Genomic DNA, 72089 nt, shown 5'->3' on the forward strand with positions numbered 1-72089 from the left:
TTCTTTTCATTTCCTGGGAATTGAATTGCATTCAATTTGAAAGTATCGATGATGGGGATTAAACTGATCCTTGCAATTGAGTAGCAAGGGAGAATTTCAACTCATGGATCTTTTTGCAGCAGATCCGAAGCCACAAATTGCATGGAGCGGGTTTAATCATCACTATTTAACTCTACAATGCCATTTAATCTCATTTCTTGGGCTTTCCCAAACATTGGAGCATGCAACGTAATTGTGCAGTCCCATGTTTTACATAATTGATTCTGTTCTAACCTAAAATTGAAAGTGTGTGGTGCTACTTAAAAACTCTTCAAATAAAGTATTTTTAAAACACTGGTGATGGAAGAAGCAAACTACTCCCTTGGATAGGAGATGGTTTAAATTGTGTTAAGCCCTAAACCATAGGAAAATATTTTCCTTCTACTTCCCTGGCCACCCAGTGAGACATTGCCATTAATAGCTGAGCCACATAAACTGGGAAAGGAGCTCTATTCTAATTTTTAGTCAATAATGAACTCTGTGAATCCCTTTTCTGTCCCCTTCAGTTTGACTATAATGTGAACAAGCTGTGGAGGTAAAACTAAGTTCAACCAAATCCACAGACCGAGACATCAGAAAATTCTTTTTTTTTCCCCACAGTGGGCAAGAGGAGAGGGGTGATGGGCTGGGGGAGCAAGGGGAGTTTCCCATGCTGGAAAGGGAGTCATCTGCAGGGGTTAGCAGGATGAATTGGGGAGGATTAATTGGGTACACTGTTGATCACTGGGGAGGGGACAGTAGATACTTGATGGATGTGAAAATCTTCAAATACTAGTGGCAGGAAGGGTCAAAGGCTTGGTAGAGAGATCAGTGGCCCTAGGTGAAAGACCATGACCACTCAGCATGGTGGCTCACAGCGCCAGGTTCGATTCCAGCCTTAGTCTGGGTGGAGTTTACACATTCTCCGTGTGTTGCATGGGTTTCCTCTGGGTGCACTGGTTTCCCCCCACAATCCAAAGATGTGCAGGCTAGGTAAATTGGCTGTGCTAAATGCCCATAGTGTTCAGGGCTATGTAGGCGAGATGCATTTGTCAGGGTTAAATATCGCGTAAGGGGAATGGGTCTAGGTGGATTATTCTTCTGAGGGTCCATGTGGACTTGTTGGGCCAAAAGGCCTGTTTCCACACTGTAGGGATTCAGTGATTCTGTGATTCATCATGGAGTCACTTCAGGAAGATATCTAGATCTGAAGTAAAGACTTTCACCTCCTGGACCTACCAAGCTCAAACCTTGGTGAAGTTACTGGATTGTTTAACACTCAGGGACCCCAGCCGGCCTGAAATATAAAGAATCAGAATAACAATACAGTTTGCCGAGTGTTTCATGTTTAAAGTTACATCCTAGTTCTGTGGATTGGACTAGTCAACCAGCCACCTTTCACCTCAGTTCACATTGAAATTGAGGGAGATGGAGGCAGTTTGGGTCAGGAACCACCAGCACTCAGTTGCTGCAGTGCGTACTAACTACAAGATGCACTGCAGAAATTCACCAAAGATCCTTAAACAGCTCCTTCCAAACCCACGACCATTTCCACCTAGAAGGGCAAGGTGAGCAGATATGTGGGAACGCCAACACCTGCAAGTTCCCCTCCAAGCCACTCACTATCCTGACTTGGAAACATATTGTCGCTGAGTCAAAATCCTGGAATTCCCTTCCTAACAGCATTGTGGGTCAATCCACAGCAGTTTGTGGGTTGCAGCAGTTCAAGGAGGCACCTCACCACCACCTTCTCAAGGGCAACTAGGGACAGGCAATTAGTGCTGGCCCAGCCAACGACACCGATAACCCGCAAATGAATGAAAAGGAATTGATTTTCTTACTTGTAAAACTAGCTGGGATTTTTCCAACCAAAGCAAAACTCTGTTCATGTATTTTGTTCCAGTTGTTCATTCGATGTCAGAGTCACTGGCTAGGCCCATCCCTAATTGTGCATTGGGCAGTTAAAAGTCAGCCACATTGCTGTGGATCTGGAGTCACAAATAGGCCTGACTAGGTAAGGATGACAGGCTTACTTCCTTTAAGAACATTGGTGAACCAGATGGCTTTTTCCAACAATCAACATTCCTACTACACCACCTCCTCCCTCCTCCCAAATAGTTTAATCAAGGGTTCCATTTTGTAAGTGAAAACTCTATTTTGCTCTTAGCCTCCAAAATTAAAAGTTCATGGAACTTTGGAACAATTCAAGCAAAGTATTGGGAATGCTTAGGATTGGAAACAAAATAAGAAAATACTTGAAAACTTCAGTGGATTTGGCACAAAGAAGTTCTGATGAAGAATTATACTGCTCTTGAAAAATTGGGCAGAATATTCCTACGTCCTGAATAATATAGGCTATGACGCAAAATTTGGGAAAATTGGATGAGATATGGAGAGAGGCCTTTCTCAACATCAAGACCAAAATGTCATGCTTTCCAACTAAGACTAAAATGTGAAGACTGGATTCTCACTCATGGGTGTTGAGGGAACTTGTAACAGAGATTATTGTTCGTTGTTACTTAAACTCAAGTCATTAATATGCATCTGCTCTTTCTCCCACCCACCGGTAAGAAACTAGACTTGATTTGATTTTTTGGAGTCAGGTGTACCTAAGTACAGTGAAAAGCTTTGTTTTGCGAGCAATACAGGGAGATCATAGCAAGCAAGGATATATGGATCAAAGTGTACTTAGACAGAGTGAGGCATATAAGTTACACTGCACAGAAGGTGCACCATGCAAGATCAACATTATTTGAAGTTAGACAGTCCATTCATCCGTCTAGTAACAGCAGGGAAGAAGCTGTTCTTGAGTCTGCTGGTGAATGTGTTCAAGCTTCTGTATCTTCTGCCTGCTGGAAGAGGCTGTAGGTGAACATTTCCCAGGTGGGGGATGCTGAGAATTCTTGACACGAAAGACCAAGTGGGGATCTGGATGCTCTGTTTTGCCCCTTGCTTCTCTGTAACTCTGCCTTTGACACCTGGCCACCAGCATCTCAGGACACACTCCATTGACAGCCATAGCGCGCACTGCCTATCTCCGTACCTTTGGTATCTAACACATAACAGCCTCACTCACCATTTCATTATAATACATCTCTGATCCACTTACAGTACGGCTCTGCACTTCAGTGTTGCGCTTTGGAGTGCACAGCGACCTCTCCTTGCAATGCTGCTGGGAGGGCACTGTGTGTGCTTGTACAAGCACCAGCCCATAGACTGAACCAGTCTTTATCATGGAACTGCTGAGCACACACTCACTTTGCACCCACCCACATTCTCTTGCCTTGCCTTGCCTTGCCTTTTTGTGTTTTGTCCTCAGTGCCTCTTTAAAGGATTACAATGCATCTTTCGTAACTTGCTGTTTAGCACAGCCACAAAAGGGAGGTGCTGGTGAGAATATTGTCACTGAACTGTTGCTCTAAATGCCCAGGTAATGATCTGAGGATCTAGGTTCAAAACCAACTACAGCACACAATATAATTTGAATTCAGTAAAAATATTAAAGTGAAATTCAAATGATGACCATGAAACAATTATCCCAAACATTTTCAGTTTACTGATGTAATTCCCATTCTTAGGTCACATTAGGAATCAAGAAATCATGGATAGCATTGGTCTGGCCTACAAAGGGGACTCTAGAGCCACAGTAATGTAGTTGACTAAACTGTTATGATAGGGCTTGGGGCTGTAAGAATGAGAGTGGGAGTCGTAATTCAAGATGTTGGGTGGGGATATGAGGGTCTATCTACAACGAATGGAGAGCAGCAGCTCTAGAAGGCAGTTCATCACTACTTTCACAAGAGCAAGGAAGAATGGGCAAGAAATGCCAGCAACGCCAACTTCCCACAATTGAATTAAAAAAGTGAGGCATTTTGTGAGCAGCCATCAGTCAAGAGGTGGACAAGTTGCTACATGGCATGAGGCAGCAGCCGACTTAAGGAACTCACTGCATTTGTATCAATCAAACGGCCATGTCTCAAAATCAAAGGGGAGCAGTCCTCAGTCAGGTCAAGGAGAGCCCGCCTCTGTCAGACAGGGGGGTTGTTGTACAGTCAGTCAAGGTAAAACAGCGTTTTACTTGGGCATCTTTCAGTCTAATCGACTGACTTCACGATGACATTGTGATCTGCTTTCAATTTCCGAGACAACAGCAGTCTAGGAATGACCCTGACCTTCCAGTTGTTTGCCATTTTAAGAAACCACCTTGTTCTGACACTGACATTTCTGTCCAATGAAGCACAGTGCCGGCTCGAGGAACAACAACTCATTTTCCACTTAGGCACTTTATAGACTTGAGGTCTTAACATAGAATCCAATAATTTCAGAAACCGACCACTTTATTTCTGTTCTCCATTTATTTTCACAGTCTCTCCCTTCCCTTCCCCCACAACTTTGTTGTGCTTGTGTCTTAGTTACACTCCTTCATTGCAAGGACTAATTTTCTTCTTTTCACGCCTTAATTTAGTCCCTTGTCACATCTCTTTTCCTCTTCCTCTATTGTTCACAATCCTTTTACCTTTTGCATTGGGTGTCTATACCATCTGCCCACTCGCTTCTCATCTACCTCTGTCAAAAGTATAAAAAAAACCTAATTTCCATCATCTTTCAGTTCTGAAGAAGAGTCAAAACATTAACAATTTTTTTATATGGTGTCAGCATAGAGTCTTGGTCGAAGAAGGCGCAGAGGCAGAGATGTCAAAAGAAGACTTCAGAATCATGCCAAGCTCAAAATCTATTGAGATGGTGAGGTGTTTCCATATGTAAGTAGGAAGTGCAGAGGGCAGAAAGGATTAGTAGTTGAAGAGAATGAGGTAGGCGTTGAGCCCTTTGAGTAGACATAATGTTTATAAAGCTGAGAGTTCTAGTCCAGCCCTCTTGGTGAGGTGCACATTTACTTAACCTTGACATCAAGCCTAAACCTTAACTCTAATCCTAACCTTCATCCTAACCCTATCAGGTGTTGAGCCTTTTGAATGGACATGGTGCTTACAAACCTGAGAGCTGTAATCCAGCCCGCTTGGTGAGGTGCACATTTACTTAACCCTCACACTAAGCCTAACCTTAACCCTAACACCAACCTTAATCTTAACTTATCCTAACCTTATCCCTAACTCTAACCCTAACCTTATATCTAACCCTAACCCAAACCTTATCCCTAACCCTAACCATAACCCTAACCCTAACCCTAACCCTAATGCAGAGTTGGAGTGAGTAACGACTCTGTTACTGTGCGGTGGCAGAGATGATGTCAATTACCCTTGTAGTAAATAGTGAGCATGATAGTCAGTGAAACAAGCAGACACAGCGCGAATGCAATTTAATGTATACAACTGTTTGCTGCAACAACGTACAGATGATGGAATGTAATCTCAATGATGCTTTGGAATAGGGTTGCGGAGAGACACGTCTCCATTTTCAATAATCTTCAAAGGTAACAGGGGAAGTTGAAGAAGCAATTAAGAACGTATACGGGATTTTATTGATTTCAGAAAAGGCTATAAAAAAGGGGATGTCATGCTAAACCTTTGCAGATTTCTGCTGTAGAATTGTGTATAAATCGAGGAGCCTCACTTTGGAAATGGACGCAATTGTGCACTGACCTTTTATGTGGCACTTTATTGAATGCCTTCTGGAAATGCAAGTTTTACCTGTTCTCCTTTATCACCAGTTTGTCATATTCTAACAAAAAATTCTAGTGAATTTGTACAACATGGTTTCCCTTTCACAAAAGCCTGCTGATTCAGTTCAAATTTGTATGCTTTTTAAGCGCCCTGCCATTTCTTCTTTAATAATGGACACTGGCATTTTCCCAACAATATATGTTACCCTAACTGGCATTTAGTTTCCTCCTTTCTGTCCCTCTCCCTTCTTGAACAGGGGGTTCATATTAGCAGTTTTCCAATCAGCTGGAATCCTCCCAAAATCCAGTGAATTTTGGAATATTTTGACCAATGCCGCCATTAATTCTGCAGTCGAGCGTGTGATGCTGGAAAAGCACAGCAGGTCAGGCAGCATTGATTCCTGATGAAGGGTTTATGCCCAAAACATTGATTTTCCTGCTCCTCGGATGCTGCCTGACCTGCTGTGTTTTTCCAGCATTACACTTTCGCCTCTGATCTCCAGCATCTGCAGTCCTCACTTTCTCCCACTACTTCTGCAGCCACATTCTTTATAGAGCATCAGCTCTCAATTCCATTGGTTTGTCAAATACTTTGTCTCACATGAAAGAGATGATTAAAAAAAGATCCTTCCTCCCATTAACTCCTTCCTTATCTGTTATCTTTGAGATGTTTACAGTGAACGCCACTGTGAAGGATGTACTAATTATCTGCCATTTCCATGTTATCAGTTCCCAAGTCTCATTCTCCAAGGGTCCCATGCTTATATAAGCTAATCTCTTTAGAAGCTGCTGCTGTTTGATTTTGGATTTCTTACCAATTTACTTTCATAATCAATTTTCTCCCTTAGTCATCTGCTCCCAATACTCTGGCCTACCACCTGGTTTACACTTAGTAAGCCTCAGTGTTTGTTTGGATACTGTCCTTGACTGTCTTTGTGAAGCACAAAGTTAAAAATCACACAACACCAGATTATAGTCCAACAGGTTTAATTGGAAGCACACTAGCTTTTGGAGCGACGCTCCTTCATCAGGTGATTGTGGAGGGCTCGATCGTAACACAGAATTTATAGCAAAAATTTGCAGTGTGATGTAACTGAAATTATACATTGAAAAATTGATTGTCTGTTAAGCCTTTTATCTGTTAGAATACAGTGATAGTTTCACTTCTTTCATGTGTAAATCACAAAACCTGTGAAGCACAGATGCCTCATCCTTCTCACTGAGTCTTTCTACTTGACTGGAATAAAATTTTGTTGGAAGTTATGAACTATCTGCTCAATTGTCTGCCATTGTCCATCCACTGACTTTCCGCTCAGTGTGTTTCCCCAGCCTGCTTTGGACAACTCTTTCTTCAGACCCTCTGTAATTGCTCTTGTTTAAGTTGAGGACGCTGGTTTGAAACCCAAGTTGCTCTTCCTCAAACTGAATGTGAAATTCTACCACATTGTGATTGTTACCCCATACAGGATCCTTAACTATGAGATCTCTTATAGATCCTACGTCAGTGCACATTACTAGATCAAAAGTAGCCTGTTTCTGGGCAGACTGTACAATGTACTGCTCTAAGAAACAATTCATGATACACTGTGTAAATTTGTCTTCCTTGTCCATCTGATGTGTCCAGGCAATATGCAGATTAAGATCATCTATGACAATTGTAGTGCCCTTCTTATATGCATCTATTAGTTCCTGATTTATACATTGTCCTACAGGGAGCAACCAGTGAAACTTTTCCCTTGCCATTCCTTAATTCCACCTAAACTGATTCCACATCATGAATTTATTTTCTTTTATTCACTTGTGTGACATGGGCATCGCTGGCTGGGACAGCATTCATTGCCCATCCCTAGTAACCCTTGAGAAGGTGGTGGTGAGCTGCCTTCTTGAACCGCTGCAGTCCACCTATTGTAGTAAAAAATGAGATCTGCAGATGCTGGAGATCACAGCTGAAAATGTGTTACTGGTCAAAGCACAGCAGGTTAGGCAGCATCTCAGGAATAGAGAATTCGACGTTTCGAGCATAAGCCCTTCATCTTTCCTGATGAAGGGCTTATGCTCGAAACGTCGAATTCTCTATTCCTGAGATGCTGCCTAACCTGCTGTGCTTTGACCAGCAACACATTTTCAGCTCTCCACCTATTGTAGACCTACATGTCCTTAGGGAGTGCTGCACCCATTCAGGAAGGTGAGAGTATTCCATCACACTCCTGGCTTGTGCCTTGAAAATGATGGACAGGCTTTCAGGAGTCAGGAGGTGAGTTACTCACTGCAATATTCCTATCCTCTGACCTACTGTTGTAGCCAATGTGTTTATGTGGTGAGTCCAGTTGAGATTCTGGCAAATGGTAACCCCCAGGAAGTGGATAGTGGGGGATTCAGATATGATAACATCATTGAATGGCAAGGGACGGTGGTTAGATTGTCTCTATTGAAGAAAGTCATTGCCTGGTATTTGTCTGGCATGCGTGTTACTTGCCACTTGTCAGCCCAAGCTTGGATATTATCCAGATCTTGCTGCATTTGAACATGGACTGCTTCAGTATCTAAAAGTGTGGTGCTGGAAAAGCACAGGCGGTCTGGCAGCATCCAAGGAGTAGGCAAGTCAACATTTTGAGCATGAGCCCTTCATCAGAAATGAAGGGATGGCCCAAGGGGGCTGAGAGATAGATGGGGGAAGATGCTGGGGGTAAAGTAGCTTGGAATGTGATAGGTAGATGAAGGTGGGAGTTGGGGGGTGGTGATAGGTTGGAAAGGAGGGTGAAGCGGATAGCTGGGCTCATGCTCGAAACGTCAACTCTCCTGCCCCTCGGATGCTGCCTGACCCGCTGTGCTTTTCCAGCACCACTCTTCGACTCTGATCTGAGCATTTGCAGTCCCCACTTCCTCCTGCGTCAGCATCTGAGGAGTCATGAATGTTGCTGAACATTGTGCAATCATCAGCGAACATCCCCACCTCTGACCTTATGATGGAGGGATGGTCATTGATGAAGCAGTTGAAGATGGTTAGGCCAAACACTACCCTGAGGAACTCCTGCAGAGGTGTCCTGGGGCTGGCATCTAACAGGTACAACCATTTTCCTATGTGTCAGTATGACTCTAACCACAGAGAGTTTGCCGCCCCCCCTCCCCAATACCCATTGATTTCAGTTTTGCTAGGCTCCATAATGCTGCACTTGGTCAAAAGCAGTCTTAATATCAAGGGCTGTCGCTCTCACTTCACCTTTGGATTTAAGCTCTTTTATCTAGCTATTGCATTTAAAGAGTCCCTGGACTTGAAATCTTAACACTGTTTTCTCCCCACAGATTCAGCCAGACCTGCTGAGTTTCTCCAGCAATTTCTGTTTTTCTTTGTGGCACACCACTAGTCAGATCTTGCCAATCTGAGTACATACCCCTTATCCTACTCTCTGTTGCCTTCCAATCAACCAGTTTCTCAGCTGTGTCAGTAATTTGCCCTAAGTTCCGTGCGCTTCTACCTTAGATAACAGTCTCTTTATCAAACTTTATTAACCTTTATCAAATGTTTTCTGGAAGTCTACATAAACTACATTCTTAGATATTCACTTGTCCACTACCTTAGTCACGTCTTCAAAAACTTTGGTGAGCTTTGTCAGGATGACCTGTTATGAATCCATGCTGATTCTCCCTGCTTAAAATGTTTGAGGTGTTCAGTTACCCCATCCTTGATTAGAGACTCCAACAATTTCCCTGCTTTTCCTCTTTCGCCTTCCTTAAAAGAGGAGTGACTTGTGCAGTTTTCCAATCCAGGACGACTAGGGAATTCTGAAAGATTATAGTTAGGGAATCCACAACGTGCTCCCCTACTTCCTTTAACACCATGGGATTGGTCAGTCTTTAATTCTATTAGTTTCCTCATTATCGATGTTTATTGCATTAATTTTAGTCATTGTGTAGAGCTGTTGTGGAGCTTCATTAAAAGCATATCTTCAATGTGCTAAACGGCTATTTCAGAATTGTAACATCCTACATAATTTTATTTCACTGGACGAAGATTTATAAAGTATATTTCATTTCAGAAGATCATTCTTTAAGCAATTGGTAGGAGCTCACACTGCTTGCCAACTGTACATTCCAGAGAATCAAGGGGCAGTTGTCCCACATCCTTCTGATGTACACATCAGGTAGATAAGACTTCTCCAGTGATCTAATGTTACCCCTCTGCAATCAATGCTGCCCGAGTGAAACTTGGCAGTGTGCTAGCAGAAAACAATAGTATTGCTCAGTTCCAGTCACAGCGACCTGCTCTGTGTTCAATGTGGATTGGTTTGGTGTCAAACATATCAATGAAGTTGATAAGGACTGACAATGGCTATTTATGGAGGCGCCTGCTGTGTTGGAAACATTCCCAATGGCATATCCTGCGTTCTCACGGCAAATGTGTAATGTCACAATGACAGTGGTTGCTCACTGCCTGTTCAGTCTGCTAATTGGTAGCTTGTGATTTCAATGAACACATTGAAAACAATCTCTCCCAAAGGAAATAAAAACTTTACGTCATTGTGAAACCTCTGAACCATTTCTTGTAGCGAGGCATCTCTCACGTAAACTGGATTTCTCCTCGGTCTACAGTTCCTAACAAATACTTCACTGTGGAATTGCCACAATAGGAAATGGGTGAAGTGGAAATCTAACCAATTCTGTAATAAAACAACTTCGTGGATCATTTAACCATAAAGAGTTTGCCAATTTCTCATGGAGGTCTGGATTGTGAATAACATTTGTGAGTTAGTTTTAGAGATGGATGAAAGACTTTTAACTGTAGAGAATGTGAAGTAGAAATATTGCTTTATGCTGGTGGTGAAGAACACAGACAATGAAGATTCAAACTTATACAATACAATTTTAATTCTTCACACCAGGATCAACAACGAGAAGTGACAGCCCTGACAGGAGTGGAGGTTGGACTCTTGGGGTAGAATTTTTGGGCCTTGCCAAAAATACTGGTCTGGGCCTTTCGGAGCTGGTTCAGCAGACAGCAGGTATGGCTCCTGAAGAAACTTGTTAAATGATGGAAGAGATATCCTTCAGTTTCCCAACAGGAGGGAGGGCAGTTCAGCAGTCTAAAGGCAGGCATCCCGTGGGCAGCTCAGGTAACAGCTCTTAAAGCACTGTTGGGGTGTGGGATTTTTTTATTTCTGTTTTCTAATTTATTCCTATGGTCTGTAATATTGGACATGTTATTTAGAGTCATAGGACCGTACAGTACGGCATGGAGACAGACCTTTCAGTCCAACTTGTCAATGCCAACCAGATTTCCAAAATTAATCTAGTCCCATTTGCCAGCACTTGGCCCATTTCCCTCTAAACACTTCCTATTCACGTACCCATCCAGATGCCTTTTAAATGCTGTAATTGTACCAGTCTCCACCATTTCCTCTGGCAACTCATTCCATATAAACACCACCCTCTGCAATGAAAAAGTTGCCTCTTAGGACCCTTTTAAATCTTTCTCCTCTCACTCTAAACCTATGTCCTCTAGTTTTGGATTCTGCTACCCTGAGGAAAAGACCTTGTCTATTTACCCTATCCATGCCCCTCATGATTTTATGAAACTCTATAAGGTCACCCATTTGCCTCTGGCTCTCCAGGGAAAATGGCCCCTCCTATTCAGTCTCTCCCCAGAGTTCAAACCCTCCTGGCAACATGCTTGTAAACTTATTCTGGACGCTTTCAGGTTTCACAACATCCTATAGCAGACAGACCAGAATTGCACACAATATTCCAAAAGTGGCCTAACCAAAGTCCTGTACAGCCACAACATGACCTCCCAACTCCTACAGTCAATCTTCTGACCAATAAAGGAAAGCTTACCAAACCCCTTCTGCATTATCCTGTCTACCTGGGATTCCACTTTGAAGGAACTATGAACCTGCGCTCCAAGGTCTCTTTGTTCAGCAATACGCCACAGGACCTTACATTAAAGCTATAAGACCTGCCCTAATTTGCCTTTCCAAAATGCAACACCTCACATTTATCTAAATTGAAATCCATCTACCACCCCTCAGCCCATTGGTCCATCTGATCAAGGTCTTGTTGTATCCTGAGGTAACCTTCCTCATTATCCACTACAATGCACCTGGAAGTTTGGTATCATTTCTTCCTTTTTCTTTTTTTCCCCCTAAGAACGTGTAGTGAAGAACCTGTACCTAGGTACTATGTCCATAAGATGGCACCATAAGTGGTGACTTGTGAATGTTTCACTGTATTTGAGTACATGTGACAATAAAGCTAATTCAATTCAATTCAATTGTTACTTATTCAATAGGACATGGCCTTCCCTTAATAAAACCAGGCAGACTATCCCAAAGATTGAGCAGAAGTGGGTACTGCGGATGCTGGAGATTAGAGTCAAGATTAGAGTGGTGCTGGAAAAGCTCAGCAGGTCAGGCAGCATCCAAGGAGCAGGAAAATCAGTGTTTTGGACAAAAGCCCTTCATCATAGCCTCATTCCTGGTGAAGGGCTTTTGCCTGAAATGTCGATTTTCTTGCTCCTTGGATGCTGCCTGAAATGCTGTGCTTTTCCAGCACCACCCTAATCTATCCAAAAGATTGACTGTTTCCTCTTAGGGTGTGTTCAGGGTGCAGAAATTAGCATAGTTCCTGCTTTGTGACACCAAGTGAAAATTTGGCTGATGCAATCAATAAGAAAGCAATTGGATATTGTAATGGAGTGTAGAAAATGTCTTCTTTGGATGGATAAGAATGAACATTATCGTTTTTGTCATCCAGAAGGACCTCATAATCTTCTTCGTTCTCCACAGCTACTTAACGGCATAATTATAATATTCAGCAATGGTATTGGATGGACAAACTAAAAACCTCATGAGGAGGAAAATTAGGAAGGGTTTCAAAAGGCTCTGGTACATTGCTTCTTTTAAAACAATAATTGTAAGTTCCAATATTTGGATTGCCTGAAGCTTCTTCCAAAGCCATGACATCTACCACCGAGAAGGACAAGGACGGGCCTGCATGGAAACGTGCAAGTTCCTCTTCAAGTCATAAACCATCCTTGGAATTGTATCACGGTTCCTTTCCGAATGCTGGGTCAAAATCCAGGAATTCCCCTCCTACTGTGGATGTACCTACTCCCCAAAGACTGCAGTGGTTCAAGAAACAGCTCAGCAGCCTCTTCTCAATGATAATCAGAGATGGCTAATAAATGCGAGCCCAACCTGGGAGAGGCAATGACTTAGTGGTATTCTTGCTGGACTGTTAATCAAGTGTCCCAGGGAACGTTATGAGAACAAGGTTCAAATCCCACCACAACAGATGGTGGAGTTTGAATTCAATAAAAATCTCAAATTAAGACTCTAATGATGACCATTGTTGATTGTTGTGAAAAATCCATCTGGTTCACTCGTATCCTTTAGTGAAGGAAACTGCTACCCTTACTTAATCTGGCCTACACGTGACTCCAGACCCACAGCAATGCAGTTGACTCTTAACTGCCCAGTGTTGTCCACACACAGTGGAGTAATATCTTGGAAGAGGCAAAGAATATCCAGGGGAAAAAAATCTCAGGGCCAATGAGATGGAAAAAAAATCACTCATAAGTTCCATACTGCTCCTCAGATATTCAAAACCAGTCGAGGAGATCAGTCATGGTTGCAAATACTGAAGTATTCTCTGGCCTACAATATAGAGTTACAGGTTGCTTAAATTCAGTATCAGTTTACTTTGAAATAAAAGGACTGTTGAAGATTTTCATATAAATCAAAAGGCTGGTCTCTACAAAGGAAAGAAATATCTTCACGTTGAAAAATTGAGCATACGTGCACAGGCTGAATACAAGGACACTCCTCTTTTGTTTAGAAGTTGTAGATATTGCTGGCCAGGCCAGTAGTTATTGCCTATCCCTAATTCCCTTCGAAAATAAAATGGGGAAGTGTCTTCTTAAACCTCTGTGATTCGTATCTCATAGGTGTGCACAGTTCTGTTTGGGAGGGAATGCCAAGATTTTAATTCAGTGATTGTGAAGGAACAGTGATCTATTCCAAAGTCAGGATGGTGGGTTGCTAGGAGACTGGTGATGCCTTGCACTGACTACACTTGTTTTTCCAGGTGGTGGAGATTGCAAGTGTGGAAGATACTGCCAAAGGAACCATGGCAAGTTGCTACAGTACATCGTTTACACACTTTGTTGCTACAGCGTGCTTACATTGGAGGGAGTGAGATTTCAAAATTGTGATGTTCTAATTTTTCCTAATGGTGTAAAGTTTCTTGAGCTTTGTTAGCGCTGCACCGATGCAGACAAGTGAAGAATATTCCATCACACTCCGAGCTTGTTCTTTGCAGATGGTCGATGGGCTGTTGGAAAAAAATAAGATGAATTCCTTAACTCAGCATTCCCAGCTGTGCACCTGGTTTTGTAGACACAGTATTTACGTAGTGGGTCCAATTAATTTTCTAGTTCCGTAGTGCCCCCAAAGGTGATGGAATTTAGTAATGATTACAGAGGGAGGAGTTTACCTCAGGTTTACAGTGTGTTTTGCCTGCACAGAATGAAGAGATCTCTCCTGAGCTGGGTAAGAACTGAATTTCTCTCTCTCTTGCTGTGTGAGTTGTTCCCAGCTTCAAGCACTTCGGTTACCTGAGAACCAATCACACAACTGTTGGCAGACAAGAATGTCTCCAACAGGGTAGCATGGTGGCTCAGTGGTTAGCACTGTTGACTCACAGTGCCAGGGACCCAGCTTCAATTCCATACACGGGTGACTGTCAGTGTAGCATTTGCATATTCTCCCCATATCTATGTTGGTTTTCTTCAAGTGCTCTGGTTTCCTCTCAGTCCAAAAGTGTGCAAGTTAGGTGGATTGGACAAGGGAATTCAGTGGGTCTGGGTGGGCTGCTTTTTGGAAGGTTGGTGTGGACTTGATGGACTGAATGACTATTGTTAACTGGTCATTAGTCCTTAGACCAATCAATGTCTTGTGGTCAGCAAAAGCTACATTTGTACACCCTTTGGGTCCCAATTGTCCGCAACTCAAACTTCAGTTAATGCTTGTTCAAACAGTTACTCACAAAATGCCTGCAATGGGTGTTGGCTACTTGCTTTTCATAACTACAGCCACCTTCCAAATATTAAAAGAATTTTTTCTCATTTCAGTCCACAGATTTTATTTTAAAATACACAAAATAAAAAGATACGGTCTTTACGGGATGCTGCCTTTGCCCAATCCCTCATGGCTCATATCCAGATCTCCGTGGGTGGACAGGATTGATGAGCAGGGTGTCACATGCCAAAGAAACCCAAATGGACATTGGCCTGGATAATCCTTACCAAATATGCTTCCAGTAAAGCTCAGCACAATGCAAAAAAACTATAGAGTCGTTTAATTTCAGTGCAATATATTGTGATGTGATTTCCTTTATTATTAACAGCTTCTGTAAACATTCCACAGTTCTGCTTCTTTGTGCGTTTATTACATATTTCTAGCTTACTGGATCAGGAAGTTAGGGTTTTATTAAGTGGGGAAGAAAGAGTTTCCAACTGCACTTGTTTCCCAGGACAATGAGAATTGGGCACACTTGGGGCAATTTTCTAGGTTTTCTTTTTATTCCCAGACTGGAGCCATGCTCTGCAGGAGTCAAGGTCAGAAACAAGTCTATGGTGCTGAAGTTAAAAATCACACAACACCAGGTTATGTTCCAACAGGTTTAATTGGAAGCACTAGCTTTTGGAGCGCTGTTCCTTTATCAGGTGATTGTGGAGAACACAATTGTAAGACACAGAATTTATATATTGCTATAAATTCTGTGTCTTACAATTGTGTACTCCACAACCACCTGATGAAGAGCAGTGCTCGGAAAGCTAGTGCTTCCAATTAAACCTGTTGGAATATAACCTGGTGTGTAATTTTTAACTTTAAGCACCCCAGTCGAACACCGGCATCTCCAAAGTATGGTGCTGAAGAGCTCATTCTATTATCTACTCTCCCACGTAGCTAGGTTCCCCACCAGTAATTAAACATTATAAGAAAAGTATTGTCCAGAAGGCTGCTAATGTTACACTACTTTTTGATTTCATTTTATGTTGTAATAATTGGGACTGTTAGCTTTTACTCATAATAGAAATACAGAATAACTCAAGTTAGACCCACTGATTGCTGAACCTTTGAACTAAGACCAAATTTCAAGCAATGATCAGGTTAAGTCGCTTCAATAAGTCTAATTAAAAGCCATGTCATTGTGAACTGATAGTTAATCACAACACTTTCAGGGAAAAAAAAAGTTATATTTGCAAAAAAGAAATGTCTGAAAATATTTCATTTTTAGAAGCAGGAGATTGATCTGGAAAAATACTGAATCAAAGACATCCTTCTGAGGAAACATTTCACGAGTCGGAATAGCAACCACATTGTTAAAATTATTCATGGAACAAAGAAGAGGAATTGTATCTATTTTAGAAACCAGCTCTATTGATGAAGGCATTAATTACATTCTTCTAAAGTTGTTATGATCCTACTGATGGTATTACTGGACAAGTCAGAGCCCAAAGTTAAACCTGGTTTAGCAGTCTATAATTTAACTTTTACAGTTTGCTACCATCGTGATTAGTCATTAAAGATGTATACTTGAAGCTGCAACTATTCTTTAACAAAGAACACATGTTTATTGCACAAAGTATGAAAAGGATACCAAATATATATGACCTAAATATATGTAAAAGGATCTTTACGTAAACAGTAAAACAATGCTTCAACCTATTTCCAGCAATATCCCTTATCGATACTTATTCCCAGTCTTATCTCAGGTCTTCAATTTTAAATTAGCTGACTCATTCCAGTTCTTGTTTGACTGCTGAAAAGTTTTTTTAAGCAGATTTGGTGGCATCAACTTTTTTAAAAATTTGAATGGCTTAAATCTCTTCAGTTCTGAAACTTCTGTACAAACTCTCACTGCTTGGAGGCATCTGGTGCTGATCCTTACGTTAGGGTGGTTATTCTTCTGCACTGCAATTTTAATTCTTCTGCTCTTAAATCAAAACTAAAGTAGTGGCCTCTTGGTTGTTCCTCTGTGTCTGTTGTAAACTTAACAATATAAATATTTCTTTTACGAACACTACTAGTGTTTTGCTCGGCACTTAACGGGATCATGTGCCCTTTCCAAAATTATTTCTTTAGTTCGCTAAATGCAAATGACTTTCTGACCTCTTAAAAACAAATTACCTTCACAAAACTGAAAACACACATCTGCCTCTATTTTAAAGTACAAATTCCAGAATAATAACAATATAAATACCATGGGGTGGCATGGTGGCTCAGTGGTTAGCACTGCTGCCTCACAGCACCAGGATTCTAGGTTCGTTTCCAGCCTCGGGCAACTGTCTATGTGGAGTTTGCACATTCTCCCTGTGTCTGCGTGGGTTTCCTCTGCCTGCTCCAATTTCCTCCCACAGTTCAAAGATGTGCAGGTCAGGTGAACTGGCCATGATAAATTGCCATAGTGATAGGTGCATTAGTCAGAGGAAAATGAGTCTGGGTGGGTTACTCTTCGGAGGGTCGGTGTGGATTGGTTGGGCTGAAGGGCCTGTTTCCACGCTGTAGGGAATCTAATCATAATAAACTCTACTTAACACAATCTGAAATCACAATTATATATTGCAAAATGTTGTGGATTGTGATGTGGAGGAGGTAAGAGAAATATGTGAAAATTGTAGTGAGCACCAGACCTTAGCAAAACTGAAGAGACTGAAGAATCTGTGTCACGTGGACTATGCCAAGATGTGTGGCAGAATTGGGTAACAATTACGGTGAGGCCATTCTCAATATTGGGAAAAACTCATGTCATCTCTTATGCTTTTCACAATTGGCATGGAGAGTAGCCCATTGACAGCGATTATTGTTTGTTGAACATCTTGTGAACAGCCTAATTTGGCTCATTAATATTCAGCCTCCTTTCTTATTAAACTCGTGAAACAAGCTCAGCATTGGAAAAAACTCAACAAGGAAACCAGTACAAGCAGCTGGGTGATTCAACTCCCTGCTTGCTCCATGTTGTGCACTGGGCACTAACATTTTAAGGCATGCCCCACTAGCACTGGCCATATGTATCCCACATCCACATCTGATGCATACCAGCCTCTAAAAACCCTCATAGAACATTTCCAATCCAGTTACAAGGTGCTTCTGCATTTCACTGCTGCATCTCAGCCTACACCAGTAACAAACATGGCTGCTCCCATACCCAGCTGAGTGACTTGACCAGACTCCATCTCCAAGCTCTTCACTTGCTTTCATAGCACTCTGAGTCTACCTATTTTACATTGACTTATCTTTTTGTGCCTTGCCTTCTCAGCCAGATTCATCTTAATGCAGTTCTCAGCCAAGTCAAGAGAGCTAGACTTCAGTCAGGGGTCCTGGCACAGCAAGTAAAGGCCAACCTTCTGGTGGAGTGGAGAAAGGCATTAACTTTCTTCTGACACTGCTGGGCATTCCTCAGCTGATACTGTTTTTACCTCAGGCCAGGCTAGCATGACCTGATGTTGTGGTCTCAACTGCTGTTCCTGTGGAAGGAGGAGGTCTTGCATTAGCACCACCCTGTCCAGCAGGACCTCCAGGTAAAGTGGGACAGTGATTTCCATCTGACTGCCATGCCCAGGGCAAATATCAGGAACCGTGCAGGACAGCCACGGACTGACAGTGCTTGTCAGCTTGCACAATGGGCTTTAAAAGCTGGTGCAAGTACCAAGGATTACCGGTGAAGTCTAAGATATCTACTGACTAGTGAGATGTTCCGGGAACAATGTGTGGTAAGATGGGCAGAAGTCGGATTTGAGAGATGGTGTAGCGGTGTGGTAAATAATTGTTTGGAATGTTTGGTAAATTACGGTGGAAGAATTCTTTCGACCTCACAGTGAAAAACCGTCCAAAAATCTCCACGCAATTCAAACTCAGCCAAAAGCGCATATGCTTTAGCCCAATGAGTCCAGGACTTATCAATCAGATGATCAGGTGTCATTATAAACACTATCTTTTAAGTCTGGTCCTCACCTTCCACCCCACCAATCTCCGGATATAACATATCATCCTCCATCATTTTGCCATCTACAGTCAGACCCCACCACCTCCCCCATCTGCGTTCTGCAGAGACCATTCCCTCAGTAACTCCCTCGTTAGGCCACACACCCCCACTAACCCACCCTCCATTCCCAGCACCATCCCTTGCCACTGCAAGAGGTGTAAAACCTGCACCCACACCTCCCCCTCACCTCCATCCAAAGCCCAAAAGGATCCTTCCACATCTGGCAGAGATGTTCCTGCACATCCAAACACCTCATCTACTCTGTCTGTTGTTCTTGATGTTGTCTCCTGTACACTAGGGAGACAGGATGTCAACTTGTGCAACATTTCAGAGAACATCTCTGGGACACATGCACCAAACAACCTCACCATCCTGTGGCTGACCACTTCAAGTCCTCCTCCCACTCCGCCAAGGACATGCAAGTCCTGGGCCTCCTCCACCACCAAATCCCAGCCACCCAATGCCTGGAGGAAGAGCATCTCATCTTCCACCTTGGGACCCTCCAACCACATGGAATCAATGTTGATTTCACCAGGTTCCTCCTCTCCCCTCCCCCATCTCATCCCAAATCCAACTTTCGAACTCCACATTGCCTTCTTGAAGTGTCCTCCCATCCATCTTCCTTCCCACCTATCCGCTCCACCCTCCACTCTGAACTATCACCATCACCTTCCACCTGCATCTACCAATTGCCTTCCAAGCTACCTTCTCCCCAACACCACCCCTCCCTCCTATTTATCTCTCAGCCCCCTTTCCCCCACCCCCACATTCCTGATGAAGGGCTTATGCCTGAAACATCAATTCTCCTGCTCCTCGGATACTGCCTGACCTGCTATGCTTTTCCAGCACCACACTTTTCAACTATCTTTTCAATGCCTGACTAAGTACAATTACGGGCACTGTGTGTTTAATAAACCTGACATTAAATCTAAAAGCTTTTTAAATTTCCACAGTCTCAAATCATACCCTCTCTTCTGCCAGAGAAAGAGCCCTTAAAGTAGCAGCTTGTTTGTATATTCTGTCTGCTAAAGATTGTTTTTCCAGGCTTGGTAACTGTAAGCGATGTTTCGTGTCCAACATGTGAAGATTTCTCAAGATGTTGTAAATCAATTATGAACTGAGGACTTTTCCACTCCTCCCACCGGCCAGGCTGATGGTTTTCACTGTCCTTGGGAAAAACAGTAATCTCAGCTCAGACTGTCTTTTGTTTAATCCATGGAGAATGTGAGGACTGCAGATGCTGGAGATCAGAGTCAAAGAGTGTGGTGTTGGAAAAGCACAGCAGGTCAGGCAGTATCCGAGGAGCAAGAGAATCGATGTTTTGAGATGATGAAGGACTTATGCCCAAAACGTTGACACTCCTGCTCCACCGATGCTGCCTGCCCTGCTGTGCTTTTCCAGCGCCATACTCTTTGATTTTGTTTAATCCATGTCGGCTTCATTAAACCTGGCCAACCTGCATGAGTCAGGCGATCCATTTATAAAGCAGTAAGTCTCGAGTATTAAATCAGTCAATGGAATTCAAAGATGAATAATCCAACTTTTATATTACTATGAAATGATTCAGCCCTCAGTTGCAGGGCGACAGGTGAGTCTTCTAAAATAGAAAAGAAAGAATTGCAGACGCTGTAAATCAGGAACAAAAACAGAAGTTGCTGGAAAAGCTTAGCAGGTCTGGCAGAATCTGTGAAGAAAAATCGGAGTTGACATTTCAGGTGCAGTGACGCTTCCTCAGAACAGGGTCTGCTTTCCCACTATCACTCCCATGATCTCCTCCTTCAGGTTGGAGAGCTAGCTCTGGTCTTCAGTCTTCAAACAGGAAGTACACATTGGCCACTGAAAGACGGTGGTCCTTCCCTCTCCCAGGTCATACCCATGAGCATGATTAGTGATTAGATTAGATTCCCTACAGTATGGAAACAGGTCCTTCGGCCCAACAAATCTACACCGAACCTCCGAAGAGTAACCCACCCTTCGAAGAGTAACCCACCCAGACCCATTCCCCTACATTTTACCCCTCACTAATACACTAACACTATGGACAATTTAGGATGGCCAATCCACCTAACCTGCACATCTTTGGATTGTGGGAGGAAACTGGAGCATCTGGAGAAACCCCACACAGACACAGGGAGAATGTGCAAACACGACACAGACAGTCGCCTGAGGCAGGAATTGAATCCAGGACCCTGGCACTGTGAGGTGGCAGTGCTAACCACTGAGCCACCGTGTCACCCCATTATTTGTAAAGCCTACTGCACCTGGTATTCCCAGGTGGTCTCCCATCCAAGTACTAACCAGGTCTGAGTCTGCTTAGCTTCCGAGACCAGACAACATTGGGATTTTTCAGACTAGTATGACTAATGATGTTCCTGAACGCTGATTGGTCAAATTGAAGTGTGGCTTCCTTCTGATTGGTCTCTTAGGGGTGATGGTCGTCTGCTGATGTACTTGCTGTCATTTCCTGATTATTCTTTAAGATATCAGTAATGAGGAGGCAGTCCTCCTCATGATATCTAGCTTCTGTCACTTTATTAAATTTTGTGAGTTTCTATTGAGGTAACGAGATACCTTAAGACAGTTTCAATATCTACTTATATGAGACAAGTGAGTGTGATGTCAATAATGCCTAATTTGGGATCATCCTGAACTACCAACTATTACTTATAAGATTTAGTCAGAAAAATTTTATTTCTTATAATCCCTCTACTTGTTTCCTCCAGCATCGTCAACTTTGAACTTCAAAAAACTCTTTTTTTTCCATTTGACCAATCAGCGTTCCGGAACATCACTAATCCTATTCCTTGGATGCTGCCTGACCTGCTGTGCTTTAACCAGCAACACATTTTCAACTGTGATCTCCAGCATCTGCAGACCTCATTTTTTTACCCGAAGATTTTAACCTAATGCTCATGGGTATGACCTGAGAGAGGGAAGAAGCACCAGTTTTCAGTGACCAGTGTGTGTATCCTGTTTGAGACTATTTGCACCTACTGTCCCCCAGTCGTGAGATGGGAATTGTTACAAAACTTTAACTTGAAATAGGAATATTTACATCACAAAAATAAGCCAATCAGCCTAGAAATCGAAGGATGGTGAACCACCTGGACGGTAGCAAGCTCCCACACCGATTTACACTTACGTGGCGCCTATATCAAAGCAAGATTTACCAAAACACTTTGTAACAACAACAAATATCAGTAAGAAGTCTTGTTATGCTTGTGAGCTTTTCTATTACTATGGTGGACAGACAATTAAAAGTCGGTAACAAAAACAGAAATTGCCAGAGAAATTCAGCAGCATCTGTGGGAGTTAACATTTCGAGTCTGATGGCTCCTCATCAGAACTGTTAGCAGCTAGGAAAATGTGGTGCTGTATATGTGCTGAAGAGAAGTGGAGATGCAGGGAAAGGGAGAGGTGAACAAATCAGTGGAGATAGAGGCCACAGAGAGAAAGATATGAAAGAGGTAGCTATGAAAGGAGATTACAGGTAGTAAACCGGGACAGAAGAAAAGCTGAATAAGTGATAATAAGGGCTAAGAATAAAAAAGAGCACGGGTTAGCTGGACTGAAAACAACATAGATAATGTGATAGTCGGCCTAGAGGTTGTTGAGAATGAATGACTATGCCAAAAGCAACCCGCTCACCACTCTCCTTACCTCCACCCCCTCACTTTGCCTTCAGCATAAATAGTATGTTTTCTTGGCTGCTATCAGTTCTGATGAAGAGTCACTGCAGTATTAACTCTGCTTTCTCCCCACAGACACTGCCAGACTTGCTGAATTTTACCAGTAATTTCTGTTTTTGTTTCAAATTTCCAGAATCTGTAGTGTCTTATTTTAAATCAAGAGTCTGATTTTTTTTTTAAGTGTTTAAACCACTGAGCAAATTTGAGAAAACCGTTAAGGCTAACACAGAAACAGATGCAGAGGCCAACTTAGATCCATGCATTTCCTTTAATTTCCAGAAACAATAATTGGACCAATTAATTTGTATGAAAAGTAATTTGTGAGCTCTGGTCAGCAGCAACACTTTAGTGAAATCACCCAGTTGCACAATTTTCACTCAGAACCGAATGCTTGGTGAATGCTCGGTCAGGTTGAGAAACACAGCAGCATTTGTGAAAAGAGAAACAGAGTTAATGATTCAAGTCTTATTTGATGTTTCTTTAGAGATGGATTATATTTATTTCAGATTCCAGCAGCCGTAGTATTTTGCTTTTTTAAGATTGTGAAGTGCAGGGGCTGTTAGTGAGTTGATAAAACTGTTCACAGCCTGTCAAAGGTGCAACACAGAATCTGCAATGCCCTTACCCTAACTGAATGGCAAAACAGGCTTGTGGGGTTGAATGGCCTATTTCTATTTATATGTTCCAGTAAAGCATCATAAATAAAGTGAATAGTTTCCATTCTGAACTACAAGGCCTGAAATTCGGGGATCTAGAACAATTGACAACTTATACACTGTGTGCCAAGCAAAAATAAAGTTTGTGTTCTTCTCAGACAGGACAAACATCACGTGGATTCAAAAATAATGCAGGAGGTCTGACCTTGATATAGGACAGGAATGGGAATGAGTGGAGCAGTTTACCTTTTACTGCATTCAGTTCCAGATCTAAACTGTTTTGCTGCTTTAGTGTATCAAACTGTGGCTTAGTTAGCAAATTCACCTCAAATTCAGAGGCTTGAGCACTTAATTCTGGGTGACATTTTTCGTGCAGTCTTGAAGTGCTGCAATGTCTGTATATCGGGTGCTAGATTAAACTGTGGTCCTTTCAGTCCTCTCAGAAGGGCATAAAATAAGTCACATAACAAAATAGCTGAGAATATTTTGCTTTAATTTATACCACAGCTAAATTTGCTTGAAAACAAAGACCTTGACTTTTGCAATGATGAAAACAGTGGAGGAGGCTGAAATCTGGAAATTCCACCCCCAGGCACAGCATTTTTGCAATGGTGGGATTGGGAATCAGTCACTATCATATATATGTATGTTTCACAAAGGCAGCTATTGATATAAATTCATCTGCCTCCACTCATGCCTGATTATGGTGCTGTAAATATGTGAAATACAATGTGTGCAGATTATTCCTGATAGAAGCAGGTCTGAATGTTGTAGAATTGTTTAAAGAGGCGAGATATTCTTTCAGAGAGGTATCCTTTTGGATCCGGACCTAAGACATCTTTTGGGGAGGGCAGGTGCACTTTGAGAGAAGTAAGGTGCCCTTTGGGATCTTCAAATGTAGACATGAATGTGCATAAACTTAAATATACAAACTTTCCAGCTCATTTAAATTTTATAAAATGCATTTAAACTTTATAAAGTGTCAAAAGCAACTATCAGATGTGAGAAAATGAAACAGCAAAGACAACTTTCAAAACTGTCAAAGGAGATTGTCAAAAGGATCTATCGTGCTGGCAAAGCATTTAAAAATTCTGCCTTTTAAACATTTGAAAAAAACTTGCCTGGAGTGTTTTGAAAAATTGCTTTCTATTTCAATCTGTTTGTTGTCAAAAGTCTGAAGGCCTTTATTACTGGTTTAGTGCTTCATAACTAATTTCACCACCTTCCATCATGCTTGCCATTTCAAATTTTGATTATGGGATCCAAGTGGTTCTCGACTGTTTGAAATGGGATTGTGAATTACAATGCTTGTTATTATGAAGATTTACACTGGCATGAAATATTTGTTCTTACAAGCAGTTATGTGGTTAAAATAATGTATTTTTATGTTTTTTTCAAATCTCAGCATAGATCCTAAGGTTTGTCCATGGTTAGTTTTGGGGGAGTTGGCATGAAAATGTAGACAAATAATGGCTCAGTGGTTAGCACTGCTGCCGCACAGCGCTAGGGACCCAAGTTTGATTCCAGCCTGGAGCAACTGTCTGTGTGGAGTTTGCACATTCTCCCGTGTCTGCGTGGGTTTCCTCCAGGCACTCCGGTTTCTTCCCACATTCCAAAGATATGCAGGTTAGGTGAACTGGCCATACCAAATTGCCTGTAGTGTTCACGGATATGTAGGTGCATTAGTCAGGGGTAAATACAGAGTAATATTGTAAGGGGATGGCTCTGGGTGGGTTACTCTTCGGAGGAGAAAGTGAGGACTGCAGATGCTGGAGATCAGAGCTGAAAATGCTGGAAAAGCGCAGCAGGTCAGGCAGCATCCAAGGAGCAGGAGAATCAACGTTTCGGGCATGAGCCCTTCTTCTACTCTTAGGAGGGTTGGTGTAGACTAATTGGGCTGAATGGCCTGTTTCCGCACTATCGGGTTTCTATGGTTGTAGTGCTGCATGAAGATATGAATTTGCATGAGTGAACACTAAATGGCTTAGGGCTATAAATGGTCGTTTAAGTAAGTATGGGGAATAGGTAAGAAGGACTTTAGGAGTGGCTGGGGAATGAGGTGGCATGGATGGGCGTGAGGAGTATGTGTGAGTTGACAGGGCGTGAGGGCTGCTTTGCATAACTTTAACACAATGTTGGAGCGCAGTGACTCACCTTTCGCCCCACCTGCGGTTTCTACACCGTTCCACAATGACTCCGAGAAACACCAGACCAGCCCCCAGAGAAGATCCCAGGGTCAGGGGTGCTTTTGTCCTGGCTTGAGTCTGTGAGCCACTGCTGAGGGTGAAGTGTCAGGCCAAATTATTTGATCATGACGGTTGTTTATGGGATTTCGGCTCTAAAAAATGTGAGGGATTGGGGATGTGACAGGCGCTTTATAAATGCGTCCCCGGAATGGGATTGTAACCAGTGATCCCGACATTGACTGTATCCCCACAATGAAAACGCTCCAGCGGCGCCCCCTTGCGCTCACACCTTTTGTGGGGGGGCGGGGGGGGGCCTCCTGACAGTTGCCCGGGCTCCTATTGGTCTATGGCGCGGAAGCTCGCACACTAATTGGTTGTGAGTGTCTGTGACGTTACAAAGGGGGGGTGGTGGAGCGGGGCGGTCTGGTCTATCTGGGGAGAATCCTGCGGAGGGGCGAGAGGTTCTGCGATTGGGGTGAGGGGTTGGCTGTGCATCCAGCCACCTCCACAAGCCCTAGGCTACTGTCAGCTTCACCTCCCCAGCCCCATGAATTGTGGCAGGTAAGTGAAGGCAGGAGGAATTTCCCGCAGGCACTCGGCGAACGTTCCTATTTACAAATACATTTACGGAAAGTGCTGCTTGTTATCAGGTTTGGAGAGAGAGAAACAGATTCTTTACAGAAGTTGGTTGGTTTGTTTTTATATAAACACAAGGAAGGAGGTGGTTTCTTTCCATTAATTGTAATGCATGCTGAATAATAAATTGGCTGATGGTGTGGTCACTTTAAACTGACTCTGGAAGTTTATGTCCGAGCTGCAAATGTGTTGCTGGTCAAAGCACAGCAGGCCAGGCAGCATCTCAGGAATAGAGAATTTGCAGCTGTGATCTCCAGCATCTGCAGACCTCATTTTTTACTCGAGGTTTATGTCCGAGCCTCCTGTATGTGCCCGGCCGCTGAAACCCTCCAGGAATTGACTGACTCTGGGTGGCCTGAATGCATGGGCACGGTTTCTGGCTCGCATGGAGAAGAGGGAAGTTGCTCGATACAGTAGATGGTGGGCTCGGAGTCATGATGTTTTGGGGTTCTCCGGGGGAAGACGTGCGGCCAGTTCAGGACCGCACTAAGATTTTGTTCAGCCATGGCAGAGAAATTTTAGCCAAGCTTGATCAGTTGATCCTCGTTGAAACGTCTCTTTTTCATGTCGTTGCACTGTTTTAAACATTTCATTATCAACGAGTTTGAGATTGCAGCTTTTTCGCCAAACTAAGAGTGGAATGAAACAGCATTTCTTTTTTGGTGTGTGTGTGTATCGTTGTTTATTTATGCTATTTGGTCGATTACATCAGCTTCCTGTAGATTCCAGTCGACATTCTGCTGCGACTCGGTCGGTGCCTGTTTCTAACACCACCCCCACCCCCCAACTCTGCAACGGGATCTTGTTGTACACGATCGAAATATGGCACCAAAAAAAGTGAGAAGTTAATGCAGGATTATTCACGCCATTGTTTCAATGAATACTGTTTCGCTGCGAATGTTGTTTAAGGGCACAAACCCCTTTTTGGAAAGTACTTCCCCCAGATGATTTTTACTGCAAAACCTTTCAGTTAGAAGTATTCGTGCAGCTAATCTTTGTGAATCTAATCAGTGGTCTTTAAAATCAGTATGTTTAAAAGTGTCTAATTTTTTCATTAAAAGTGCATTTCCAAAGTTCCTGAAGGTTGAGTTCTTGACCTTGAAGTTCCTTTATAATTTCATATAACTTGTGGATGCTGGTGATCAGAAATGAAACCAAAGTAGTGGGCAGATTCTGTAGGTCTGGCAATGTGTGTGATGATCAAAACAGTTGATATTCCAAGTCCAACATGATTTTTGTCTGAAACTGAAAAAAAAATCTTTTTAATGTTGTTGACAAAAGGGGAGGAAGAGTGAGTGGAAGAGATGACAAGGTTCCTGAGCAAAAGACAGTAATGCGGTAGTAGAGGAGTGATATCGATGCAGCATAGGTGTTAATAGTAGATAGGTACAGCAGGAAATAGGTCATTTTTGTGAAGAGCAAACCCATATGAACAAAGTGCTGGAAGTGGGAGAAAGCAAGACTGCTTTATGAAGCACCTCTGCTCTGTCCATAAGAACAACACCAGCCTTCCAGCTGCTTGCCATTTCAATATGCCATCTTGTTTTCATGCTAACATTTGTCCTAAGGCTGCTACAATTCTCCAGTGTAAAACAAAGGAAGCTGATGGGGCAAGATCTCCAATTTGCACTTGAACCTTTTACAGCCTTCAGGACTCAACATTGAGTTCAATGACATTAGACCATGAACCCTGTCCTCCATTTGATTACACTTCTGACACCCCTGCCGTATTCCTGTTTACATGGGCACTCCCCAGCAAAACTGACCTATTTTCTACTATAAATATCTATTTTGCATCTACATCAGTCCTTTATGACCACTAACATCCCTTTTGTCTTATACTCTGGGCATCCTTACATTCTGTTCCACTTGCTCCTCCTCACCCTCTGTCAACAGCATAAAAAAAATCACTTTCCAGCCCCCTTCAGTTCCAAAGGAAGTCATATTGGACTCAACACTAAATTTGTTTCTCTTTTCGTAGATGTTGCCAGACCTGCTGAATTTCTCCAGCACTTTTGAATTGGTCACCGCTTGGATTATTGCTCAGTCATCTGAAAAGAAAAAAAATCAATTTGATTGTGAAAGCTTCCATTTAGAGTCATAGAGATGTACAGCATGGAAACAGACCCTTCGGTCCATGCTGACCAGATATCCTAACCCAATCTAGTCCCACCTGCCAGGACTCGGCCCATATCCCTCCAAACCCTTCCTATTCAAATGCCTCTTAAATGTTGCAATTGTACCAGCCTCCACCACTTCCTCTGGCAGCTCATTCCATACACGAACCACCCTCTGCGTGAAAAAGTTGCCCGTTAGGTCTCTTTTATATCTTTCTCTTCTCACCCTAAACCTACACCCTCTAGTTCTGGACTCCCCGACCCCAGGGAAAAGACTTTGTTTATTTATCCTATTCATGCCCATCATAATTTTGTAAACCTCTATAAGGTCACCTCTCAGCCTCCAACGCTCCAGGGAAAACAGTCCCAGCCTGTTCAGCCTCTCCCTATGCTCAGATCCTCCAACCCTGGCAACATCCTTGTAAATTTTTTCTGAACCCTTTCAAGTTTCACAACATCTTTCCGATAGGAAGGAGACCAGAATTACACGCAATATTTCAACAGTGGCCTAACCAATGTCCTGTACAGCTGCAACATGACCTCCCAACTCCTGTACTCAACACTCTGACCAATAAAGGAAAGCATACCAAATGCCTTCTCCACTATCCTATCTACCTCCGACTCCACTTTCAAGGAGCTATGAACCTGCACTCCAAGGTCTCTTTGTTCAGCAACACTCCCTAGGATCTTACCATTAAGTGTATAAGTCCTGCTAAGATTTGCTTTCCCAAAATGCAGCATCTTGCATTTATCTGAATTAAACTCCATCTGCCACTTCTCAGCCCATTGGCCCATCTGGTCCAGATCCTATTGTAATCTGAGGTAACCCTTTTCGCTGTCCACTACACCTCCAATTTTAGTGTCATCTGCAAACTTACTAACTGTACCTCTTATGCTCGCATCTAAATCATTTATGTAAATGACAAAAAGTAGAGTGCCCAGCACCGATCCTTGTGGCACTCCACTGGTCACAGGCCTCCAGTCTGAAAAACAACCCTCCACCACCACCCTCTGTCTTCTACCTTTGAGCCAGTTCTGTATCCAAATGGCTAGTTCTCCCTGTATTCCATGAGATCTAACCTTGCTAATCAGTCTCCCATGAGGAACCTTGTCGGACGCCTTACCGAAGTCCATATAGATCACATCTACTGCTCTGCCCTGATCAATCCTCTTTGTTACTACTTCAAAAAACTCAATCAAGTTTGTGAGACATGATTTCCCACACACAAAGCCATGTTGACTATCCTGAATCAGTCCTTACCTTTCCAAATACATGTACATCCTGTCCCTCAGGATTCCCTCCAACAACTTGCCCACCACCGAGGTCAGGCTCACCGGTCTATAGTTCCCTGGCTTGTCTTTACCGCCCTTCTTAACCAGTGGCACCACGTTTGCCAACCTCCAGTCTTCCAGCACCTCACCTGTGACTATCGATGATGCAAATATCTCAGCAAGAGGCCCAGCAGTCACTTCTCTAGCTTCCCACAGAGTTCTCGGGTACACCTGATCAGGTCCTGGGGATTTATCCGCCTTTAACCATTTCAAGACATCCAGCACTTCCTCACCTGTAATCTGGACATTTTGCAAGATGTCACCATCTATTTCCCTACAGTCTATATCTTCCATATCCTTTTCCACAGTAAATACTGATACAAAATATTCATTTAGTATCTCCCCCATTTTCTGTGGCTCCACACAAAGGCCGCCTTGCTGATCTTTGAGGGGCCCTATTCTTTCCCTAGTTGCCCTTTTGTCCTTAATATATTTGTAAAAACCCTTTGAATTCTCCTTAATTCTATTTGCCAAAGCTATCTCATGTCCCCATTTTGCCCTCCTGATTTCCCTCTTAGGTATACTCCTAGTCTCTTTATGCTCTTCTAAGGATTCACTCGATCTATCCTGTCTATACCTGATATATGTTTCTTTCGTTTTCTTAACCAAACCCTCCATTTCTTTAGTCATACAACAATTCTTATACCTACCAGCCTTCCCTTTCACCCTGAAAGGAATATACTTTCTCTGGATTCATGTTATCTCGTTTCTGAAGGCTTCCCATTTTCCAGCCGTCCCTTTACCTGTAAACATCTGCCTCCAATCAGCTTTCGAAAGTTCTTGCCTAATACCGTCCAAAATTGGCCTTTCTCCTATTTAGAACTTCAACTCTTCGATCTGGTGTATCCTTTCCATCACTATTTTAAAACAACTAGAATTATAGTCGCTGGTCCAAAGTGCTCCCCCGTTGACACCTCAGTCACCTGCCCTGCCTTATTTCCCAAGAGTAGGTCAAGTTTTGCACCTTCTCGAGTAGGTACTTCCACATACTGAATCAGAAAATTGTATTTTACACAGTTAAGAAATTCCTCTCCATCTAAACCTTTAACACTATAGCAGTCCCAGTCTATGCTTGGAAAGTTAAAATCCCCTACCATAACTACCCTACTATTCTTACAGATAGCTGAGATCTCCTTGCCAGTTTGTTTCTCAATTTCCCTCTGGCTATTAGTGGGTCTATAATACAATCCCAATAAGGTGATCATCCCCAGGATCTCAATTATATATACACTGATAATGAAAGTGTAGTCACAGTTGTGATGGGGAAAATGCGGCAGCCAAGTTGCATACAAGTTAGCAGTGAATTGAAACATAGAAAGGTAGAAACTAGGAGTAGGCCATTTGGTCCTTTTTTGAGCCTGCTCTACTATTCAATATAATCATGGCTGCTCCTCTGTCTCACTCCTCCTCCACAGTCTTCTGAGGTAGTGAATACCACAGATTCACTCCCTTTTAGTGAAGAATTATTTATGCATCTCAGTACTAAATGCTCCACTCCCTCTCACGGTTCTAGATTTCCCAAACAGGGAACAGAGTCTGTCCAGTCCTGTTGAGATTCGATACGTTTCAATCAGATCCCCTCTCATCCTCTAAACTCTGGTTCAGAAGACCTATGCCTGTATTCATCAATCTCTCCTCATACAATAGTCCTAACATTCCCAGGTTTCAGCTGAGTGTACCCCCTCTGTATTCCCTTTCTGGCAAATGCATCCTTTATATGTTAGGGCGAGCTCGACTGGACACATCACTCCAGGTGTGGTCTTCCCAATTCCCTGTATGAATGCCATAAAATGTACTGATTTCTGAACTCAAATCCTCTTGTAAAGCCAATGAGGGTGAGATAATCTGTGATGTGGTTTAGGTACAAATAATGACCTGGAAATAGGGGAATTCTCCCATGCTCTTTGGAATAGTTAAAAATCACAACACCAGGTTATAGTCCAACAGGTTTATCTGGAAGCACTAGCTTTTGGAGCGCTGGTCCTTCATTAGGTTGCTGTGACACCTACCTGGCAAAGGAGCAGCACTCTGAAAGCTAGTGCTTCCAGATAAACCTGTTGGACTATAACCTGATGATGTGTGATTTTTAACTTTGTCCACCCCAGTCTAACTCCGGCTCCTTCACATCTTGAAATAGTGCAGTTGGATCTTTTGCATCCACCTGAGAGGTAACTATGCTGAAGTAATCTATTGAAATGTAAACACTGATTATGCGCATAATTCTCTGGAATAGATACTTGATTCCATGACCTGTTGACTTGGAGGGAAGAGTGTTATTAATAAACCACAACTGAAGCTTTCAAGTCTTTTGTTTAACACATCAACCTAGTTGGAGAGGAGCCACTTGTGGAGTTTCAACAAATTATAAATCAACAACTTTGTAAAGTACTCCTGAATAAATAAACTGGAATTAAGAAATGAGATTGAATTATTCACAATGTGCTTTGGAAGTCATTTTAGTATTTTGTTAAAAATAAGGTGAGCATATCTGGAAATACAGGTTCTGACATGTTTTATCATTAAATGCCTAGCTCTTGAATTCACGAGGTCTCCCAGAGGTATCATCCCTTCATCTGAGGAGCCTTGCTCTCACCCTGTGAAGGTAGGACAGGCACCTCCAAGGATTCCTCTTAGTTGTCCTCTTAAGTGTATTGCTGCACCCATAACACATCTATTGGGTCACAAGGTCACTTCAACCTCCAAGCAAGTACCAATAACCACTTCAACCTCAGTGTTAGTGTGCAGTTGCTGCTAGAGTATGAACTAATTCAGAAACTGAGCTCCACATCATTCAGTTTCACAAGTGTTCTGCATTTTGCAGGATCTTGCTGGTGATCTTACTCGATGCGGGGAGGTGCTTTGCTGTACGAGACAATTTGCAGAAATCCTTCACTTTCCAGGTTGTCTCCTGAAAACCCCTTTTGTTTTCTCCTCCAAATCATGAGCACCCAGTGACGTGGAGCTCAGAGTTCAATGTGAGTAAGTTCCCTCAGACTCAGACACACACACACACACTCCGAGACACATACACACATGCAGAGTCACACACACAACAGCTCTGAAGTTGGGATTGGAATGGCTTTGATTTTAGATTGAAAGTGTTCAATGAGCAGTTTCCTGTTTCTTAGAACATAGAAAGTACAGCACAGAATAGGCCCTTAGGCCCACGATGTTATGCTGAGACTTAATCCTAATTTAGAGTAACTTAGCCTACATACCCCTCAACTCACTGCTATCCAGGTACATGTCCAGCAGTCGCTTAAATGTCCCCAATGACTCTGCTTCCACCACCTCAACCGGCAACGCATTCCATGCATTCACAACTCTCTGCATAAAGAACCTACCTCTGATGTCTCCTTTATACCTTCCTCCTAATATCTTCAAACAATGATTTCTTGTACCAGTCAATCCTGCCCTGGGAAAAAGTGTCTGGCTATTGACTCTATCTATTCCTCTCATTATTTTGTTCACCTCGATCAGGTCTCCTCTCTTCTCCTTCTCTACAGAGAGAAAAGTCTCTGAGTTTATTCAACCTTTCTTCATAAGGCAAGCCCTCCTTTCCAGGCAGCATCTTCTCTCGACTATTTCCTTCATTGGGGTAAGAAAAACAATGCTTCTCCCAAAGCAACATGTCTGCATCAAGACATTAAGCATTCGATATTAACTCTGCTGGGAGGGACATGCTGTTTTATTCCTGAAACTGCACTCAAGCAGCAAACGCTCCATTAGGAATTAGTTTGTGGTGGCGTACTCCTGGGTAGATGGTGAAAATGTGTTTGGGAAGTCTTCAAAGGATTACCGAAGTGGTCAGACATACCCACTGATGGAAGTTCCTGCTTTGTGATCAGTTGAAATGAAGAAGGCTCTCTTTGAAATGGCACCGGGAACATCGAGATTTCAAGAACACATGTGATCTCACATCCTGAGAGGGGACATAAATCTCCATTCGACCCAGCTGCCCAACCCTGGGAAACCCCCCTTATCCCTGCATATAGTAGAGTCTGCAGGTCATGCGCTGTACTTGTCAACCATTCAGAAACCATTGAATCAGTGTGAAATAAATCCTTGTGATGAAGATGGAGCATCTTCATCACAAGGACTGACTTCAGTGGCTACAGATGGATAGTGGATAGGGCTTTAATAGCATCATACACTGACATTTTTATTTGTTCAAAAACTCCAGCGTGTGTCAGCTTGCAGCCTCAAGAATGCAGCTTTGAATTTCGGACACCTTTCAAACAATGGCTAGCAGCCACCAAAGTGAGGAGAGCAATGAAAGAGGTGCCTTTTCACAGTAGGACATGTATTCACAAATATCAGGGCATGCAGTGGTTAAAAAAAGCCCCATGCTATACACTGTCCCTTGTAACTTTGTGTCCCTATCTCTGTACCCAGATGCCAGGTTCGAGTCCCTCCTACTCCAGAGGTTAGACTTAGACTTAGTGTGGAAACAGGCCCTTCGGCCCAACAAGTCCACACCGACCCGCCGAAGCGCAACCCACCCATACCCCTACATTTACCCCTTACCTAACACTATGGGCAATTTAGCTTGGCCAATTCACCTGACCCGCACATCTTTGTGACTGTGGGAGGAAACCGGAGCACCCGGAGGAAACCCACGCAGACACGGGGAGAACGTGCAAACTCCACACAGTCAGTCGCCTGAGTTGGGAATTGAACCCCGGGTCTACAGGCGCTGTGAGGCAGCAGTGCTAACCACTGTGCCGCCCAGAGATGGTGTGTAACAACATCTCTGAATAGGCTCAATAGCTGAACTGTTTTTTTTTTTTAGGGCTACAACAGTATTTTGATTTATATCAAAATGTTAAAGCAAAGATATTTGGAAGATCTAAAATAACATCGGCAGAAAAATCTAGGTTGACCAGCTAAACGTGAGCAGCCACAACATGATTTTTATGGAGCTGATGTGTAAGGGATGCGTCATTGGACTGCAGTAGACAAGGGGAACACCATGTAAGTCATGCCGTGTCATGTGTGCTGTGACTGTGCTGTTTACTGTGATTCAGCCTGAGCATTTTTTTTCTTTCTTTGGAAGTTTTAGCCGATGTTGGTTTGCCAATCCATTCCACTCTCCAGGGGTCAGGGTTATCAAGTGAGTCCCCAAAGCCCATGTAAAAAGGAACCAACCCCTTGTGCCCATTGCTGTGTAATTCAGAGGATGGCTGGCCTTTGCAGATTGAAATTTGAATTAGTCATTCACAACAGGGACCCTTGTTTATATGGCACACATGTCCCAAAGTGCTTTGATGCAAACTGACATAGAGCCAAAGGAGAAGACATGAGGGCATGTGATCCAAAGATTAGCCAAAGTGAACTTTAAGGACCAGGTTTATGGAGGGCATTTCATTTTGGACAGCTGAGTGACCAATGATTTGAGATGAGATGAGGGATGTACAATTGGCCAAGACTCAGAAGAAGACATTGCCCGGTGGGTTGTAGGTGAATAAAGACGAGATTGAGGATTTTGACCATGAAGATGAAGGTTTTAAGATCAAAGTGTTGGTGGAGTCCAAATAGGTCAGTGATCACAGAGATGATACCAGAGCATCAGAGTAGTTATATCTGAAGGAGATCCTAAAGTGTGGAAGAGAGGTTCAGTAGAAGGTGGGCTAAGGCAAGGGCAGTGAGAATGGATTCTGTCACAAGTAAGTTTCTTTTTCTTCATTCATAATATGTGGGCATTGCTGGCTAGATCGACATTTAAAGAGGAACCTCGATTACCCAAAGGATGCGGGTGGGTAGTATTTCATTCAGTTAATCAAATTCTCGGTAATTGAATGCTGGATAACATAGTTTAGCTGAGCATCAGGACCTTGCGATTTTATCGGACAATCCAATATGCGGTTAATCAAATTCCAGATAATCGGGTTCCTCTGTATTGCCCATTGCCAGTCGCCCTGGAGAAAGCGGTGGTGGTGAGCTGCCTACTTAACTGCTGCCCCCAGAGTGCATTTAGGAAGAGGTTTCCAGTGTGGGATTGGCAATATAATTCCACATCAAGTTAGTGTGGGACTTGGAGATTGTAAATGATTATGCTTCTTTGCATCTATTGCTCTTGTCCTTTTTGGTGCTTGATGTTGTAGATTTGGAAGGTACTATAGGAGGAACTTTGGCAAATTACTACAGTGCATCTTGTCAATGTTTCACACTACTACCACTGCATTGGTGGTGAAGGGAGGTGAATGTTGAAAGTGTTGGATGTGGTGCCATTCAAGCAGGTTGCAATCAAGCAATACTGGTGTCTTTAATATTATTGATACTGTGCATATCCAGACAAGTGAAGAGTAATCCTGACTCATGCCTTGTAGATAATAGACAGGCACAAGGGAGACAGGAGGTGAGTTAACAGCAGCAGTGCCTTACCTCAGACCTACTCTTGTAGTCACAATTTGTATATAGCTACTCCAGTTCAGTTTCTGAACAGTGATAATCCCTCTGGACGTTGATAGTTAGTAATGCCAGAGAGAACAGCAAAGAAGGTATTTTGTATGCTTGTTGGGAAGTCATGTTGTGGCTGTACAGTACATTGGTTAGACAACTTTTGGAATACTGCATGCACTTCTGGTCTCCCTGCCATAGGAAGAATGTTGTGAAACTTAAAAGGGTTCAGAAAAGATTTACAAGGATTTTGCAAGGATTGGAGCTAAAGGGAGAGGCTGAATAGGATGGAGCTATTTTCTGTAGAGCATCGGAAAATGAGGAGTGACCTTCTAGAGATTTACGAAATCATGAGGGGACTGGATAGGGTGAATAGACAAGGTCTTTATCCCCAGAGTGGGAGAGTCCTAAACTAGAGGGTGTAGGTTTAGGTACGAGGGGAAAGATTTAAAAGGGATCTTAGGGCAACATTTTCACACAGAGTGATGTGTGTATGGAATGAGCTGCCAGAGGAAGTGGTGGAGGCTGGTACAATTGCAACATTTAAAAGGCATGTGGATGGGTATATGAATAGGAAGGGTTTGGAGGGATATGGGCTGAGTGTTGGCAAATCGGACTTGATTTATTGAGGAGACCTGGTTGCCACAAACAAGTTGTAGATTGAAGGTCTGTTTCCATGCTGTCCAACACTGAGTCAATGAATGTCATGGATTAATAGTTAGATTATTTTGTTACAGATAATCCTTGTATACCACTTGTGTAGGGCAAATGTTATCTGCCACCTGTCAGCCCAAACCTGGTTATTGTCTACATCTTGCTGCATTTGGACAAGAACTGCTTCACTACCTGAAGTGTCACAAATGGCGCTGAACATTGTGCGCTCATCCGTATTCTGACAGGGTGAATATTCTCTATTCTGCTGGGGTGATGGAGGGAATGTCATTGATGTAGCTGAATATGGTAGGGCCTAGGGCGCTCCTGCAGTGATGTCTGAGATGATTGGCCTCCAACAACCGCAACCATTTTCCTTTTGTGTTCGGCGTAACTCTGACCAATAGAGAGCTTTCCCCTGATAACCCATTGACTCCAATTTTCATTGCACTTCCTGACGCTTTAACTCTACCTCTTGAGTTCAGCTCTTATGTCCGTATTTGAACCAAGGCTGTAATGAGATCAAGAGCCAGTTATCCCTGGGGAAATCCAAACTGAGCATCAGGGAGCAGTGTATTCCTTTGCAAGTGCCATTTGATAGCACTGTTGATGACCTCTTCTGCTACTTCAAAAGTAGACCCAGAGAGGGATAATTGAAATGGTTGGATTTGCCCTGCTTTTGTGGACAGGACATACCTGGTCAATTTTCCACATTGTCGGGTAGATGTCAGTGTTGTAATTATACTGGAACAGCTTGGCTAGGGGAACAGCAAATTCTAGCAGAAGTCTTCAGTACTATCACCAGAATGCTGTTGGGCCATGTAACCATTGCAATACCCAGTGTCCACAATTATTGATATCATGTGGAGTGAATTGCATTGGTTAAAGACTGGCATCTGTGATTCTGGGAACCTTAGGAGGTTGCGAAAATCCTGGACTGAAAAGACTCCTCCTGTGCCCTAATGATTCTGACTAAGTGTAAAAATGGGATCAAGATGATAATTCACCGATTTTCCACTGTCTTTAGCATCTAAGAAATAGTTGTTGAATAATGATTGTAATATATTGTTAAGTAAGCTAGTGTATCACTTTTTCTGCTGAAAAATTTCCTTTTTATATTTAAATACACTTGACACTGTGGAATGTGACACATTAAAATTGTTTCACTCTCTCCATTCCATTATGGGGTTATTGTACATTTTGATCCTCATTTATCTAATAAAAAACAACCTTTTTATATCAGTGGTTTCTCTGACCTCTGTGTTGGAGGCTCCACTTCAGAGACTGTAACTGTGGCTGGCCTTTCCCAAAGTAGTACAAGAAAGTGCAGCACTGTCACAGATAGCATCTTCCAGTGAGGCATCAGACCAAGACTTTGGCTACATCTCGGGTGGATGTAAAAAAATCCCAGAGCACTCTCTTTTTTTTTGAAGAAGACCATGAGTTAACTCTATTATCTTGAGGTAGAGAAAAGCACTTTACAAATGGAAGTCTTGTTTTAGTCTAAAAATTAATTAAATGTAGTCTGCTTCACAACACTGAAATGCTAGAAAGATTTGAGTTCCTGTGGTGTGCGGTAAGGTCACTTTTCAATGCTGAATTTCGCTTGTTTATCCTTCCTTCATTCTTGGGAGGTTGAGGTTTATAACCCATCCTTAGTTACACTGAAAGGTTGGTGAAAATGATTTGGCACCATTTGAGTTGCTTGTTTCAGGCTGGCAGTAAGATTCAGCCACGTTATTGTGTCACTGGAGTAATGGGATGTATTGGCAGGATTCCTCCCCAACAACAGGCATTACAGGACCAATTGGAATTTCACAACAGTCCTGCAGTTTTATGGTTTTACTGATTAAACTAGCATTCGGATTTTTTCAAACCACCAAGCTGGTAAAGGCAGGTCATAAAAGAAAACTTGCAATAAATCAAGTGGGTTCAAGAAGTCATTTGGGATTGGAAATCCAGACTGTAAAATAAATAGATACTAGGAATGTGCATAAGGAACATTTGGCAGTGGATGGGTTAATTTTCATATTTTTGACTTGGCTTTTTGTGGTGACTAAGCTGATTTGCTACTGATTTAATCTATAGAAGCTTGCTGTTAGTTTAGTTTTAAAAAAACATGTCGAAGGTAGTAACTGAGTTTGATGCAAATATTTCTTAAACCAACACTAATCTGTTCATGAGTTCAGGTGGTTACTTTAAAAACTGTTTGTCCTGCAAAGATAGACATTTTTTTTAATGCAGCTTGAACAAAACCTCAGGAGATGTCAGAGGGGGCAGGAAGGAATCTTCTGATGAAGGGAGGCTTTGTGGATTTATACATTTCTGACCTCCTTGCAGTTTCAGTGGCCCAGCGGTTTAAAGTGAGCTCTTGTTTACATTCGGCTAACTGCCCAGCTTTCCTATTTGCTGGGGGGGATGGTAGGCTTCAAAATGTGCATGCAATTTCCAGAAATTAATATTCTCTGTCATTACATGAGTGCAATGCATGCAAATAAAGTTGCCTCATAAAGTAAGTGGCAGAAAACTATTACTGTGAAGGTGTAGCACCATTCATCCATGACTGCTGAAATCCATAAAAGATACACTGTTAATATCACAAATTGACCATTAGTGCATTCATTTCAAGGTCGTGTGGATCCATTATGCTGTTTGTTTTTAGATACGGCTGAGAGTATCAGGTCTATTCCAGCGGATAGGTGGGGGGTCTGGGGAATGCAATAATTTGGCTCACTAACTGGCTTGTCAAAATATGCCGAAGGTACACAGCTGGTTTAAGGGCTACAGAACGCAACAGTTTACATTTGTAAGTGACTTTAACACTGAAAATGCTTTTGAATGTTTTAAGGGACAAAAGATGGGCACTAAACGATGTGAGGTATTTAGAAAGCTGGCAAACGGCTTGGTTGAAAGAACATCTTGAAGGAAGTCATGATTTGGAGATGCTGGTGTTGGACTGGTGAAGCACTCTGAAAGCTAGTGCTTCCAATTAAACCTGTTGGACTCTAACCTGGTGTTGTGTGATTTTTAACATCTTGAAGGAGGCAGGGAAGCAGAGTGATTTTGGAAAGGTATTCCAGACCTTAAAACTGAAGGTGTGACCTCCAACAATGGAGTGATGGAGGACAAATATTGCAAGGGAATGCCTCAGAATATTTACCACAGATACATTTCAACCAGTAAGCAAAATTCTGAGGGACAATCCCATCCTCATTGATGCACTAGAAAGATTATACATTTAGTAGCCAACGTAAAGTTAAAGCATATATTTGTGCAAAGACAGGCGATAGGTCAGAAAATTGGATAGAATATGTGGGATTTTAAAAAAGGGAAAATTTGATTGAGAGGAAGCTCTTCAAAAATGTACAAGTAGATACTAAGAGTTTTTAAAAAGGAAGAGTTAACAAAGTGAGAATTGGCCCTACAGAGAATGAGTGAGGGGGATTAATAATGGGAAATAAGGCAATGGCAGATGAACTGAACAGGCGTTTTCCATCAGTCTTCACTACAGAGAATCCAAATAACATTCCTGCAGCAGTGATAAATCAGGAAGTGGGAGGGAGGGAGGAACTCCAGAATCCAAAGTGGTACTGCAGGCTAACAAATGCCTGATGGGTTTCATCATGGTCCCCCCCCCACCCCCACCCCACAGCGAGATTCAATAACCACTCAATTCAATTAGAAAGTAGCAAATGTAACTCCTTTATTCCAAATGGAAGGAAGACAGAAAACAGGAAACTGCTGGCCAGCTAATTTAACATCTGTTGTAGGGAAGATGTTAGATACCAAAATTTTTTTTAAAAATCTAAATCCAGGCACTTGGGAATGTTCAAGATAGTTGGGCAAGATCAACATAATTTTATGAAGTGGAACACGTGTTTGTCCAACCTATTGGAATTCTTTGAGGAAAAAATGTGTGGGTACAATGGAATCAGTGAACCTGCTGTAATTAAGTTTCCGAAATGCATTTGATAAGGTGCCACAGCAAAGATTATTGTGGAAGATGAAATCTTATGGTGTAGCGGGTAGTTTGGCTGGTTACAGGAAGCAGAGTAGGCATAAATGGGACCTTTTCATGTTGGCAAGATGTAACAACTGATGTGCCACAATGATCAGCACTGGGACCTCGACTGTGCACGACTTATATCGGTGACTTGGATGAAGGATAAAAGGTATTGTTGTCAAATTTTCCCATGATCCTTTCTTGCCTATCTTTATAAGTCATGAGGAGGATGTAAGGAGGCTACAAAAAGATATAGGTTAAGTGATTGGACAAAGATCAGGCAAATGGAGTGTAATGTGGGAAAATGTGAAGTTGGCAAGAAGAATATGAGGGAAAAATATATTTTATGCAAATGGTAAGAGATTGCAGAGGATCTGGCAGTCCTGATGCATGAAGTACAAAAGGTTGGTAAGTAAACACAGCAAGTAATTGGGAAAACTACTGAGAGAATTCTACCGTTTGTGAGGAGAATTGAATACAAGAGTAGTGAACTTTGCTTCAATCTTTCAGGAAATTGTTGAGACTACATCTGGAGTAATGTCAACAGTATGGGTCACCTTTATTTAATAAGGATATAAATGCATTGAAGCATTGACAAACTAACACATGGAGTAGCAGGAGGGGATTGTTTGTATGAAGAGAGAGTGGATAGTCTCGGCTTGTTTTCAATGGAGATTAGATAAGTTAAGAGATGACTTAATTTAAACAGAAGACCCTGAGGATCTTGTAGGGAGAGAATGTTTCCTCTTATGGGAGAATCTATAACTACAGGGTCAGTTTTAAAAACAAGGGGTTGCGTTTTAAAACCAATCTGACATGCCTTATTTTTCCACCGCCCCTGAGTGTCAGAAGGCTTTGGAATACCATTCCTGAATAGGTTATAGAGTTCTAGAGACATACCGTATGAAAACAGGCCCTTCAGCTTAACTCGTCCATGCCAAACCAAGATACCTCCAAGACAATGAACAATAAGTAATGCGTGACCATGATACACTCAGCTCAGGAGAAACAAAAACAAAATACAATATGATACAGCACAGGAACACACCCTTCAGCCCACCATGCCTGTGCTGATTCCTAATGCTTATCTAGACTCACTACTTATTGGCCACGCACAGTTTCTATCCCTTTGTTTACCTCCCGTTCATGTATCTATCAAGGAATATCTTAAACTTTGCTAATGTCCCTGCTTCCACCATCTCCACTGGCAATGCATTCCAGGCATCCACCACCCTCTGTGTGAAAAGCTCTCCTGCATTTCTCTTCTGAACTTTGCCCTTCTTATCTTGAACCTGTGTCCTCTTGTAGTTGACCTTCCCACCCTGGATATTGGCTCTGTCTATGGCTTTCATAATTTTGTAGACCCCTCTATCAGAATACACCTCAGCCTCCATCTTTCCAGTGAAAACAGAAGGTGGAAGCAGACTCTTTGAATATTATTTTTAAGATAGAGGAGGGTAGATGAAGGACCAATGCCTGAAACTTCGATTCTCCTGCTCTTTGGAAGCTGCCTGATCTGCTGTGCTTTTCCAGCACCACACTCCCGACTCTGATCTCCAGCATCTGCAGTCCTCACTTTTTCTTAGATTCTTGGTAGGCAAGGTGGGTGAAGGGTTATCAGGGTGAGATAGGAATGTTGATTTTGAAGCTGCAACCCAATGAGCTGAGTTCTTATATGATGGGCAGACCCATTGGGCTGAATGGCCTCCTCCTTATTTATAAGTTCTATTGAAACTGGGAGACTGGGCCAGAGGGCATGGATCAAAAACAGAAATTCCTGGAGAAACTTAGCAGATCTGGCTGCATCTATGGAGTGAAGAGAGTCAAAGCTTCAGGTCCATTCTTTAGAATTGAAATAAAACTGTTGTTACCTACCATCCTCTGTCCTTTCACCTTCTGTCCCTCCCTATCCACTTCCTACTTCGGAATATTCCACATTCTGGCCCTCTCCAACTTTTAAGTCACTACTTCGGAGTGACTGACATTGAACTGTTATGAAGATGTGGGTGTACTGTACCTTTTAAGAAAGTTATTAGTTAGTAGAACTGCCTGACAGTACCAACTGTTCTGAAAAGAAATATAGTGTAACATTTGGTCAAACAATTGGAGACAAAAGCAGATTTGAATTAGGCTAATCAGTTTAAATTATACTCCAAAAAAACCAAACTCCAATTAACTTTGAATTTAATTTATTGGCAATCTTAAAAGTCACTAACACAATTTGGAAGCTTCAGGGAGTATAAGACCAGGGAAAATTGAACAGTCGGGAAGAGAACTGCCAAGTCAGCATCTGCAAACTGCTTAGAGAATAGCTCTCTCAAAGGTACCTTTATCGATCAGTAACCTATGAAGAATTCCCAAGAAGAAGAAGATAGGAATACAGAGAAGAACAGAAAGCTGCCTGGTTTTGAGATGAGAAGTTTTGTAAATCTTAATTGGGATTTTTAATCAGACTAGTATTGTAGAAAGGGAAAGTAAATGATAGGTTGGAGGAAGGAGTTGTAAATAGTTGTTAGTTAATTATTCTGTTATACTTTTAAGAGATGAAGTTGTTACTTTTACTTTAACTAGTTCTTGGCCTATCGAATTTTCACAGATTACTGCATGGGATAAATCTTTCCTGTGTTGCTGGGTTAAAATAAGCAGGAGGATTTACTGTGTCATAACAGAACTTGAAAGTACTGACTTAAAGTTGTAATAACACATTAATTAGCACATCTGTTGTTTGTGTTTTAATATATGTACTATTGGTGCCCATTGCTTTTTATTATGCATTCTGTAATGTATTTTGATAGCTTTCTCTCTCTTTCTCTCCCCCCCCCAACCATTCCATTATTGATATTGGAGCCTTCATCCACCCCCGTCCTGTTGTTTTGAAATTTGTCCTTTCCACGTTGACCATTGTCACCTAGAGATTTACATTTTCCATCCCATATTTGAACCGTCAGTTTTTATGACTTGATGATATATTTTCTGTCTGTAAAGTGACTTGCACTTTTTGTCTGTATTAATTGTGCAGTACAAGTGTGTTAAATGCTGTGAAGTAGAGAAATCACAGCAATTAGGCTTTGTGGTAGTAAATGTTTGCTGTGGTTCCATCTCCAAATCTCTTGCAAATTGACCTAATTGTTTCACTAGGGCAGCAGCTAATTTTTTTTTCTTGTTTCCCTATAGTATGCTTGAGATCTTGTCTCCTAGATCTGCATTGCCAATTGACATAGCTATGCAGCTATATCTCCCTCCTCCATTCAAGCAAGCAAGCTATACCACAAAAAGAGCATTGAAAATAACCCAGCCGCTACGGCCATGCATCCACCTCCACATCAGTGAAGATACACCAGAAAATAAGCACAAAATCAAGGAGCAGAAACGCGTCTCCTTTGCAGACACAAAGGGCTTGCCCTTGACTACGGTTAAATTCTTCGATTTGAATGACCTAAACTTTTCCTTTAACGTCGATGATCTGATCAGCAGTTTGGTAGGCATGAAGACCACAGACAAAGATAGCCTGCTCTTAGATTTTTCACAGCCCTCATCAGATTACTTAGATTTCAAGAACCGTCTAGAAACTGACTGTGTCTGCCTTGAAAACTGCATGTTGCAAGATAATGCAATTATGGGGACAGTCAAAGTGAAAAACATTGCATTTGAAAAGTCCTTGAAGGTGAGAATAACTTTTGATACATGGAAAACCTCACAAGACCATGCCTGCTGCTATGTCCAAGACTCTTATGGGGGCTCAGATAAAGACACGTTTTCATTTGAGATCCGTTTACCAGAGTTCATCGTTCCACATGAAAGGATAGAGTTTGCCATCTGTTATGAAAGTGGTGGGAAGACCTATTGGGATAGTAACAAAGGGCAGAACTATAGGTTAATCCGATCGGAGCTGAAACATGGTCCAGAGTCTTGCAAAACAAATCAGCCACTCGATAATGTATTGACTGAATCTGACCACGTGCCAGGATATGGTATTGAGTTTGACCATTATGGTGGACTCCGGTGCTCCTATGGCCTATTTGCCGAATGGCCCAGTTACTCTGGTTATGATAAGATGGGACCTTACTATTGAACAGGTTCGCTTGGGGCCTGTATCATTCTTGAAATGGAGATTTTTTTTTAATGTTCCTTTCAATATAGCAAGTTTTGGGTACAGCGATGTAAGTGTTGGCTGTGAGCATCAACTTGGACGATTTCAATCACGGGAACTTGCGGTTTTTAACATTTCTTCAGTTTGGTTTTGCAGTGAACAAGCACGTGTTGTAATCTATAACATGAAATATCTTCTGAGGATTTCAACAAGAACACTGCCTCTTCAAAAATACCAAGTGCTCTTCGTCTGTACTTTGTATTGTTGTCTAATTGCGCAGAGTGTTTGTCCTGAGGCACATCTGTCAGTTTAAGGATGACCCTCAAAAATTCTGAAGTGTTTCAGTCTTTTAAGTGTGCCCAGTTGGACCAAGTAATTTCAGGAAGTTGTGCTAAAGCATATGGAATGGACTGATGTGTAGGTCAGTGGGAACCACATGGAGGAAACACAGGAAGCCGTGATGGAAGCCATTCCTGAGCCTTTACCAGTGGATGATCTGACAGTCTTTCTCAACCTTATTTTATTTAAAGAACTATTTGAAACCCAAATGTGCAAGTTTGTTGTCTGAACTGGGATTCTGGTAACAAGCTCATTATAATGAGGATTCTTTTTTGAATATTCAAATAACTGACTCATGTTAATTTTAATGAACCATTCGTAGTACTCAAACTGAATCAGTTTGATCAAGTCTAATTATATGAACAGGAGAAGAAAGGAGAATGAACATTTACCTATTCATTCTGTAATGTAGCAATTTGTTGACCCTTCCTCAAAGATGATGATGCTCAGTTTTTCATCTTTCCCGTTAGTTTCCTCTGCCAACCGGATGTTGACTTTTTTTTTCTCTGTCTCTCCAGAAGTCTTGCATCTTAGTGACTAGGAGCTTGTCAAGAGATGCTCCTTCACCCTCGGCTGGGAGATATTTTAACTGAAGTCCTCCTCCCTCTCCTGTGAGGTTGTTATTTGTTCAGGCGATGAATCAAATCACAATGATTCTTTTCAGTATGCTGTGAATTACTGTGTTTGTCAAAACCAAATTTTTGCAATGCAGTCTATGAAAATGAGTCATTCTGAGTGAGCAGGCATGTGTCAACAAATGACTTACTCTTTTTGTCTTTAAGGCACTGTAAGCTGCGACATGACTACTTGAGTATTTACAGCTACCAAGTGTCACACTCAAGCATAACCTGTTTTGTTCTATGTAGTAGACATAGTCCTGGCTAAGCTATTCTGCTTGAAAAGACATGAAGATATGCTGCATCATAGGAGAGTTACACAGAAAACTATAAGTTACTCAAGTTAGCGTTGACTCCAGTTCCCCTGTTTGAGCCTGGGAAGCTCCTGGCCTTTGTTCAGTTTTCTACCAAGTGGTGGAGTCATACATTTGAACTGCCTGGGAACATTTGAAAGTACTTTATCAATCACAGAAATTTGAAAATTTTATTTTCCTTCCATTTCTATGCTCTTGCACCCACTGGGCCAGACATTGAGTGCAGTTCTTTACAGTGAACTATTGTAGTTTTTGTTTCCCACAAGGAAGGCCGTTGAGAATGTATTCTCCACACGCCCCATGGACACTGTGCACATCTTGACCCACTATGGGAGGCCAGTATTTAAAGCATTGGACAGGTCACATAGCAACTGCCAATTTCCATTTTTAAACAGCCATTCTGGAACTTTGCCTGGTGCCTGTGGGATAATATTTCATCATTCTGTCCCACTTTTTATTTTTTTTCTCTTTGATACTGTGAACTACTGGCTTTGCCTGTTAATGCTGGAAATTGTAGCAGGGAAGGAAACTATTCACTTGTCCCATTGATTGTCCTACAATTATGTGATTTTCTGTTCTAGCTCCAGTCTGTAGCTACCTACCTCCCTGCATACTTCACTTCTGTCACCACCATTCTTCTTTCTAATGTTAATACCACGTTCCTGCTCAATAAGTACTTTGAAAAAAATGGGATATTTTACTCTATCATTCAGTGTGGGTTGGGGGTGGAAATTTCTTCATTTCACTCCTTGCCCACCCCCATCCCAAAATTTGTCTTGGTACCTCAGCGATTTATCATTAGTAATGGTAATCTTTGAAGATCTTGGAATAGATTCTCTGATAATCAAGCCCTGTGCAAAGTTTCCTCTAAATTTTCAAAAAAAGTTCCAGTCCAAGGGAAGGCTGTGGTTGAAGGGATATGGAGCAAATGAGCTTGTAGGTCAGCTGTGCTGGTAGAACAAGCTGTAAGGGCTGAATAGTCTGTTCCTATTTCTCGTTCCCAATTGTAATGGTTTAACTGAAGCAAGCTGAGGCCACTTCCTGCTCCTCTAGATGGGAATACCCTGACGCTGTGCAATCATATCAATCACTGGTTTTATGTTTTTTTTTGCAAACAACATTGTATGATGGATGTGCTTTACACATTAAAGAGTGGTCTGGTTGTGTCTGTGTCCAAGTTAATATTTTCATGTTTTAAGCCTTTTCATTCGGATGAAAATGAAGTTTCAAGGTTAAACTTTTCTGGCTGAGCCAGTTTTCCCAAAGTAACTGATCTTCATTTCTAATGAACAGGGAATTGGGAGAAAGAATGAACGTAGAGATTGTAACAACATAAGTAATGTAATTGAATGGGATTCTAAATGAAGCAAGACCAGTATGAGATGCACACTCACTGCTCCTCATCCCCCTGGTGTGATTAAACACTGGCAGTGCAGTGGCACAGTGGTTACCACTGCTGCCAAACAGCATCAGGGGCCTGAGTTTGATTCCAGCCTCAAGTGACTATCTGTGTGGTGTTTGCATGTTCTCCCTGTGTCTGCATAGGTTTCTTCTGGGTGCTCCAGTTTCCTCCCACAGTCCAAACATGTGCACGTTGGACAGACTGGTCCTGGATTGGGCAGTTTAACATAGTCAAGAGTGTGGTGCTGGAAAAGCACAGCAGGTCAGGCAGCATCTAAGGAGCAGGAGGATTGACATTTAGCCAATCCACCCAACCTACACATCTTTGTAAAATTTGCAGATTGTGGGGTCCAGCTGCCTACTCATTACCATGGATATGCAGTCTGTCCATTCTCCCATCAGGGCTCTCTGCTTCTTTCTGGAGAGAAGGCCTGAACTGTTAACCATCACCACCCTCCTCTGTCTGGTTGAGCTCATCCTCACTTTGGATGACAACTCTTTTTAATTCCTCTCACTTTCTACAGGTCAAATATGTGGCCAAATGGGAAATCCCTTCTCTCCCCTCTCTCCCCCCCCCAATCAACATCTGTTTCCATTTCTGGGGAAAGGCTGGTCACCAATGTTCAGTATAAACCCCCACCCCACCCCACCCCCCTCGCCCCGACTCTCACAGTTACCTTGACTACACATCCTCACACTGTTTCCTATAAGGATTCCATTCCATTCTTCCACCTTCTCTGGCACATCTGTCTGAACATCTCAGAAATCTCCAAATGTTGCCTGAATGGAGAATTCCCCAGCAATGTGATTGACAGGACCTTTGGCTGTATCCATCCCATCTCCCACTCTTCTGCCCTCATCCCTTCCCTTCCCTTCCCTTCCCTTCCCTCCCACAGCAGCAATAGGCTCTCCCTGTCCTTACTTACCATCCCACCAGCATCCAATTCCAAAGGACTATGAGCTGCCATTTCCACCACCTGTGTGACACCATCACCACCACCAGATACACATTCCTCTCCCCTCCATTGTCAGCATTCCGCATGGACCGTTCCCACTGGGACACCTTCGTCCACATCTCCTCCACTCCCAACATATCTCTGCAGTCTCACAGCACCCTCCCATGCAATCGCAGAAGCTGCAAAACCTGCCTGTTTCATTCCTCCCTCTTCCATATCCAAGGTTAAGCAGCGCTTTGCCTGCACTTTACTCAATCTGCTATTTAGTATTCACTTCTCACAATGAGGTCTCCTCTACAATGAGGAGATGAAATGCAGATTGGTGACTGCTTTGGAGAACATCAACGTTCTGTCTGCAAAAAGTGACCTTGAGCTTCCAGCTATCTGCTACTTCAATACACCACCACGCTCCCTGGCAAACATCTCCGTCTCAGGCCTATTGCAGTGTTCCAGAGAGGCTGTGAGTCAGCTGGAAGAACATTATCTCCTCTTCCACTGCAGGACTCCATATCGAGTTTAATAATTTTACTGTCAGTAGATGTGAAGCTGGAACAGCAGGACAGACTGTGGATGAGGAGCAGGAAAGTCAACAGTTTGGGCTGAAACCTTTAGTCAGTATTGGGGAAGGGGAAGAGTCGGGGGGGGGCAAGGGTGATAGGTGAATATGGTGGGGTGGGGGTTATTGTGATTGGTCAGTGGAAAGAGTGGAGTGGATAGGTGAGTAAGAGATGGATAAGTCAAGGAGGAGGGGGGAGGGCTGGACCAGGGATAAGGTTGGGGTTGGAGGGAATTTGAAGCTGGTATGGTCAATATTGAAGCCAGTGAGCTGTAAGCTTCCAAGGCAAAATAATCTTAGAGCCTGAGCACCACTTTCCATGCCCCTTAACTACCCCTCCCCACCCAGGCCCTGAAATGACATCACCCAATTTCACTGATTGATTGTCCCCATTATCAACTTATCAACCTTCCCTTTGTTTGCCCTATTTGTGTTTCTTTCTCTCTTATTTTTTAATCTATTGATTCCATCTCCATCTATCCACTCACTCCTTTCTGCCCCCCGCCCCCCAAACCTCAGCATAAATGTCACCTTTTTCCCCGGCTACAAACAGTTCACTGGATTCATTCCTGCCTTCTCTCCAGTGATGCTATCGGACCTGCTGCACTTTCTGTTTGTGATTAAGTGGAACCATCACGGTGAAGCACAGGTTGGAGTGGGGGCGGTGCAGGGTGTGGAGTGGGTCTCTGCACAATGGAGAAATGGTCAAGTGAGGTAAAGAGAAGGGGGTGTGGGAAGAGGTTTCGGGACATGAATAGATGGAGATCACAGCTGCAAATGTGTTGCTGGTCAAAGCACAGCAGGTTAGGCAGCATCTCAGGAATAGAGAATTCGATGTTTCGAGCATAAGCCCTTCATCAGGAATAAGAGAGAGTAGCCAAGCAGGCTGAGATAAAAGGTAGGGAGGAGGGACTTGGGGGAGGGGCGATGGAGGTGGGATAGGTGGAAGGAGGTCAAGGTGAGGGTGATAGGCCGGAGTGGGGTGGGGGCGGAGAGGTCAGGAAGAGGATTGCAGGTTAGGAGGGCGGTGCTGAGTTGAGGGAACCGACTGAGACAAGGTGGGGGGAGGGGAAATGAGGAAACTGGAGAAATCTGAATTCATACCTTGTGGTTGGAGGGTTCCCAGGCGGAAGATGAGGCGCTCCTCCTCCAGCCGTCGTGTTGTTATGTTCTGCCGGTGGAGGAGTCCAAGGACCTGCATGTCCTCGGTGGAGTGGGAGGGAGAGTTAAAATGTTGAGCCACGGGGTGATTGGGTTGGTTGGTCCGGGCGGCCCGGAGGTGTTCTCTGAAGCGTTCCGCAAGTAAGCGGCCTGTCTCCCCAATATAGAGGAGGCCACATCGGGTGCAGCGGATGCAATAGATGATGTGTGTGGAGGTACAGGTGAACTTGTGGCGGATATGGAAGGATCCCTTGGGGCCTTGGAGGGAAGTGAGTGTGGAGGTGTGGGCGCAAGTTTTACATTTCCTGCGGTTGCAGGGGAAGGTGCCGGGGGTGGAGGTTGGGTTGGTGGGGGGTGTGGATCTGACGAGGGAGTCACGAAGGGCAGGATCTCGATGATAAAGGGTGGGATTGGGAATCTAGAATGGGAATGGTCTAGCATCATGGAGTTGGCAACAGTCAAAGTCAAGTCGGTATGTTTAATGCTCTGACTGTACAAGTCTCAGCCAGTGTGAACATAAACAAAGTGAAACTAATATAACGTACAGTCAAATTTAAATTTGAAAAATGCTCTTTACACTCTCAATAAGAATTGGGTTGATGGGCGGAGAAGTTTGAACCCTGAGGCTGTTTGACCACAGACTCCTTTATAGCTCAGCAGTAGGTGTGGCTGTCAACCTAATGATTGGTTTCACCCTGAAATTCTTCCCCTGGTCACTGATCAGTATGTATTTCCTGTGCATCCTATTAGCATCATGTAAATAAGCTTGTTACTGCATGGCTCTCAGAGTCACTGAGTGTGCATTTGGAATCTTGACTGAGCTGATAGGACCAGTTACAGAGCTAATACAATTCAGAATGAGCACACCTGGAGTTTATAAAATTTGGAATTAAAATTGTTTGAAGTTAATTATGGTCATAAAGACACAGTAACGTTATCACATGTCATTTTATCATGAAATAAAACCTGCAAAACCGGTTGAACCCTGGAAAATGATTCTATTTCTTGTTTAACTACATTTTCAAATGACATTGAGATTAATCTTCCTGAAGTATACTGCTATCTATATTGGCTACTTCTGGCAATGGTCTTTTTTGTTTAAAATCAACAGGAAAACCAAAGTCAATAGTGCATGATGTCACCAAGAATTAATTTCTTGAAAAAAAAGATAAGTGAAGCAAAATGTTCTAATTGGCAATTCATAGCCTGTTTTAGAGACTATCGGGATTGAAATGATGAGGAGTTTACCCACAGTTTCTGGGCAGGATCAAACTTGAATACAGGAAACAGGCAAGTTTTTGGGAGCAGATGCTTAAAGGGAATTTGAAGAATGTACCGTGCAGCAGAAAGATGGTCGTCAGTGGCAAGGAGGTTACTGAGATGAGCCTTTCACTCGTATAACGCTTTCCAAAACACGGGATTTCTCATTCTCCAGATAAGTAGGCATTTTGTAAGGTAGAACCTGCTATAATGTGGAAATGAACTGGAAACCACAACTGCTGGAGATCACAGCGGGTCAGGCAGCATCCGTGGACAAAGTTAAAAATCACACAACACCAGGTTATAGTCCTACAGGTTTACTTGGAAGTAGCAGCTTTCAGAGTGCTGCTTCTTCATCGCCTAACTAGTGGGGCAGCATCATAAGACATAGAATTTGTAGCAAAAGATTATTCTGGTGTTGTGGTTTATAACTTTGTCCACCCAGTCCAACACCGGCACCTCCACATCGTAGCAGCCATTGAGAGGGGAAATATTTAAAAGAGACCTAAGGGGCAACTTTCTCATGCAAAGGATGGTGCGTGTTTGGAATGAGGAAGTGGTGGAGGTTGGTACAATTATAACATTTTAAAAGGCATCTGGATGGGTATATGAATAGGAAGGGTTGAGAAGGTTATGGGCTAAGTGCTAGCAAATGGGACTAGATTAGGTTAGGATATCTGGTCAACATGGTCAAGTTGGACTGAAGGGTCTGTCTCCATGCTGTACAACTCTATGACTCTATCTGCTGTAATTTGCTCTGACATGGAGAAGAATGAGCTTGCTTCATTGGGGGAGGAAGGGGGAATGGGGCAGCTGAGACAAACTCGGGAGCTAATGTTCTAGGGTTGAGTATCATATTTTAAGGTATGAGTGGCAGGTTGTTCAGAACTTTGAGAAGCATATTACCCACCTCATTTTGACAACTGAGTTAAAACTGGTTCAGTGTGAATAATGAACTTGTTTCAGTCTCTCTACACATAAAACCCCCTGTTGGCTGCAAGATGGCATTCTGTCCATCGGCTATTGGATTATGGTTCCAGGAGCAGGAAGTTTTGAATCTCTTTTCTTCAAGTTACCAGTCTAGGATTGACAGCACTGCCTGTTCATGTCTAATTTGTGACAGTATGTTGAACATAGACATGAGCAGTTCAATATATTGTTTTATTTGCATGACGCTGTAATGTTTTGCTATAAATTCTGTGTTTTATGGTCTTACTCTTCACAGCTACCTGATAAAGGAGCAGCTCTCCAAAAGCTAGTACTTCCAAATAAACCCGTTGGACTCTAACATGGTGTTGTGTGATTTTTAACTCTGCTTCGTACTGACTGCTTACTTAGAGATTAGGTAAAGATAGGCTTCGTTCAATGGTGGAAAATGTAAGCCTTTTTAAATGTGTGCTAATTTCCCCAAAGGCAAGTAGTAGTGAGGGTGACGCAGAGTCTACGGAGGGATATAGACAGTTTGAGTGCGCAAAAACTTGGCAGATAGAATATAATGTGGGGGAAAATGAGGTCAGACTCTTTGGCAGGAGGAATAGAGAGGCTGAATATTATTTAAATGGAGAAAGACTGCAGAAAGTTGCAACACTTGGGATTTGGGAGTTCTTGTGCATAGCTCACAAAAAGCTAGCATACAAGGTCAGCAGGTAATAACAAAAGCAAATGGAATTTTGGCCTTTGCGTAAAAGGGCATTGAGTCCAAAAATAGAGAAATCTTACTGAAACTACACAAGGCATGAATTAGACCACACCTTAAAAACTGAGAACAGCTTTATTCCCTTATCTAAGCAAAGACATATTGGCACTGGAGACAGTTCAAAGAGGATTCACTAGGCTTGGAGGGACTGTCTTGTGAGGAGACAAGGAGTCGATTGTGCCTGTATACCCATTAAATTTTGAAGAATGAGAAGCAACTTCAGTGAAACGCGTAAGATTCTTAGTGGGCTTGACCGGGCAAATGAAGGGAGTTGTTTCCCTTTGTGGGAAGTATCCAGGACCGGTGGGCATAATGTCATAATGTGGGGTTACCCCCTGTTAGGACAGAAATGAAGATGAAAAGGAACACACAGAGATAGACACAGACAAGGAAGAGGAACGGGTTTCTGAGATGATCCTTTTGGTTTGCAAGATGTGCTACTCAGTGCTCCTTCTTCTCCAGCGACTGTCAGTTGCTTTCGTTTGTGTCTTTGCTGAAATTCATATAAACTACCTTCATTAAATTAGACGCCCGATTTGGGTTTTCTGTTAACATAAGTCTGTCAGATTGATCAATGAGGAGTTGGCATACTTTGAGAACATTTTTTAAAACTTTTGAGGTGAGTCTGGAATTGGTGGGTTTTGTTTTCCAGTGCACTGTTCCCGTGTGGTACAATATTGAGTGTCCCAAGTACTAAGCTTGAAGAATTTCATCTTTGTCAGTAGGAATGTAACTAATACGTTAACCGGTTGCAGTCCAAAGAACAAAAAACACTAGAGAATAGGATCAGGCCCTTCAGCCCACCAAGTCTGGACTGACACATGACCAAAAACATCTTGGCTCTACAAGGTCCGTATCCCTGGTTATTCATGTCTCTGTCAAGATGCCTATTATACATTGCTGCAGTAATCACCACCTCCTCCAGCAGCGCACTGCAGGCACTCACCACCCACTGTTAAAAAAAATGCCTCTTACATTTCCTTTAAATTTTCCCTTTTTACCCTAGTAATTGACATTTCTACCCTGGGAAAAGACTCTGACCATCCATTCTATTCTTGCCTCTCAGTTTTATAAACTTATGTCAGGTCACTCCTCAGCCTCCAACATTCAAGTGAAAATAAACCAAATTTGATCAATCTCTCCTCAAAGCTAATACATGGCTAGTCCCCGTGAGTTACCCTATTAGCAGGGAATAGTCAGACAGCTGTCGAGTAGGGAAATAAACTCTTTGGTCCAACTTGTCCATGCCGACCAGATATCCTAAATAAATGTTGACCTATTTGCCAACATTTGGCCCCTATCCCTCTAAACCCTTCTAGACCTTTTAAATTCATTAGTGTAAATTGTGATCCAGGAAGACAATGTGTCCAAGTTTTGAGAAAGACACTCAAAATCATTTGCAGCCATTTCAGAACATCTTAATGCTCCCAGGCAAATATATGAAAACCGAACGAATAAGGCAGCCAAAATTTAAGCTTTTAAACAAGGGAGTAAAATATTAGTTTGGTTACCTTTTGCTGAATGCTAGGTTCAGTGCACCTGATTAAGTTAGGAGATTCACTAAGGTAATCTATGCATTTGGATACATAGAAGCAATCATCGACTGTCATATTGTGAAATAGTTTTACGCTATGAAAGCTAATCCACCGCCACGTGTCCACCAGGTAGTGAAGAGGGAAATGGTGACGTGAATACACTTGAAATTCAAATTATGACTCAAAGTTCTCAGATTAACGGCCCAGTAATAAAGTTTTACAATATGAGAGGTACTGAAAACTCTGAATAGAATAGTTCACCATCTTCTAGAGAAGTCTCAAGACGACATTTTACTAAAATTAGTCCATGTGAGTTGATACACTAATAAAAACTCTAACTATGCCTAATGTTGATTTGGGAAATGCTACACACATCAAATATAACCCTCCAACTCAGTTCTAGAAATTTGGACCAATGAACTCAGAAGCTGGATTTGGAAACTGAGAATATGCAAAGATATAATTAGTGCTGCTCTTTCCGCTACTTGAAAATAACATCGATGGATCTATGCTTTCCAAACTTTTATCAGATGAACTGAGGAAGTTCTGAAGGCTTCAACCATTTATTTTTGGTGAGCATTGTGAAGGAAGCGAGGACCGCAGATGCTGGAGATTAGAGTCGAGAGTGTGGTGCTGGAAAAGCACAGCAGATCAGGCAGCATCCGAGGAGCAGGAGAATCGACATTTTGGGCATAAGCCCTTCAGATGCTGCCTGACCTGCTGTGCTTTTCCAGTACCATACTGTCGACTCTTGGTGAGCATGTGCCAATGGAATTCATGTTGCTTGTGCACTGCTATCACCTCTCGAGCAGCCTAAATATTAGAAGAGAAGAAACCAAAATTCTTCATGAGGAAGACACTGTTCTGAAGGACTTTATGACTGAGGTGCTGATGTATGTTGAGTGGACTGCCAAGCCAACCCTTAAGATGTGGCATAGCTATATCTGCCAACTAATGTGTAACTTATAGTTTAGAATCAACCACAAGTTGCCTGTTACTTTCAATTTTTACTTGTATTGATTCTGAATTGAAGACAATAGGTGATTAATCAAGATAATATTTAGTCTTGGCTTTGTTTGATTCTTGTCTAGTAAAAATCCTTCACTTCAAAAAACTGTGGCGGCTAGTATCTTCGATTTTCCAGCAAATAACTGGGATTTTGAACTTCTCTTTACAAGATGAAAGCTATTGCCTCAACTGCAATCATTAGAATGTTCATTACGTTATGGCAACAGGCTGTATTCCAATTTTGGATCTGATCCAGTACCAGTATTTATTTAGTTAAAATTGATGAAATGTGAGTTTTCAGGTACACAATAAGAGAATATAGTAATACAATATATCAAAAGCAACCAAAAATAAATGTGATTACATGAAGTCAGACAAGTCAAACTACAGTATCTATCTCTTCCAACAGAAATAACGTGAGGTAAGTCTAAATTAACAGGCAAACTATGATCAAACATTGTCACACTGCACACTAAATGGTAGTTACAATTAGAAGGTTCTATGGATTTTTCAACAACCCTGCCAAATGTCAGTGACTCCAGTAAGTCAGAAAATCTTGTGAACACTGTCTCCCCCACATTGAGTTTAGATTAGATTACTTACAGTGTGGAAACAGGCCCTTTAACCCAACAAGTCCACACTGACCCGCCAAAGCGCAACCCACCCAAACCCATTCCCCTACATTTACCCCTTCACCTAACACTACGGGCAATTTAGCATAGCCAATTCACCTAACCTGCACATTTTTGGACTGTGGGAGGAAACCGGAGGGAACCCATGCCGACACGGGGAGAATGTGCAAACTCCACTCAGACAGTCGCCTGAGGCAGGAATTGAACCTTGGTCTCTGGCGCTGTGAGGCAGCAGTGCTAACCATTGTGCCACCCACTTAGTTCTTCCTTTTTGAAGATCTGGTTTCAGAATTCCCTCAAAATTGGATTGTCTCATTGATAGCTCATCTTCTGATGTTCATGTCTCTTTTCCTGAGACAGAATTCTATGGATTCCCACGGTTGCATTCCAGTACCTACCACAGATATAACTCTAAACAACTGATTTCGCTAAACTGGCACTGTCCCTGCATCTCTCCAGACTCCAATCATCAGGCTACTTCAAGTTAAAATTGTCTTCCAGGGCTTCTTACGAGCCCTGGTCCTCACCAACACAGATCTAGCAAACACCCTTCACCTTCTCAGCTCCCCAAGACTTCTTTGAGCTCTAACTGCCTGGAGGAAGGAAAACAGCAAAACTTCTGCTGTCTGCAATATCTTCCTTTGCAGCTCTCACAGTCCTCCTATTTATCTCAGAGGCCTCCCTTGTTGCGGCACCACACTGGGTCCCAAGGTGATTGTTTTCATGTGACATCTTCACACCAGTGCATTCTTGTCCAGTTAGCAGGTCCTTAACTATAGAGTGGAAACTACAGCACAGCACACACAGCCAGTGACATTACTGTGCTTGGTGTATGCACGGAAATTCTCCAGCCTTCCTGGAAATTGAGTCATCAGTCTTGACCAAGAATTAAACTAAATTGGGGTTTTGAAACAATTTCGGAAAGCACTGTATCTCATCTGATCTAAACAAGGGGTCACTCTTTGGGCTGATACGACCCGGTGCTTAAAATGCTCATTAATAGAAAGAATACACATTATATCATTGTGTTGGACAACAGCATATGTCTGAATGCAGTTGTTATGTGGGTTTTAAAGGTTACCCCGTTCTAACTTTGAAAGGGATGTGAGGGAAAGAAAACCACCTACTTTGTCTTTGGTTGCTAAGGCGACTCTGAGCAGTGTCAAGCAATCTTGAAACATTATCTGAATTGCACTCTTGCAAACACGGCTTTCAACTTGTGGTTAAACAATGGCAGATTCTCTTGGTGATGAGAATTATCTTACATGACACATGGTTATTATCCTTATCTGTAAAATCAAAATGAGTGTTTGCCCCCACCCCAGCTCAAGTCTGGATATTGGAATGTGACATCCAGGCTGTCTTGTTCCAAAGTCCAAGGTGCCCCATCACTTACAAATTATGGGTGTGAACTGGTTTCACTTGTACAAACAAAGCACTGAAATTTGATACGTGTTTAGAGGTTTCAGTAAAGTAAAGCTGGGTGGAATAAGGTGATCACAGATATATTTTAAATCTGATGCATTACTTTCATTCCATCTGTGTTGTACTAGTTTAGACATTGAAATATTAGGTTGAATTCCTCTTTCAAAAAGGTTATAACCTCAGAGAGTCTGGATTGGACACTGTAGTCAGTGTGGTAAAAACAATGACTGCAGATGCTGGAAACCAGATCCTGGATCAGTGGTGCTGGAAGGGCACAGCAGTTCAGGCAGCATCCAACAAGCAGCGAAATCAACGTTTCGGGCAAAAGCCCTTCATCAGGAATAAAGGCAGAGAGACTGAAGCATGGAGAGATAAGCTAGAGGAGGGTGGGGGTGGAGAGAAAGTAGCATAGAGTACAATGGGTGAGTGGGGGGGGGATGAAGGTGATAGGTCAGGGAGGAGAGGGTGGAGTGGATAGGTGGAAAAGGAGATAGGCGGGTAGGACAAGTCTGGACAAGTCATGGGGACAGTGCTGAGCTGGGAGTTTGGAACTAGGGTGAGGTGGGGAAAGGGGAAATGAGGAAACTGTTGAAGTCCACATTGATGACCTGGGGTTGAAGTGTTCTGAGGCGGAAGATGAGGCGTTCTTCCTCCAGGTGTCTGGTGGTGAGGGAGCGGCGGTAAAGGAGGCCCAGGACCTCCATGTCCTCGGCAGAGTGGGAGGGGGAGTTGAAATGTTGGGCCACGGGACGGTGTGTTGATTGGTGCGGGTGTCTCGGAGATGTTCCCTAAAGCGCTCTGCTAGGTAGTCAGTGTGGTATGTACTGAAATACTGTTACACCATTGTCACCGATGTACACAGCAAGATCCCACAAGAGTAAACGTGTTAAACAGGACATGTTACAAGGAGAGGCTGTTTAGGCTGGGTGTGTTTTCACTGGAGCGTCAGAAGCTGAGGGGTGACCTTGTAGAGGTTTATAAAATCTTAAGGGGCATAGATAAGATGAATAGCACAGGTCCCTTCCCCACAGTTGTGGAGTCCAGAACTAGAGGTTTAAGGTCAGAGAAGAAAGAGGGCAACCTTCTCACGCAGAGGTGCGTGTATGGAATGAGCTGCCAGAGGAAGTGAGTGATGCAGCTTCATTTACAACATTCAAAGACATTTCATCAGATACATGAATCGGAAAGATTTAGAGGGATATGGGTCAAATTTGGGTAAATTAAGACTAATTTAGTTTGGGGAAACTTGGACAGCATGGATGAGTTGGACTGAAGGGTCTGTTTCTGTGCTGTGTGTCTCTATGATCCAATTGATGATCTTAGTGATATTGGTTGAAGGATGAATATTAGCCAGGCCACTCTGACAATACCGTGCGTGTCTTGATCAAATACTGTGCAATCCACCCTACAGGCAGCTGGGCCTCGGTTAACTCAGCTGAAAGGTATCACTTCCAACAAGTAAAAAATGAGGTCTGCAGATGCTGGAGATCACAGCTGCAAATGTGTTGCTGGTCAAAGCACAGCAGGCCAGGCAGCATCTCAGGAATAGGGAATTCGATGTTTCGAGCATAATCCCTTCATCAGGAATGAGAGAGAGTAGCCAAGCAGGCTAAGATAAAAGGTAGGGAGGAGGGACTTGGGGGAGGGGCGATGGAGGTGGGATAGGTGGAAGGAGGTATGACCTGGGGGGTGCAGTGAGAGAGAGACTCACTGAAATCCTTGTAGAGGGAGGAAGAGAGCTTCTTCACTTCCAACAAAGCAGCATTCCTACAGCCTTGCATCGATGTGTCACAGCTGTTATATATTTTCTGTATAGTTTGTTGTGTGCACATTTGTCTGGGAAAAACCTTTTTTTTTCTTTGACAAAGAAAAGCTTTGACAAAGGGTCAGTTAGACTCGAAACGTCAGCTCTTTTCTCTCCTTACAGATGCTGCCAGACCTGCTGAGATTTTCCAGCATTTTCTCTTTTGGTTTCCGATTCCAGCATTCGCAGTAATTTGCTTTTATTCATTTTTTTTCTTAATGCATTCTTGCAAGGTGGAGAAATGCTGATCAGATGGCATTTATTGCCTATTACTAGTTGTCCTGAGGTAGTGTTAGTGGAAATGGAGTTAACATTTTGAGTCTGTTATCAGTCTTCTTCAGAACCAGTCTTCAAATGTTAAAGTCTTTCTATCTCCAAGATGCTGCCAGAACAGTTGAGTATCTCCATCATTCTCTAAATTTGTTTCAGATTGAAACTAAAATGACAGGGGGATGGGAACCTACACAAAGAAGCAGAGGAAGAGGAATCAAGGACAAGAACAATAGACAGAAAAGAGAATATGAAAAATACTCAGCAGGGAAATCAACGGACAGGATCAACAAGTGAAAACGAATGGCAATGGGACAAGTAATGTTAAAAAGACAAACCTGAAGGCTTTGTGCATGGTGCAACAAATTAATCATGCAAATAGGTGGAAACGAGTATAGTATAGCTGGGATTATGGATACCTGACTGCAAGTTGACCAGGGACGGGAAGTGAATATCCAAAGGTATTCACTTTTTAGAAAGGACAGACAAAAAGGAAAAGGTGGTGGAGATGCATTGTTAGTTAAAGAGGATTAATGCAATAATGAAGAAGGATATAAACTGTGATGATATGGAAGGTGGATGGGTAGAGCTGAAAAACATCAAGGTACAAAAAACATTAGTAGGGGGTTGTATATAGGCCCTAAACTAAAGGGGCGCTGTTGGGAATAGCAATAAACAAGAAAATTCAGACACGTGCAATAAAGAATCATCTGTAATTATGAGTGACTCATCTGCAAATTAGTAACAATACCATAGAGGAGGAATTCCTGGTATATATATATATATATGAGATGGTTTTCATGGCTAATACATTGAAGAACCAAATAAAGATCAGGCCAACCTAGAGTGCCCCTTGGGGATGAGTGACCACAATATGATATAACTCTTCATCAAGATGAAGAGTGAGGTAGATAATTCTGAGACTAGGGTCCTGAACCAAAATAGAAGAAACTACAATGGTATGAGGTGTGAGTTGGCTGTGATGGATTAGGGAGTAACACTTAAAGGGATGATAGGGAAAATGCAATGGTTAACATTCAAAGAGGACTTGGGTGAACTGCAACAAATTGTTCATTTCTGTTTGGCAGAAATATAAAATGGGAAAGATGGCCTAATAATGGCTTACGTGAGAAATTAGAGATAGCATTAGATCCAAGGAAGAGGTTTACAAACTGGCCAGAAAAGCCAACAGATCTGAGGTATGGGAGCAGTTTTGAATTCAGCAAGGGAGGGCAAAGTGATTGATGAAGAAAGGGAAAACAATGTACAAGAATAAGCTTGCAAAAAACATAAAAACTGACTGTAAAAGTTTCTATAGGTATGTGAAGAGAAAAATGTTAGTGAAGACAAATGTAGATCTCTTACATTCAGAAACAAGAATATTTATAATGGGGAACAAAGAATGTCCGACCAACTAGATACATACTTTGGTTCTATGTTCACAAAGCAGACCAGAGATAACATCCCAGCAACGTTGGGGAAGACAGGGTGTATTAAGAGGGAAGAACTGAAGAAAATCAGAATTAGTAGGGAAATTATGTTGGGAAAATTAATGGGATTGAAGGTCGATAAGTCCCCAGGGCCTGATAATCTACATCAGAATTGTAGATGAGTCAGTCTGACAATGGTACTGGGGGAAAATGCTACAGTTCCTTATAAAAGATTTCATAACAGAACACCTGGCAGGATCATTCAGACTTAGCATGGATTTACAAAAGGGAAATCATGCTTGATAAATCTATTGGAATTCTTTGAGGATGTAACCAGAATGAGTTGATTGGGGGAACCAGCGGAAATGGTTTAGCTGGACTTTCAGGAGGCTTTTGATAAAGTCCCACATAGTGATTAGCATGTAAAATTAAAATGCATTGAATTGGCTGGGTTATACTGAGTTGGCAGACAGGAAACAAAATGAAGGGATAAACAGGTCTTTTTTCTAATGACAGGCAGTGATTAGTGGAGTACCGCAGGGATCACAGCTAGGACTCCATATTAATGATTTTGATGTAGGAATTAAATATAGTACATGCAAATTTACAGGTAACACATGCTGTGTAGATGGGTGAGACGTGAGAAGGATGCAGAGATGCTTCAGTGTAATTTGGACAAGCTGAGTGAGGGAACAAGAGCATGGCAAATATATTATAATCTGGACTCATTGGTAGCAAAAAACCAGAAGGCAGATTATTACCTGGCTATAAATTGAAAGCGGGGAATGTGCAATAAGTCCTGGATGTCCTCGTACACCAGTCACTGCAGAAAAGCATACAGGCAGTAAAGATGTGAAATGGTATGTTAGTCTTCATAATGAGAGGATTTGAGTACAGGAGAATGGATGTCTTGTTGCAGTCATACAAGGCCTTGGTGAGGCCAAACCTGGAATACTATCTGATGAACGATGTTCTACCTATAGATGGGATGCAGTAAGGTTTATCAGACTGATTCCTGGGATGGTAAAACCAACTTATGATGAGAGGTTGAATCAGTTAGGATTATATTCACCGGAGTTCAGAATAATGAAGAGGGATCTCATAGAAACTTAGAAAACTCTAATGGAAAACATCCATTAAACATTTAATCAATTAACATCCCATGTGGTTTATCTAATCATTTGGTTTCAGGACACATGTTCTACTGGAAATTTTGTTTGAGCTCATTGTCAACAAATGATTTTTCTGATCATTGTTACAAAAGCAAGTCATCTTCACAGAATTAAACCTCCTCAAAATGTATCTCTGCTTTAAAATCTTTAAAAATCTTGGTCATGTTATCCTTTGTAACTTTGTTATGTCCTCTTCACCACTTTCAACCTATTTTTATGTCGTCAGCAAATTTAGTGACTGTACCTTCAGTCTCTTTATTTAAATAATTTATGTAAATAGTAACAAGTTGAGGACCCAGTACTGATCCCCGTGGTATACCACTTGTTACACCTTACCGACTAGACAAGTATCTCTTCTGTTAAGGCTCACCAATGGTCTGTCCTTTACAACTGACAATTAGTCAGGCCTTCAGCACAGTGTGACCTAAGGAAGGTCAGTGTCAGTGACCAACTTCAAGCAGCACCTATCATGTGCCACATAGCGAAGGAGATGACAGGAGCCATCAGATACCTGCTATATCTATCAGGGCAAATATAGCACTTAGCTAATTAATGTTCCAATTTCAAATCTTGCTTCTTCTCTGGTACTGTTCCATGGTTGATAAAAGACCAGAACGGTACCTCTCCTCTCCCTTTGCTGAATTCCTCTCTCATCAAAATTCCCTGAGTATTAGGTCTAACAGAAGATACCTGGCTGAACTGTACTAATGAGGGTTTCATGTTACTTGCTTGCTTCAAACTTTATCTCTTTATCTCTACTTCAATGTGTCAATTCTTGGGGCATTTATGGTTCCTGCTCACATAAAAAGTCTGTACCCAGACTTGGTCCTCCATCCACTCCTGCCCAAGACAGAAAATTCTTGCACTGCACTGCTGCCACTCTGCCGAGCAAAGCTGCAGCCATACAGAGGGATTACTGCCCTCCCTTTTCAGTAAACTATTTCACCTTCCTTTGAACTGAAGGCGATTTGATGTTCCAGCTGAAATTGTGACTGGAAAACTAACAATACATATCTGGCATATCTGGAACCACAGCTGTTCCACAAACGTCCCTTGCTGGATCAGGTCCAGGCAGCATGAGGTAGTGACAGCAATTTCCAATAAATTATTCTTGGCGGAATTGAGACTGAACTCCAGAGCATGAAGCGCCAGATGTGGCTGTTTGAATTCATTGGTGGAACTGGGAAATCACTAATTCAGATAATCCAAGTCCCCGCCCACAGAGCACAACTTTACCGGGATAAAACTTGATTAATAATTTTCCACTTTGGATTTAGCATCTGCAAATTACTTTCAGCTTTTGCTTAAACCCAGCAGCTCAGTGGTTGGCACCGCTGCCTCATAGTACCAGGTGTAATTCCACCCTTGGGCAACTTTCTGTGTGGAGATTGCACATTCTCCCTGTGTCTGTGTGGATTTCCTCTGGGTGCTCCGGTTTCTTCCCACAGTCCAAAGATGTGCAGGTTAGGTGGGTTGCTGAAAAATGTGTTGCTGGAAAAGCACAGCAGGTCAGGCAGCATCCAAGGAGCAGGAGAATCGACGTTTCGGGCATAAGCCCTTCTTCAGGAATGAGCAAGGTGTGCCAAGCAAGCTAAGATAAAAGGTAGGGAGGAGGGACTTGGGGGAGGGGCGTTGGGAATGCAATAGGCGAAAGGAGGTTAAGGTGAGGGTGATAGGCCGGAGAGGGGGTGGGGGCGGAGAGGTCAGGAAGAGGATTGCAGGTTGGGAGGGCGGTGCTGAGTCCGAGAGTTGGGACTGAGATAAGGTGGGGGGGAGGGGAAATGAGGAAGCTGGAGAAATCTGCACTCATCCCTTGTGGTTGGAGGTTCCTAGGCAGAAGATGAGGCGCTCTTCCTCCAGGCGTCGTGTTGCCATGGTCTGGCGATGGAGGAGGCCAAGGACCTGCATGTCCTTGGTGGAGTGGGAGGGGGAGTTAAAGTGTTCAGCCATGGGGCAGTTGGGTTGGTTGGTGCGGGTGTCCCAGAGGTGTCCTCTGAAACGTTCCGCAAGTAGGTGGCCTGTATCCCCAACATAGAGGAGACCACATCGGGTGCAGCGGATGGAGTAAATGATGTGTGTGAAGGTGCAGGTGAATTTGTGGTGGATATGGAAGGATCCATTGGAGCCTTGGAGGGAAGTGAGGGGGGAGGTGTTGGCACAATTTTTGCATCCGCTATCCACCTATCGCATTCCCAGTGCCCCTCCTCCAAGTCCCTCCTCCCTACCTTTTATCTTAGCCTGCTTGGCACACTCTACTCATTCCTGAAGAAGGCTTATGCCTGAAATGTCGATTCTCCTGCTCCTTGGATGCTGCCTGACCTGCTGCGCTTTTCCAGCAACACATTTTTCAGCTCTGATCTCCACATTTGCAGTCCTCACTTTCTCCTAGATTAGGTGGGTTGGCCATGCTAAATTGCCTGTATGTTCAGGGATATGTAGGTTAGGTGGATTAGTTTTGGGAAGTGCAGGGTTAGATGCTCTTCAGAGAGTGTGGACTTGGCTGGCTGAATGGCGTGCTTCCACAGTGTAGCGATTCTGTGATTTATTTGCTTGGTTGTACAAATTTCTGCAATTTTGACTTATCTTTTTCCTACTTTCTGGTTACCTGTTTTCAATGCTGGTCTTAGTTTATGTTGGTATTCTTCTACTTTATAGTTAATTATTGTGGGCGGCACAGTGGTTAGCACTGCTGTCTCACAGCGCCTGAGACCCGACTCAGGCGACTGATTGTGTGGAGATTTGCACTTTCTCCCCGTGTCTGCGTGGGTTTCCTCCGGGTGCTCCGGTTTCCTCCCACAGTCCAAAGATGTGCGGGTCAGGTGAATTGGCCATGCTAAATTGCCCGTAGTGTTAGGTAAGGGGTAAATGTAAGGGGTATGGGTGGGTTGCACTTCGGCGGGTCGGTATGGACTTGTTGGGCCGAAGGGCCTGTTTCCACACTGTAAGTAATCTAATCTAATCTATTTCCCACATTTTTACAGCTTTCGTTTTACCATTTTCCTTTACCAATTCCTACTTTCAGACCCATTCTCTGGATATTATGTGCAAATTTTTGCTAAATCATTTTTGATTAACCATTTTCTGTTTTTCGACTTGACCTTAACATGCATTTTTGATTTTGTTTATTGATTATTTCCCATGTCTTACTTGGGAAGTTTTGTTAAATTTATCTCCACACATCAATAGAATTGTTGCTCAGCACCAACAACAAGTTTCGCATTAAGTAGATCAAACAAAAAGAACGATAAGTGTATACGTTTAATTTGATAACTAGGCTTTACACTGGAAAAGTACTTATGTTGTGGGCAGCTGTGGAATCTCTATCACACAGTTGGCGAGGTGAGGAGCAGAGGTTCTCCAAAGCAAATGAATTGAACGATGGAAATTACAGAAAGCCTTCATCCCATTACAGCAGTGTCTGACTGCAAAAATCAACTCCCATCCAGTATCTCTGCTTTTTCTACAGAACCTTCAACTGTTCTCATTTTCAAATGATTACTCCTTTCCCTTTTAAAATATGATGTCTTCCTCAGTCGGTGCTTGTGGTAAGGTAATCCTTGTTCTAATCACCCTCTGTGTGAGTACATGACTGCTAATAATCACTTGCACCTCTTGTGATAATCCTGGGTCTGCTGTCTTTTTTTATTACTTATTTATTCATGGGATGTCCACATTGCTAAGACAGCATTTCCTGTTCAGCTCTTGGTGGTGGTGCTTTCTGGAACACTGCATTTCCATGTGGTGTTGGTTTACCCACAGTGCGATTTGAAAGAGATTTCCAAGATTTTGACCCAGTGACATCAATGGAACGTTGATATATTTCCAAGTCGGATGGTTTTTGGCTTGGAAGAGAACTTACAGATAGTGGTGCTCCCCCGCATTCATATGATTTCATAGCCACCAGAGTCAAATTCTTTTTTACCATGCAATTTCATTAAATATTCCATATTCACAATTACCTGTGTGAAATCCCAGTTAAACATTTCTGCTCCCACGAATAATTTATTAATTTACTCCACAATCAAAACCACTAAGGTCTTCCCAACGGAACTGTATTTGATGGACAAGAGGTTTTAATTTGCAAAGAATTAGTGTAAAATTAACAAAAGACATGCTTACAACAGAGATTTGAGGACATAACTCAGACTGACAATTTAATGCAATAATGAAGGAGTGCTGCACTGTAGGCAGTGTTGTTTTTCAGTTGGTAAATGAGTGTGCTTTTCAAGTGACTGAAATAAAATTCAACCACACTGTCAGGAATAGAACAAATGATTTCTCACTGTAGCCCCCTTCCAACATTTATCCTTCAATCAACAGCTAAAATCAGACAATCTTGTCATTATCTCATTGCTCATGTTGAAGCTCTTCCTACACAAATGGCTGTTGCTTTTCCTATTTTTGAAGAAAAAGTGAATACCCTTCTAAAATTCTTCATTAGCTCTAAGGTATTTCAGGATGTCGTGTGATCATGACAGGCACTTTATAAATGAATGTTTTTGTTTAAAGTGTGTTGTACACAAACTTTACACCATAAAGCTCATACATGATCTGATCCAAAATCTCCCATTTTGGCCTTAATAGATGGACATTTTTTTTAATACTGATTTTAACTCAAAGTTAAAATGTCTGTGATAATTCTGTTGCAAATGTAGTTAAGCTTTAGCATGTACATTTGAGCTCACGTTGCTGGGAGTTAATCTCTTAAAATAATGAGAGGTATAGCTAGAGTTAATGGTAGTTGTCTTTTCCCTAGGATAAAGTTAAAAATCACACAACACCAGGTTAGAGTCCAACAGGTTTATTTGGAAGCACTAGTTTTCCAGGTGCTGCCACTTCATCAGGTGGTCAAGGTGGTAAGGACAAGCCAAGGAACTACAGACTGGTGAGCCTGTATTTTGTATTATTTCAAAAATATACTTTATTCATAAATTATTTTGATGATCTGTACAATTGGTAGTGCCACTCATAGGCGCATCTTGCATTTCTTTACATACAGAGATCGGAATTCATCATTCGTATATACAGGTCTGTACGTTTCCCACCCATATATTTAACTGAGGCGTCAGTGGAGCCCACTTACTGAGTGGACCCCCTGTTCTTCTTTGGCAGGCAGACGTTACACGGTGGTCTTTCCCCACCATGTCTTGGCGGCAGCTGCCCCAAGCTTCAGCGCGTCCCTCAACACGTAGTCCTGGACCTTGGAATGTGCCAGTCTGCAACAGTCTGTCGGGTCAGCTCCTTCAGCTGGAAGATCAACAGGTTTCGGACAGACCAAAGAGCGTCTTTGACCGAGTTGATGATCCTCCAGGCACAGTTAATGTTTGTCTCAGTGTGCGTCCCAGGGAACAGAGTGTAGAGCACGGAGTCCCGCTGCTCGGGACGAACCATGACAAACACCACTGCATTCTTCTCCAGACTTCCTTTGTGTAGGCACATTCCAGAAGGAGGTGTGTGAAAGTCTTGTCCCCTCCACAGCCGCTTCAAGGGCAATATGCGGTGTGGCAGAGAGTCTGGGCCTACATAAAGGATCTCATTGGCACAGCCTTTCTCGCCACCAGCCAAGTTATTGGAGGGAATCCTGAGGGACAGGATGTACATGTATTTGGAAAGACAAGGATTGATTATGGATAGTCAACATGGCTTTGTGTGTGGGAAATCATGTCTCACAAACTTGATTGAGTTTTATGAAGAAGTAACAAAGAGGATTGATGAGGATAGACCGGTAGATGTGATCCATATGTAAGGATATGTAACGCCTTCAGTATGGCATCCAACAAGGTTCCCCATGGGAGACTGGTTAACAAGGTTAGATCTCATGGAATACAGGGAGAACTAGCCATTCTGGATACAGAAATGGCTTAAAGGTAGAAGACAGAGGGTGGTGATGGAGTGTTGGTTTTCAGATTGAAGGCCTGTGACCGGTGGAGTGCCACAAGGATCGGTGCTGGGTCCACTACTTTTCGTCATTTATATAAATGATTTGGATGTGAGCATAAGAGGTATAGTTAGTAAGTTTGCAGATGACACTAAAATTGGAGGTGTAGAAGACAGCGAAGAAGGTTTCTTCAGATTACAATAGGATCCTAATCAGGGGTGGCACGGTGGCTCAGAGTTTAACACTGCTGCCTCACAGCACCAGGGTTCCAGGTTCAATGCCAGCCTCGGGTGACTGTCTGTGTGGAGTTTGCACATTCTCCCCGTGTCTCCGTGGGTTTCCTCCAGGTGCTCCAGTTTCCTCCCACAGTCCAAAAATGTGCAGGCCAGATAAATTGGCCATGCTAAATTGCCCATAGTGCAAGGTGCATCAGTCAGAGGGAAATGGGTTTGGGTGGGTTACTCGTCAGAGGGTTGGTGTGGACTGGTTGGGCCAAATGGCCTGTTTCCACACTATAGGGAATCTAATCTAAAAAGATGGACCAATAGGCTGAGGAGTGGCAGATGGAGTTTAATTTAGATAACTGTGAGGTGCTGCCTTTTGGGAAAGCAAATCTTTGCAGGACTTATACAATTAATGGTAAGGTCCCATGGACTGTTGCTGAAAAGAGACCTTGGAGTGCATGTTCATAGCTCCTTGAGAGTGGAGTCGCAGGTAGGTAGGATAGTGAAGAAGGCGTTTGGAATGCTTTCCTTTATTGGTCAGAGTATTGAGTACAGGAGTTGGGAGGTCATGTTGCGGCTGTACAGGACATTGGTTAGGCCGTTGTTGGAATATTGTGTGCAGTTCTGGTCTCCTTCCTATCGGAAGGATATTGTGAAACTTGAAAGGGTTCAGAAAAGAATTACAATGATGTTGCCAGGGTTGAAGGATTTGAGCTATAGGGAGAGGCTGAACAGGCTGGGGCTGTTTTCCCAGGAGCATTGGAGGCTGAGGGGTGACCTTATCGAGGTTTATAAAATCATGAGAGGCATGGATAGGGTAAACAGACAAAGTCTCTTCCCAGGAGTGGGGGAGACCAGAACTAGAGGGCATAGGTTTAGGGTGAGAGGGGAAAGATATAAAAGAGACATAAGGGACAACGTTTTCACACAGAGGGTGGTACGTGTATGGAATGAACTGCCAGAGGAAGTGGTGGAGGCTGGTACAATTGCAACATTTAAAAGACATCTGGATGAGTAAATGAGTAGGAAGGATCTGGAGGGATATGGGCCGGGTGCTGGGAGGTGAGCCTAGATTGGGTTGGGATATCTGGTCAGCATGGGCAGGTTGGACCGAAGGATCTGTTTCCATGCTGTACATCTCTACGACTTATCTGTGCTGGGGATCAACTATACTTACTAATGAGTTAGACAATGCTGTAGAGAGCCAGGTACACATATCTGCCAAAGATCAAGGAGCAATGGTAAAATTATTAGTGCAGACAATATGTAATTTCAAAGGGGAAATAGATTTATTGAGTGGGAAAAATTGTGACTGATAGGTTTCAATGAAGATAAGGCTGAACCATTTTGGACCAAGGACAAATAGATCCAATTATGTCAAAATAATCAAAGTCTAGAAACGCAAGTGCAAAGCGATTTAGGGATCCTCATTTCCAGATCACTGCAATATAGTAGTCTGGTACAAAATAAATCAAAAGTCCAATGATTCATATCCTTTCTAACCAGAAGCTTGTTAGGCTATGTCTAGAATACATTTTTGAGCTCCAACCTATGGAAAGATATTTTCAAATCAACCAGTTCAAAGATGCTATGACACAATTCTGGAGCAGGTGGGACTTGAACCTGGCTCAGAGGTAGGAACGCTATGACTGTGCCACAAAAGCCCATTTGTGGGAAGTATATAGTGGCTTTGGAAGTGATGCAATGCAGATTCACTAGAATGTTACCATTTTCCCAAAGATCACCTTATGAGAAGAGTCTTTTTGTTCCCTGTAATATTGAAGGTTAAGGAATGATTTCATAGAATCATAGAATCCTTATAGTGTGGAAGCAGGCCATTCGGCCCATTGAGTCACATCGACCCTCTGAAAAGCATCCCACCCAGACCCTCAACATGTTCTCCACTCTATTTCACTCACCAGAGCCTGCAATTCCACTGCCTTCTGTGCTCCTCACTCACTCACTCAGGCCCCCTCCCTACAGGCAACAATAGTAATAACTGTGCCCAAACTTCTATTTCCCCTGATACCAATCTCTCTCTCTCATTGCAGGAGGAAAACAGCCCCCAATAGGGCAGAAAGAGTAAAGCTGGTTGGTGTGGTGCCCATCATTTGGCTCCTCACCCCTTATGAGAAAAAGCTCCTAACTTTGACCACATTGAGTAGACCCTGGGTTGGTATTGGAGGCTGCCCTTAATTTACTGTGTCAGGATCCCCTGTGCAAAGGCTAGCCTGTTTGACTTGACTGAGACCTGCTAATAACAAGTGAAACATAGAATAAAGGAGGAGTAAGCCAATTGGCCCATTAAGCCTGCTCCATCATGGCTGATCTTGCCTATATTTGCCTTTTCCCCCCATCCTCTTTCATTTCTTTCACAATAAGAACAATAATTTAATTGCCCTCTGAACTGGCTGAGCAAGTCAGTTAGGTCAAAGGCAACGAAGCATGGCCAAAGGCAATAAATGCCTGCCTCGCCCACCTCCCATGAATAAATCTATGAGGTTGTGAGACAGGGAGAGATCATGAGACACTGCATCACTTCCTGTGATAAAATACACATTCATAACCACACCAGACTGTATCTGTAGTCTGTGAACTTTTGAGCTTATATAACTCCTTTACTCCCCTTTAATATTTTTTTCTTATAGTTTTCCATTTCAAAATAACCAGTAAAGCTTTACTTAAACAAAATAAAAATTATTTTATTGCACAGCATTATTATTGCAGAAGGTTACTCCGGAAGAGAGTGATAGTTATCAGATCTTCCCTCCATCATGAGGTCAGAAGCGGGCATATTCACTGATGATTGAGCGATTTCAGCATCATTGATGACTCCTCAGAGACTGAAGCAGTCCATGTTCAAATGCAACAAGATCTAGGCAATATCTAAGCTTGGACTGACAAGTGGAAAGAAACATCTGTGCCACACAAATGCCAGACAATGACCATCTCCATTAAGAGCCCACTTAACCATCACTTTTTGAAATCCAAATGCACTACCACAAATGAATCCCCCACAATCAACATTACTGGGGGTTAACATTGACTAAAAGCTTAACTGAACTAGCTACAGAAATACAGTGGCTAGGAGACCAGGTCAGAGACGAGGAATCCTGCAGCGAGTAACTTTCTTCTTGACTCCCCATAGCCTGGCAATAAGAGCGTAAGACCATAAGAAGTAGGAACAGGAGTAGGCCATTCAGCCCCTCAATTTCACAGAATCTACAATACAACAGAATCATGGCTGATCTGATATTCACAGAATCCCTTCAGTGTGGACACTGACCTTCCAAAGAGCATCCCACCAATCCCCAACAACCGCCCCACCCCCAACCCTGTAACCCAGTAATTCCCATGGCTAATCCACCTAGCCTGCACATCCCTGGACACTATGGGCAATTTAGCATGGCCAATCCCCCTAACCTGCACATCTTTGGAATGAGGGAGGAATCCAGAGCACCCAGAGGAAACTCAAGCAGATACAGCGAGAATGTACAAGCTCCACACAGTCACCTGAGGCTGGAATTGAACCCAGGTCCCTGGCACTGTGAAGCAGCAGTGCTAACCACTAACCACTGAGTCACTGTGCTGCCCCTCACATCTACATAATACTTGATTCCCCTACTAATAAAACTTCTATCTATCTCAGCTATAAATATACACAAAGACCATGCCCAACAGCTCTCCTCTGTGAGAATTTCCAAACACTCTGACAGAAAAAGTTCCTCCTCATCTTCATTCAAAAATTGGCACAACTTTATTCTGAGACTATGCCCTTTGACCTGAGTCTCACCTATGAGAGGAAATAACCTCTCAATAATTACTTCGCCAAGTCCTTTAACCTTCCCCTATGTCTTGGTGGTGACGTGCTGCAATGAGAATGACCTGTCTCTCAATGTTGAGAAAACTAAAGAACTGATCATTGACCTCAGAAAGAAAAGGGAAGAACACGCTCCCATCTACATGAACA

The 72089-nt window shown here is 42.7% G+C and overlaps 1 protein-coding gene and 1 pseudogene across 2 annotated transcripts; one reads left to right on the forward strand and one right to left on the reverse strand.

The window, feature by feature from the left end:
• Nucleotides 1–20931: 20931 nt before the first annotated feature.
• Nucleotides 20932–21050, reverse strand: LOC132829946 (5S ribosomal RNA; annotated as a pseudogene).
• A 4603-nt stretch (nt 21051–25653) lies between these two features.
• On the forward strand, nt 25654–46876 carry ppp1r3b (protein phosphatase 1, regulatory subunit 3B). 2 transcript variants are annotated; one of them, XM_060840523.1, is made up of 4 exons: nt 25654–25774; nt 31830–31900; nt 34091–34272; nt 43526–46876. In XM_060840523.1, the coding sequence occupies exons 3-4, from the start codon at nt 34235–34237 to the stop codon at nt 44421–44423; spliced, it is 936 nt and encodes a 311-aa protein (XP_060696506.1). In that variant the 5' UTR covers nt 25654–25774; nt 31830–31900; nt 34091–34234; the 3' UTR covers nt 44424–46876. The 2 variants fall into 2 exon arrangements, with proteins under 2 accessions (XP_060696506.1, XP_060696515.1); XM_060840532.1 differs by lacking the exons at nt 31830–31900; nt 34091–34272.
• Nucleotides 46877–72089: the final 25213 nt, after the last annotated feature.

The sequence above is a fragment of the Hemiscyllium ocellatum genome, chromosome 2 (genome assembly GCF_020745735.1).
Source record: "Hemiscyllium ocellatum isolate sHemOce1 chromosome 2, sHemOce1.pat.X.cur, whole genome shotgun sequence".
Lineage (NCBI taxonomy): Eukaryota > Metazoa > Chordata > Chondrichthyes > Orectolobiformes > Hemiscylliidae > Hemiscyllium > Hemiscyllium ocellatum.

Excerpts from the sequence above, each read along its gene's own strand:
- ppp1r3b (XM_060840523.1), top strand. The coding sequence starts at position 34,235 with ATGCGTCATTGGACTGCAGTAGACAAGGGGAACACCAT. Across the intron at positions 34,273-43,525 it reads GTAGACAAGGGGAACACCAT|TATGCTTGAGATCTTGTCTC; the intron begins GTAAGTCATGCC and ends GTTTCCCTATAG.